This window comes from Platalea leucorodia (genome assembly GCF_965183815.1).
Source record: "Platalea leucorodia genome assembly, contig: HAP1_HAP1_SCAFFOLD_300, whole genome shotgun sequence".
NCBI classification, from domain to species: domain Eukaryota; kingdom Metazoa; phylum Chordata; class Aves; order Pelecaniformes; family Threskiornithidae; genus Platalea; species Platalea leucorodia.
Genome location: NW_028121274.1, coordinates 1,213 through 71,877, shown reverse-complemented (window position 1 = coordinate 71,877; position 70,665 = coordinate 1,213). Strand labels below are relative to the sequence as shown.

Sequence of the window (70,665 nt, the reverse complement as noted above, 5' to 3'; positions counted from 1 at the left end):
TCAGGAAGAAATCCACGGGCAGAGGCTTGTGCTCTGCCAGACAGCGCCAGAGGATGGGGCTGCCCTGCCCACACGGAGTGCAAAGGAGGTCTTGTTTTCATGAGCCCTGTGGAGAAAGGGGGACTAAGAGCCTGTCTGTACTCAGGGAGAAGGAAAGCCTTTTTCAATACCATCAAGAAGGAGACTCCCAAAGCCTTGAAGAATGAGGTTCCTCTCTCTCAGCTTGAGAGGAACAATTCCACCCAAAGAGAGATACCTTGTCCTATTTCAGATGCACTAAGATGGGCAGAGAGGCCTTCACAATGTTGCCAGTTTTAGCACCAAACCCTCAGGACATCGGCTTCCTTCTGGACTGGAAGGAGACAGTCAGGTGGCCCTTAGGCAGCAAGGAATGATCTCTGCAAATCTCCCAGAGGTCTGCAATGAAGAGGTCAGGTGTCAACTGGTCAGTCAGGGCTCCCCTTGCAAGTGCAGAAGAGGAATCGACTCCTCTCCTCTACCTTTAGAAACCCATTTCTGCAATAAGTTGAACTGTGTCCTGAACTTCATTGGCAAACCCAAGGAAAACTAAGGAGATTACTCTGACACTAAAAACCACCTATCCTTTAGGTGTCCAACATTGTAAAGACAAGGCGGGTAGCATGGAAGTCACTCCACAGAAGCTGCTTTCACCGTTAAACATCTCTTGACAGCACCTGTTAAGATTTGGTGCTTCTCCCTCACAGAATACTTCACAGAATGGGTCTCGACTTCTGCAGGGGTTAGGTCACCGCGCTGCCAGCTATCACTGTCATTAATCTCCCCTCACTCTCTCAGAGCTGCTCTGCTGAGGAACCCTTTAGCACCCAAGGCCACGACTCCTCGGGGAACATACCGAAGGCCTTAGAAATGTTCTCCACAAAAGGGGAAGAAAAATGGGAGACTCCTTCGGTCTGGAGGAAGTGCCTCAGCACAAATGGCATTCCCAGCTCACCCACAAAGGCTTTACAAGAGCCTTGAAAGGAGCCCTGATAGACTGTTCTTTAGGGGTTGTGGGAGGAAAGGAGATGGTGCTTCACACAAAGTCTGCTGGGCTTCTCTTTCCCCCTGCTAATGCTCCCAGCACATCATAGATTCATGTCAGTGGTTTGTCACATTTCACCTCGATTTTCATTGATTTGGCTGTTTTTTAATTCCTGGCCTGCCTGCCTTCTTACCTGCTACCCTCCTTTGATATTCCTCCTTTCCCTGTGATATTTCTTGGGAAGCGAGACCTGTGTCAGGATCTCTGCCCCTTCCTTTGATGTGGGCTTGTTGGCCCATCTCAGCTAAGCTGCACAGAGCCGGATGGGTCTGAGGTTTTCAGGCTTGTGTAGGTTTCGTGAGCAAAACCAGCAGGACAGGAAGGAGATGGCCCGCATAGGGGAAGGCTGTTTGGAAAGAAGCGCTGCACCAAGAATTCAAACTTTCCAAGCCCTCAGATAATAAATTCTTGACTTGGTAAGGATGAACTCCTTACCAAACCAGGCTTCATTCCACAGGAAAGAAAAGAAAAACAGAAAAAGAAACAAAACCCCAAACACCACAGGAGAGAGAAGGCTCAATTTCCTATTAGTTTATTTAGTTTCTTTATTTGTTTGCTTTACGAGGTATTTTTTATCCCCCAACTGAATGAATTTCCCTTCTCCGCCTCCCTCTCCCCCCATCTTTTTCAATCTTGCTATGCTTTTAGGTTTTTCCTTTGTTTATTCCCCTCTTCTCTGCTGCTTTTCAAATCTTCTTTTCTTTTTCCCTCCGACAGCCAGAAAGGTTTATCAAAACTGTTTTTCAGCAAGAAAGTTGTCAGTCACAGAGGAGGAATCTGCTTATAAAGTTTTCTGTTCTACCCGACAAAGTTCAAGCGTGGATGGAAGGACAGTCCTGGAAATGGACTAGTTTTAAACACGGGATGTTTGTCTTCTCCCTCTTTGGCTCTGACTTTCCCTGAAAACCAAACCTTTCCCAGGGAATAAAACTTCCCTCTTCTCTCACTCGCCTTCTTACCTTTACTTCCCACACGCCCCCTCATTTGTCACCATCTTCATGCCGCCTTCTCTCTGCTTCTGTCCTAGTCAAAAGGTTAAAGGCACTTGGCTGAGCTGTTTTATCTTGCACTAGAATGCATTGTAGCTCATCCTAAAGGATACCTTTAAATAGATTAGAATAAAACCGGTTGAGAAACATCTATTTTTTCCCCACTGCCTGTAAAGGGACTGTTGGGTAAAGAGCTCAAATACAATAACTTGCATCGTGTTTATGGTGGATTCCTGCTCTAACCCCCATACTACATTTGCTCCTAGGGCATAAAATGGGGCCTTCTTGCCCTAGGTTGATTCTTCTCTCCTCTCTTCTGTTTTCCTTCCAGCCTTTGCGTGAATGTCTCCGTGAATGCCTTTTCTCGTCCTTCTACATTCTTTCGCTCTGTCTCATCTTCTTGTAACCTCCTGAAGCATTGTTTCGTCCACTGACCATCTGCCCTTGCTCACTGCAGCTCCGATGCAGAAATGTTGAACCACACACCTGTCACAGAGTTCCTTCTCTTGGGCTTCCCCTCCCGCCACCATCAGCAGCACCTAATGGCAATCCCTCTCCTGCTTCGTACCTGGTGGTCTTAGTGAGAAACTTGCTGATCATTGCCCACGTTCTGCATTGAAAGAGACCTCTGCAGGCCCATGTACTTTTTCCTCTGTAACCTCTCCTGCTTGGACATCTTCATCGCTACATCCATCATACCCAAAGTCACAGGAAACTTGCTGATGGGCAGCAAAGCCATTTCCTTCCCAGGCTGCTTAACTCAGGGCTACTTCTACTCCCTTCTGGGCTACATCAAGTTTGTCCTTCTGGCTCTCATGTCCTATGACCGCTATGTGGCCATATGCCACCCTCTGCAGTACCCCATGCTCATGAACGGTCAGCTTTGCCTTCAGCTACTCTTGGGCTCGTGGGCTGCAGGCTTCCTGGCCACTGTTGTCTCCACTGTCCTGGTTGCCAGGATGCCCTTCTGCAATGCCAATCATATTGACCACTTCTTCTGCGACAGTGTGCTTTGGATCAAGTTGTCCTGGGCGCAAACACAGATTGTTGAGCTGATCACCTTCATGGCCTCATCCATCATCCTACTTGGCTCACTGGGCATGACAGCAGTGCCCTACCTTTACATCATTAACACCATACTTAGGTTGCCCTCAGCTTCCTCACGGCACAAGGCATTCTCTACATGCTCCTCTCACTTCACCATTGTCATCTTGGGCTATGGCAGCTGCATATTCATCTATGTCCAGCCTTCAAGCCACCACATTTCCTACAACAAGGCAGTGGCCCTTCTCAACACAGTGGTAGCTCCTTTGATGAGTCCCTTTCTTTTCAGCCTGAGGAACCAGAGGATGAAAGATGCCCTCAAGGCAGGCTTGAAGAGAAAGGTGATCATCTTCAGGCAACAGCTTTCCACCTAAGAAGAGTTTTTGTAAGTGGATTTTGGAAGGGGATAGGGGTGGGGAGGACAAACACATGATGATGACATATTTGCAGGAATGAGACCTTTCTTTCTTAGTAGTGTAAAGTTTCCTGAAATGAATATCACACCAGGTTCTCTCCTGCAATAGATCACCATAAGAAGGCCTTACCTAGCAATGCCTTTCAAATGACCTACAAGCACTTTACAAACCCTGGTGAATACCACAATGGCATTTTCTACGTGTGGAAACCGAGACAGAAAGCAACAAGCAGAGGGCTTCATCCCTCCTTGCACAGCCAATTCTCAACAAGCTTCACTCTCCGCCAGTTCTGATGTAACTTCTCCTTGCTTTCCTGATTATTTTGGTGGCAGATCTTTGTTGAACCTCTTCATCTTTAGGAAATGACAGAAAATAGGTGGAACACAATGAAAAGAACAATAATGGCTTTATTTCTCTACCAAGTGGCGCTTACATCTCCATTAACCTCCTGGTTAGAACAAAAACATGCCTGAAATCAAGTCCAGTTTAACTGCCTCGGATTACCTCTCTTCTGCTTTGGTGCAAAATCTTGAATATTGGTCAGAAATGTAGTTTTGAGTAACAAAGCAGCTGTCTCCAGATCAGGTCTGCTGAAGTAAATGTCCAGTCCTTGACGCAATGCTCCCACACCCAATACTTCAGCTGATCTAGCAAATTCAGGGGAATTAACTTATTCCAACACAGACTTTTATGACTGCAATGTCTAAAAAGGTGAGTTCATTGCCTGGTCTCCTTTGACAGCGGGGAGGAAGGAGCAGTACAGAGGATGGTGTCATCTCCTCCTATAGAGGTCTATAGCACCTCAGGGGAACTGTACTTAGCACAGGCTCGGCAGCTTCACTTTTCAATACCTAATGCCAGGTGCACTGAGCCACGTGCTGGGCAACGTCTGGTGATTTACACAAGCGAGGGACTCTTGCTCAGCGGGGGCCATCCTTTGAAGACACGAGGGTTACAACTGTAATTTAAGGTCTCTCCAGAATTAAACGGAAACATCTCCTCTAGTCCCTGTCACAATGTTGCCATTTTGTAATTTTCCTGGATTACTTTTCACTCATGATTGGCAAGAAAAATGGTCTCTTTTGGAAAGAGAATACAAATCATTATTTGCTCATTCATTTAAATGAAAATATGGGATTGTCATGCAATGTGAGAGATTTCTTTGCATTTGAACTGAGAGAGTTTTCTTGCATTGTATAAATAACTTCCCTGCCAAGACATGGAAACACTGAAATACATAAACGATTCCATCAAGCTGGCACACATGTTACTAATATAGAAAACTAAGATGGATGAGTGTAGGCTGACATGCCCAAGCTAGTGGGATGTATCCCATCCCATCCAAGCTGGCAAAGAGTGCCACCAATGTTTCTTCAGTGAAGAGATTTTGAAATCACAGGTGATGATTTAGTTTAGCTGTTTCAGGCATGTTATTGTGATAAATCCTACCCAAAGTCACTTGTGCATCAATGGCTCTCGTATTTTTGGGTAGATAGCTTAGGTTTGACTGAATCCCCACTGGTACCTCTAGGCAGGAAATATCTGAGGCCCTTGTCTTGCTCTAACGGCATGTCCTCCAGACTGATCACCTTATTCACCTCCTTCACACCAGGGAAAGGGCTGGGTGCAGCTGTGGGCATCGTTCCTTCAGGAAAGTGCTCCCTAGAGTTAAGGCACAGCTCACTCCAAAGAGCTCTTCCTTAAAAGGCGTAGGAACAAGGCTGTGCCAGGCGCTGCTTCCTCTAGTCTACGCAGACACCAAACTGTATTTCACGCCACACGTGCATGCAGAACATCCTTACTGGCAGCCTACAAAACAAAACAAAGCACACCATACAGACCTCACTTGATTTCATGTACTCGGGGTGGATGAAACACAGAAGTACAGGACTATGTGTCTGGGCTGCAGGGAACGCTCATGGGGCCAGATGAGACCCAGGAGACATGGAAGTGGTGCACTATGAGCAGCATGGCCTGAGGACGAGCGTCTCCTCCCTGTCATGGATGTGGACAGCAAATACCACACTTCCTTAAGTGGACAGAAGTCCCCTAAATAACTGTCCACCTCCCTGGCAATTGAGCAGGATGAATAATGGAATTTTTTTTTTTTTTTTTTTAGCGACTAAATTGAAAATGCACATAAATAAAGAGTAGAAGCATCCCAGTTCACTTTGAGTACTTCATTAAAGGAACAAAGAACTCTTCTGCTGTACTTGAAACCATTTCTTTCTTTTGTACAGCCAGGAGGTTAGTACCTGTTCTGTGGGTTGCCAGTCTTAGTCAGCTCAGACAAATTTTACCTTGAAAGTACCTCTTTCTTTTGATTGATGAGACTGACTCATTGCAAATGGCTTCTGTGGAGACATTTACAGCTGTCTGAGATGAATCCCTCCCAAATCACCTCCTCTTGGTTCCTCCTGCTACCCAGGGCAAGAGAAACCTTTCCCATTCACGATTCATCACATCCGAAGGTGGGTGACTGTATGCTCACCACTTAACAGGTCTCTCTCCACTGGCCACAGAAAGGGGCCTCAGATCAGAGGCTTAGGAGTGGCAGGGAGGGTAAGGGTGGGGGGATGCCCCCTGTGTGAAGGAGCAGCTCAGATATATGGAGCTCCTCTATCAGCTGGGCAACAGGTTGAGTTAGCTTGTGTGCGTGAGGATGAGCGGAGGAGTGAGTAAGGGTGACAGTGTCTTGGCAGTTACCAACTACTTGATCAGGCAGAGTAGGCAGAAAAAGTCTTCTGACAGCAACCACAACAAGTCTCCAGGTTAATGAACAGGTTTCTATGGGGAGCTGTAAGTGCCCTAGCATTCAGTGGCCAGGCAATGCAAGAGGGTGCCAACAGTCCGGAGGATCGTGGGATGACTTCTTAGCATAGCTGCCAGGTGCTCCAAGAAGGGTGATGCTCACCTGGACCTGGTCCTGGCTAACAATGAAGGGCTGCCCAGGGATTTGATCATCAGTATCTGCCTCGGCTGCTGTGACCAGGAAATAGGGGAGTCCCAGATGTCAAAAGAAGACCCGCAGCAGAGCACAGGCTGTTGGACTCCACAGAAGAAGACTTTATGTTGCTCAGGGACTGATACAAGTGGTGCCATGGGGAGCAGCTCTGAAGGGTGAACGATCTAAGGAAATCTGACAGGCCTTACAGAACAGCCTCTTCCAAGGACAAGAATGATCTCTCCAAGTTCCCATGAAAAAAAAACATTCATCTTGTGAGGCTGCTTGTCTGAACTGACAGAGCCCCAGGGCAAAAAGTCAGCACCCAGGAGCTGGTAACAGGGGAAGCTGCAAAGAAGGAATTGAGAAACCTTCCCCCAGGACGAAGGGAGGATGCCAAAGCTTCCATAGGCTTGGAAGTTGCAAGGATGGGTAGCAAAAGCAAAATGAGCTTATAGATGCATGCCTCAGCCAAGCAGATGGGGATTCCCCCTGCTGGGGCTGGCTGTGCCAGTCCATCCCCATGGGTCTCAATGGTGCAGACTCTGCTTGAAGACATTCCTGTAACCCAATTACGTTGGGATTCATGCAGAACTGGCTATTCTAAATCAAGCATTTGATTCACTTTGCCTCTTTGCTTTGACATCTTTTCACTGTGACCACACTCCTGAAATCTCTCTGATAAGCCACATAAGAATTGACGACTAAAGGAAAGTTATGCCCAAAATTGGCTCCTTGAGGTGTTTTTGTGTGGCAATGAGCCCTCTGGTGCCGAGTTCCTGAACTGCAGCTCCTGAAAGACTGAGCAAGCCTCCAGAGAAGTAAAACCAGCACAGCTGAAGGTTTCAGAGGGTGTTAGCAGGCCCTGCTGCAGTCTGTCAGTAAAGAGACCATGTAGGGAATGAGCAGAGAAGGTTTCTGACCCTGGGGCCTCGTGGAGACATGAAGTCACAGGCACTTGGCACAGGAGGAAATTTCGATGCGAGATGTTTTCTCACTGTGAAAGCCCTTGATGTGCTTCACCAAGCAGGATGGCCAAGGCCTGATACCCATCCCCTGCAGAGGAGGATCCTTTCCCTCTTGTGATGCTCTGGGCTCTGCCTGGGGGCATTGTGATGTGGGAGTGTGTGATGGCAGGCGCAGGTCAGTGGTAGGACACCTCCCAGGCTCTATGGAGGGTGGGTGAGGAAGAGGCAACAAGGCGCTGGAGCTGTAAGGACCTCATGTCCTCTCATGGGTCTCAGTGGAAGAGACAGAAGCCATAGCTGAGTGGACAAGGGTCCCAGTTCTGTTGGGGTGTCAAAGCCCCACCAAGGCCCTTGGCCATCCCCACCACAGCTACACTGACCTGTGCCTGTGCCTGCTTCCTTGCGTCCAGCACCAAGCTCTGTGTTTCTGAGCATTTGCCAATGCCTCTGAGTTCCCCACAACCCATCCCGTTTCTTCCAAAGCCTTGCTAGTGCTCCTTTCTCACCCAAGAGTTCCAAGGCCCAGACATGCTAGAATCTTCTGTTTAGCTCCCCATCCCAACACTCAGCTGCCCATCCTCCTTCTGCTGCTGCCTCCAAATCAAGACTCAACCTGTTTCACTTCAGCATGACAGCCCCCGACATGTCAAGTCTTCTTCCTGCCTTCAATGCACTCACTGCTGCACCTGCACTGCTCTCTCCCTGCATGCCCCTGTGTCTCACCAACCCTTCCTCTTCCCCTGCAGTGGTGGGACCTCACCCCAGGAGGGCTGTGCATCCTCCAGGCTCAGGGAGGTTTCCTGACACCCACCCAAGTGTGAGGAGTGGAGGAGGGGAGGAGAGCCAGGTCAGGTCATGGGGCATGACTGAGCACAGACACCTCAAGCAGTGAGCGTTCCCCATCTGTCAGGCTGAGCCATGCACATGCGATGGAAATGCCTGTAGCATCCCTGATTTGCACAGGAGGGGCCTTCCTTCCTGCCATCTTCCCAGGACAAACTACTTCTTCCTCCTCCACCATCAGACATCCACTGCTTTCCATTGCTGGTTTCAGACAGGGTTTTAAGGATTCGCAGAAGCCATCAGCCACCCCTCTCCTTTCTCACTGGCATCCCCCGACCTCTCTCCCAGACCTACACATGGCCAATCACTGCTGCTCAGGGCCACTCAGTCTTCAGAAGAGGCGTTCAGCACTTTGGATCATCCTGGTGCTTTTTATACTCTTCCTCGCTGCCTTCAGGGCTCGTGGTGAGCTTTCTGGACCATGACTGGGCTTTTTCATCATCTCTTAGGGAAAAGTTGTCTTTTTTTTTTTTTAAAAAAAAAAAAAAAGGTACTGCTGCTTTTAGGGAAATCACAGAAACACCTGATGGATTACTGATGCATCGTCCGCAGAAATCTCACCAGGTTTGCATCTCAAGAAATGGGATGCCAGAGGCCAAGGGAAGGATGGTCTGCACACTGTCATGGCATTTGGAAAACTGAAGCGTGCTCTCTTCTCCCTCTCTCCCGGACACCTAAAGAGGACTCACACTTCTCTGCACTTCAAGTTCAGGCATTCCTGGGAATCTCAGGAGGCATGGCATACAAATTCCTGGATTCAAGGAGCTGGTCAAATGCCTCTTGTCTCTTTCCGCAATGATGAATTCAATTCCAGGCTCATTTCTAGACTCTGTACGTGGATGCTGACATTTCTTGAGCAACTGGCTCTGAAAGCATTAACACTGTTATTTTTGAAAGCATTTGTTATTTGTTGTAAAATGTTATTTGTAAAATGCTATTGTAAAATTTGTTATTTGTTGTAAAATTTGTTATTTTTGAAAGCATTAACGCTGTTATTTTTGGAGGGTATAAGGATAGGAAAAGAGAAGAGGCTTTGGGCAAATGAGAAGGGAAGCAAAGGATGTGGTCAGGGCTGTTTGGGGACACCTGTGAAGCAGCCCTGAACCTGATGTGAATGACTCCTGGGGTCAGGGAGAACCTGAGAGCTCTCCCGAATTGGAAACCATGAAGGGGAAGGCAGGACAGCATCATTCAGGCTGGAAGGGACCTCGGGAGGTGTCTGGACCAACCTCCTGCTCAAAGCAGGCTCAGACAGAGTACTCAGGCCTTTATCCAAACACATCTTGATCCCATTCCAGGACAGAGCCACTGCACGCTCCCTGGGAAACAGCTTCCAGCACTTGACTATCCTCATGCTGGAATAATTTCTCCCTCTCTCTAGGCTGACCCTCTCTTGTTTCAGCCCATTGCCTCTTGTCCTTGTGTCATGAACATGAGCCTGACTCCATCTTCCTGGGAACCGTGTGATGCTGCTACATGTTTCCCACAAGACCCTCTTATCTCCTGTCTGAACAAGTGCAGGTCTCTAAGCCTCTTCTCACAGTACAAGTTCTCCCACCCTACTGACCTAGGTGGCCCTTCACTGAACTGGCCCCAGTTTGCTCAGGTCTCTCTGGCATTGTGGGATGTCAAAACCTAGGAAAATATTCTGGCTATGGTGTCTAAACTGCTCAGCAGACTGGCTGTCTCAGGCTCATACAGCCCAGGATGCTGTTGGCCTTCTTTCCTGATTGCTCCTCTTTTGCCTAATGCAACCCAAGGACCACCAAAGCCTTTCCCACAGAGCTGCTGCCCACCTGGGCAGTCCCTGCTCTGTGTCGTAGCATGGGCTTAGTCGGCCTCAAGGGCACAACTTATTGGCTATCCTGAGGTTCCTATTGGCCCATCACTTCAGCTTGTCTTTGTTTTTTGGGATGGCCACCCTGCCCTCCAGTGTAGTGTCTGCTCTCCTCAATGTGTTGTCTTCTACAAATGTTATGAAAAAGCACTCTCTCATGTACAATGAGTCATTAAAAACACGTTAAACAGGGCGAGTGGCAGGACAGACCCCTGCAGGACCCTACTAGCTAGATGCCTCCAGGCAGAGTACCACGCATTGACCACGTCCCTCTGAGCCTGACCATCCATCTCGATATTTACCCATCTACTTATCCACTCAGGCAGACCACAATATCCTAACTTGGGCATGAGAATATTGAGGGTGCGTGATGTTGAAAACTTCACTGACTTCCAGGTCAAAAGACAACCACTGCTCTCCCTGGGTCCAGAAATCCTGTCCTTTCATCACAGAAAGCAAAAAGGATGGCGAGAGACAAGCTCCCCTGGGTAAATCCAGTCCCCTTCTCTTTCAGACACCCAGAAATGGGATCCGAGTGAACACGATCTGGGGCACGGCCATTTGCTCTTCTGTGCATCCTTTGGGCATTTTAGAAAAGTGTTTGCAATGTTTGCTTTTTCCCCATTGTCAGGGCGTTCCCACAGACTCCCTGACCTTTGAAAGATGCTGGAGAGTGGCCTCGCTGTGCCATTGGCCTGCTCACTCAGCTCCCTGGGATGCTGCCCCTCCTGTCCCATGCACTGGGAAGCATTTGCTCAAGTGATCCCTGACTTGATCCCCATCCACCGCTGGCTGTTCACCTCCAGAGTCCTGCCCTGAGTCACAGAGGCCTGGGAGACCTTGCTGGGGAAGACTGAGGCAAAGAGGACACACAGAATCTCACATCTATCTACACCTGCTCTTCCTGAATTCAGCAGCGGCCACACAGGATCTTTGTTTCTTCTTTAACTGTTCCTGAAGCAGTAAACACTCCTTATGCTGCCCTTCAATTGCCTTTCAAGTTTAGACTGAGTTTTGATCTGGACCCTTGCTGTGCTTGGAGGATGCTGTCCTTGAAGAGCAGCTGTCCTGAGCTCTGCCCCCATGTCACAGCTCTGTCTGCTCAGGAACAGCTCCAGCTCCTCCTGCCTGTGCCCCTGGCTGAGGGCACAGCTGCACATTTGGGCTGAAGCAACAAAGCTGTGCAACCAGGCAAGCTCATATTTGCCATAAGGAACCCTGGTACCAAATGTCCAAGACCCCATGTGTGCAAAGGTAGAGATGGCATGGGCAAAAGGGAGCTGCATGTCTTTCTAGCCCCAGGTCTAACGATCCGGCATGAAAGGCTTAAATTCACTCAACAGAACACATCCTCCCACCTTGGAGAAATTAGATCCTTCCCGGTCACCTTCCTGGGTGTCCTGTCTAATGGTGGGAGCAAAAAAAGTGATTCTATTGCCCAACTATTCTTCTAATAGGAGTAGTAACACTGAAGGGGAGAAGTTGAGGGAGGGAACATCAGAGATGCCTTCAGCCTGTTTCACAACCAGGATCCCCTGGAGCCCCAGGGACACCTGGAGGGAGCCCAGAGGGGCAGAGAAAGTGGTGCCTTGGGCTGGGCCTCTGCTGCTGAGCTGGGCTGGGCTCCTGGGATGGAGGCAGCTGCTGGCAAGTGGGCAGCACTGCAGAGAGAAAACTCTGCCCAGGAGCAGCTCCTCTGCAAAGGGCAGCAGGGCTGAGGGCACTGCCTGCAAGTGCTGAGAGGAGAGCAGTGAGGCAGAGAGACTGTAAGGCAGTGTGGAGTGGGAGGATGGTGAGAGCTCACTGCATGGGAGAGATCTTCACAGCCCTCTACATGATAAGTCTCTGGCTGCAGGACAATGTAACTGGTGTTCCTGGAGGGATCTCCAAAAGCTGATACATCCCACAGCCTATGGGATCTTTCAGGAGGCTTCTCACAGTTTTCTAGTGTAGAGGAGGAGGACGTGCTGCCAAAGATGACCTCCTTGTGTGCCGTAGGAAGGATAGGGCATGACAGCTCCCTTCTAGGGTTTTGAAGATCAGTGCACACTTGTGGGTGCCCAGGGCTGTCCTTCAGAGCAGGGTCCCTGCACACCAGGGGCCTGTGTGCTGGGGCAGGGACTCTGTCGCCTGCCAGGGTCAGCACCCAGCCTGCCCAGGGAGTTTTCCACGACAATGTGGGAAAAAGCTGTGTGGAAGGAGGGACTCCAGGCAGGGCAGGATCATTCTGCTGTCCAGAGGGTGCAGCGTGGGTCAGGGCTGCTCAGACTTCTACATCACCCAGAGGACATTTGCAGAGGGTCGTTTTAAAGATGGATGGCAAGGAAGGGGATTACAGGAAAGGGAAGAAATCTCTGCTTTGAGTGGTGTTCTCTTGGTTGGCTGGGTGGGCAGCGGGAGATTGGAATTTATTTCTCTGCTCTGGAGTAGGCAATGAGACCCCAGTTCTCATTAGGAGTTCTCCGAGCTGCTCCTTAGCCCCTGCACACACAGAGATGCCCCTGGGCAGTGCCCTGCTGCCAGGAGTTTTCTGCAGGACAGAGCTGAGCACACAGCAGGTGGGATGGGCTCTGTGAGCATGGAGAGGCAGGAGATGTGGGCACAGACGAACAGGTAGTGCACAAGAAGAGCTCCAGGCAGCAGAGACATGGGCAGGAAGGAAGAGAGACCTGCTGCCAGAAATGCTGTGGGAGGAGGGATTCAGGGATCTCCCTGCCATCCCCTGCACTGCAGATGCTTTCCCAGGAGCAACCCCCTGGTCTCCTCACTCACACAGCAGAGCCTCTGCCCTTAATGTCATGGGGACTTGGCCATGAGTTGCCTTCCCATCAGACTTACCACCAAGGAGGACAAAAACTCAAGGGTCTGACTGTGTCTCCCTCTCCTGCCTCCCCTGGCAGGGCTCCTTTGGCATGTTCTCCTCTTCTCCCTGACGCCCTTCTTCTTACTGGTACACTCACTGCTGTGGGGGGGTGAGGATTCAAGTGCAGCTCAGACACCAACGCTGCGTGTGCTGTCATGCACATATGGCCATGGAGGAAAAGCACCCAGCTCGCACCCTGTTCACCTGTGGGGCTCTGGGGACTGCAGTGGGTGCGGCTGGCAGGGATCTCACCCTCCCTTCAGGACATAACAAATTCAGGAGAGTTGACTCTGTCCTTGGGAGGTCCTGCTGGGCTGCAGGCTGCCCTCCCGTAGGGCACAGCTCTCCCAGGGCATCTCTGTGTTATGCAGGAGCCCCATGGAGAAGACACCTCGGTGCTAAGGCCATTGAAATGCTGCTGGGTGGCTGCATGTGGACAGCTGTCATGTCTCTGTGCCCCTGGTTGGGAGGGCAGAGCTGAGATCCTCCTCAGGTACGATGAGATGGGGTGAGGGTTTGGAGGTCTGCACTGGGAAACTGCATTCCTCTGCTCCCAGCAGTGGCCTCTTTCTTTTGGGGGGAACACCCGAGTGCGATAGTCCTCCAGGTGGAAGAGCTGCCAGCACAGGGCAGCTGAGAGCAGGGCTGATGGACAGAGTGGCTGTCCTCACTCTGCACTAAGGGACAGTCCCTGTGCCCAATCTCAGCACCCACAAGGTTTCCCTTGCAGTGCAGCAGAAATGCCAGGCATTGCTGCATTCAACCACACATTGGGATCCACAATGCTGAAATTTCTTTGATATCATGTCTGAGATCACCCCAAGTTCCTGTTTCCTTATTGCTGTAAGGCAGGACTGAGTCCTGCAGAGCCCCCAGCAGAGCATCCTGCTCCCTGGGGCACCCTCAGCCAGCACCAACCACAGATCACCAAAGCTCTTCCTGAAAAGTGAAAGGCTCTTTGGGGGGATCCTATAAGAAATTGAATAGATTTTTCTGAAAGCAGTCTGCCCTAACTTTTCACTTCTTTTACCTCCTTGAACCGATCCCAGAGGGATAAAATGTCCAACAGCAGCTCTGTCACCCAGTTCCTCCTCCTGGCATTCACAGAAACACGGAAGCTGCAGCTCTTGCACTTCTGGCTCTTCCTGGGCATCTACCTGATCGCCATCCTGGGCAACGGCCTCATCATCACTGCTGTAGCCTGTACCACCGCCTCCACACCCCCATGTACTTCTTCCTCTTCAGCCTCTCCCTCCTTGACATGGGCTGCATCTCCACCACTCTCCCCAAGTCTATGGCGAATTTCCTGTGGCGCACCATGGCCATCTCCTACGCAGGATGTGCTGCCCAACTCTTTCTGTTTGTCTTTTTTATTTCAGCAGAGTATTGTCTCCTCACCATCATGGCCTATGACCGCTACGTTGCCATCTGCAAACCCCTGCACTACGGGACCCTCCTGGGCAGCAGAGCTTGTGTCCACATGGCAGCAGCTGCCTGGGGCAACGGGTTCCTCAATGCTCTCCTGCATACTACCAATACATTTTCACTGCTGCTCTGCAATGGAAATGCTGTGGACCAGTTCTTCTGTGAAATCCCCCACATCCTCAAGCTCTCCTGCTCACACTCCTACTTCAGGGAGGTTGGGCTTATTATGTTTAGTCTTTTTGTGGACTTTGTGTGTTTCGTTATCATTGTGCTGTTCTATGTGCAGATCTTCAGGGCCGTGCTGAGGATCCCCTCTGAGCAGAGACGCCACAAAGCCTTTTCCACGTGCCTCCCTCACATGGCTGTCGTCTCCCTGTTTTTGATCACTGCCATGTTTGCCTACTTGAAGCCCCTCTCCGTCTCCTTCCCGTCCCTGGACCTGGTGGTGCCAGTGCTGTACTCGGTGGTGCCTCCAGCAGTGAACCCCCTCATCTACAGCATGAGGAACCAGGAAATAAAAGATGTCCTATGGAAACTGGCCCAATAAATGCTGTTTCCCTGACAATAACCTGCCTCCTCTTCTCTGCATGTTTCCCAGAGTTTATCTTAGGCCACAAGTCTGCTTTCTTCTCCTGTGATAGTTCAACTTAGAGATAATTGTCTGGGTTCATACTCCTTCTGTGGAGGTTTGATCCTGTTGTGCCTGACCCTTGCACAACACTGTGCCACATGTAGCCTGTCAGATAGCAGCTCTTTGATTAAAGGAGATCTCCTGGCTGCAGTGCCAAGAAAATGTCCAAGGAATTCGTTTCTGTTCTCCTTGTGTTCTCAGTGGTTTTGGGGCTAAGCTCATGATAATGCTGAGTTCCATTGGATCAAAAGTTCTGGCTTTAAAGGCTCTCTTCTTGGTGTCCAATGGCAGGGGAGATGGTCCATCAGCTCCCCATTATCTCCTCAGGTTGCTTCATGTATGACAGGAATCATGGCATATACCAGACACTCTGGAAATTAATTTGGAGCGGACAGGAGAGGATGGGGACTTCCCACGTGCCCTGGGGTTGGAATGAATGGAGACTCAGAAGGTGAAACACCCTCAAATGTGAAGTTCCCCAAAAGTAAAGCAGTAAATCAAGGTATCCACGAAAAAGGACGCTGCAGTGCCATGGGAGTCAGTGCGGACTCAGCAGGCACAGGGAAGGGAGAGTGGAGAGCTACAGGAGGTGCCTGAGGACCCCCAGGGCCAGGACGCTGGTGCTGTCTTGGGGAGTGGGGCTGGTGGCAGCAGAGGAGGGGGCAAATTCAGTCGGGGCTGGGGATCACCTACAAGATGAATTCGGGAGAGCCAGAGAATGCCTAGCCTCTGCTTCCTCATGGACTTGTGGCGAGCAGCAGCCCTGGGGCTGATGGGGAGCCTGAACCCCGCTGTCTTCCCCCCAGCAGCTGCTGTGGCCTTCAGAGGGGCTGGGGCTGTGGGGTGAGTGCCCAGAGCTCTGCAGCAGCCTGCGCTGGGCAGTGCCATGGAGCCAGCCCAGGCTGGGCTGCTCTGCTGGGCTGGGCTGGGCTGGGGAGAGGGCAGGGGAGGTGGGGAGAGGTGGGGAGGGTCTGGGCTGGGCTGGAAAGAGCCCAGGAGAGAAAAATGCCAGTGTAGACCTAAGGTGTGTGAGTGTGCAGGGTAGGGGCAGCCAGCACTCCCAGTGCAGAGCCAGGTGTCATGGTGAAGGAAGCAAGACATCAAAGGTGCAGAAGAGAGGGGCCGGGTCTGTGCCATGTTTCCAGGACACCCCGGGGAAGCTGCCCCAGCAAATTTGTCCCAGACCAATCCCACCCACTGGCCATTTCCATCTCTGGCCATACACCCCAGCTCTGAGGAAGGACCTTTGCTGCATGGTCACCCCCATCCTCCTCTGGGGCTCAGTCATACCCAGCTCCACTGCCATTATTAATCAAAAGGAAACGAGTTTTCTCCTGACTCTCATCACACACCAAGTCCCACAGCTGATCTCTCAGCCAAGCCTCTTCTCAGACAGCTCTAGCTCAATCAGGTGCTTTTCTTGAAAAATTTTGAAAATCTCCATTGACTGAGATCTCCCCAGCTGGCCTGGGTCCTTGCTCTGGTGTTTGGCTCTGAGGGATTTCTGATAAACCCAGCTCTCTCAGCCTTCTCCATTATGTGCTCCAGGCCCCAGCCATCCTTCTGGCCTCTGCAGGACTTGCTTCAGTCTGTCAGGATCTTCCTTGTGCTGCTGAGCCCCAGGCTGGACACAGCAGTCCTGCTGTGCTGGTCCTGTAGTGCGTTAGCCTTGGCCAGCAGCCAGACACCCACCTGGCTGCTCACAAACAGCCCCAGCTCGAAAGGACAAAGGGAGAAGATAAGGTGGTCTAGCTCATGCGTCAAGATAAAGACAGGGAGATCACTTACTCATTACTGTCATGGGCAACACAGAACATCTCTGCCACTCCTTCCTCCTCACAGTTCTCCCCTGCTCCAGCGTTGGCCCTCTCCACAGGATCCCACTGTGTTTGCCATCAAGGCTATGTGCTGTTCATTTCTTTCCATCTTACTTTTCTCCTTCACACTCACAGAATGACAGAGATGTTGAGATTGGAAGGCACCTCTGGAGTTCATCAAGTGCAACTCCCCAGCTGAGACACGGTCAGCTAGAGCAGGTTGCTCAGGACCTTGTCTAGAAGGGTCTGGAATACCTCCATGGATGGAGGCTCCTCAGCCTCTCTGGGCAACCTGTTCCAGTGTTTGACCACCCTGACAGTGAAAAAGTGTTTTCTTGGGTTCAGAGGGAATGTCATGGGTTTTTATCTGTGTCCATCAGCCCTTGTCTTGACAGTGGTTAATACTGAGAAGAGTTTGGCTCCCTTGTCTTCATTCCTTCCCATCAGGTATTTATGCACATTCATAATACCCCCCAAGCAATTTTTTTCTCCTGGAAAATTAGTGAAAAAAATATGCTTTTTCTCATTTTTCTCCAGAGCACTCAGTACAGGATAGACATGGACCTGTTGGAGCTGGTCTAGGGAGGGCCACGAAAATGATCAGAGGGATGGAACACCTCTGCTGTGAGGGAAGGCTGAGAGAGTTGGGGTTGTTCAGCCTGGAGAAGAGAAGCCTCTGGGAAGGCCTTCCTGCTGCCTTTCGGTAATTAAAGGGGGCTTAGAAGCAAGATGGGGACAGACTTTTTAGTAGGGCCTGTAGTGACAGGACAAGGGGCAATGGTTTCAAACTAAAGGAGGGGAGACTGAGACTAGATATAAGGAAGAACTTTTTTACAATGAGGGTGGTGAAACACTGGCACAGGTTGCCCAGAGAGGTGGGAGATGCCCCATCCCTGGAACCATTCAAGGTCAGGTTGGACGGGGCTCTGAGCAACCTGATCTAATTGAAGATGGCCCTGCTCGCTGCAGGGAGGGTTGGACTAGATGACCTTTAACGATCCCTTCCAACCCAAACCATTCTATGATTCTTTCTATGATTCTATGGTAAGTAAGTACCGTGCTGGGATATCTTAGGTGACTGAGGAGCATTAGCTTTGAAAGCAGCTGGATGTGTTGCTTGAGGATTCACAGCTTTGGCAAAACCCTGCAAAACCACAGCTTTGTGTTAGAAGCAAAAGGCAGGGAGGACAAAAAGACATTTGTAAAGCCTAGGTACACAGTGAGGTGGGGAAGCTGGGGGGTGGCCAAAGTCTGCAGGAGAACTGCTGCAGGCATGGGACAGCATGGAAGAGCCCATGGTGGGGATGACTGAGGGCCTTGGTGGGGCTGGGGCTTGCCCAGCACAACCAAGGTCTCTCTCCTCTCAGCTATCAATATTGTCACTTCCACCAAGAGCCACGAGGGGACACCATTTCCTTACAGCCCCATGGCCTCGATGCTTCCTCATCCCCCCTAGAGTCCAGGCGGTCCTAGGGTTGTCCTGCACTCATCATCGCACACCCCCACATCACACTGCTCCATCAAGAGCCCTGAGCAACGCATGAGGAAAAGGATCTCCCTTCCCAGGTGCCAGGGATCAGAGCTTGCCCATCCTTCTGGATGAAACCCATCAAGGGCTGACGTGGCAGCAGAGCCACCTGCACATTGCCTTTGTCACCTGGAACCAGTGCTGACCTCTTGCCAGTTTAAGGCAGCCCCCAGGGAGGGGTACCTCCACCCGTGCTTCCCTTCATGGCTTCACCTGTGATGGCCCTCAGGGGGCCCACTGACACCCTCAGAGTCCTGGAGATTTGAATCACATTTTAAAGGCTTCTTCAGCGACTTGTTCAATCTCCCTTCGGTAGCTGCAGTTTGGGAACTTGGCAGCAGAGGGCTCACGGAAATGCAGATACCCTAACATGCCATGGCCCGCTGCAGTTTTCTTTAATGCCTCCCTTCTTGGGTGGTTCATTAGGAGTATAGTCTAAATGAGAAGATGTCAAGGACAAATAACATTTTTAAAAGATTTATGCATTTCATTATTTTTCTGCTTACAGAATAAATGATATAGACAGTCTCCAAGTCATATTGATCCCGAGGGTCTCACGATGAAGTATGAACACGCGGGAAAAGCAAGACCCTTTCTGTCAGACACTCTAGAGACACTCTTCATCCCCCCTACCCCAACCTGCCATTTCTCTCACCGGTCACCTGAAACTCACATCACTCATGTTCAAATGGAAGCTTTTCCCACTCAGGCTGGAGCTGAATGTCTCAGCCTCCATTTCCTTCTGCTTTCCTTGGAGAAGTGGCTGCACAGACACACAGCATTTCTCCATTTCTCTTAGTTAACAAGAACAAAAGCAAAAACAAAAAACAAAAAAAAAAAAGAAAATTAAAAGAATAGTTCAGTAAAGAATAAAAAGCATTCCTCAGCTGTCCATCAAGTCCAAGTTGCCTCCACTAAATCCCACTTGTACTTTTGAGGGGAAAATCTTCAGTGAGATGGGAGGAGGAAAACCAGATGGACACTCAAAAAGGCATCTGTGCAGACAGTCTGCTGGAGAAGATGACTTGAGAAAGGGTCAGTTGAATCAGGACATGTGGGAATACCTAGAAGATTAGTGAGATTCTGTACACTCCATACTGGAGAGAGCAGTGGCCAAGCAAGTGCCGGGAAGATCAAGGTTTCTTCTCCCGAGAGCAGTACACATCCTGGAGAGTTTCATGATGGCAGCACAGGAAAACATTCTCTCTCTATGAACAGTACTCAAACATTTCAGCTGATGAAAACGTTCCCATACTACATAAATGTTGAGAAAATGTCCTCATCTTTGCAGGCCGAGCTCAGTTCCTGACTCTTCATGGTTTGCAAGGACCTGATCCAGGTGAGCATCATCTCTGTTGGTCCAGCTGGTGGCTTTGCAAAGAAATTGCTCCAACACCCTCCAGAAACCTATTGGGCTGTTTTCACAGTGCTGTGTTCCCCTTCCAATGAATGTCAGGGTCATTAAAGTCCCCTCAAAGAGCCCCATGTCACTGATCTGGAGGCTTCCATGGGTTGCTTAAGTAAGAGCCTGTCCACCTCCTCCCCTTGATCACCAGTTCCTTATCTCCCACCACAATGTCGCCCTAACCGGCCTCTCCTCCGATCCTCACCCACAAGGACTCACCCAACCTGTTGACTTTCCCAGCAAGGAGCTCCATACATCCAAGCAACTCCTTCACACAGAAAGTATTCCTCTTCTGGTGCTCCCAGCCTGTGTCTCGTGAAGAGCCTTTATCCATCCATTGCAGCACGCCAGCTGTGGGAGGTGTCCCACTGTGCCTCAGAAGTCACAGCTTGTGACAGACCTCGGGGCTCCAGCTCCTCCTGGCTGTTCCCAGTCAGAGGAGAGTGTTGCACATCTGGGCTGCAGCCCCTGAGTTGTGGCTCCAGGCCAGCCTCACCCTTGTCATGCTGAACAGGGACACCAAGCACCCAAGAGCCCATGTACGCAAAAGTTTTGCTGCATGGCAGAGACATGCTGGAGCGGATGGCAGACGGCATTGTAAGAAAGACTTGAGGTGCCCCAAAAGAGAGCAATGCCTGCTGTCCCCAAGGTCCGAGAGCAACAGGGCTGGGCTGGGCAGCCCTGGCAGGAGAGGCCATTGCTGCCTGTGGTGTCCCTGCAGCCCCGGAGGGCCTTTGGTGGAGAGAGGCACTGATCTCCTGGAAGGACAAGGTGCTGCTGAAAGCGTCCTTGGGTGTGGACATCCTGTGATCTACGCCCACTCAAAATTCACTGGGCTCTTTGAAGACTGTATCGTCAAGAGGGTGAGTAAAGAATGGGGCAGAGGAGAACTAGAAGAAGCTGAGAACATAGGCCCACAAGTGGAGAGCCCAGTGCAATGTGTTTCTTATTCGTGCAGTGCCTTGCATCTGCTGGATAGCGATGGGACAGGGCTGGCCTCACTGCCGGGGTGGCAATCAGTCACTTGTACACAAGCACCGAAGGAATCTGAGATGGTGCCTGGGATGTCTGTCACGCACCCGCTCGGAGGGGACATGGCTTCCCTGCAGGTCCTGTGCTGTCCCTGCCAGCAACACGCAGTTTTGTTGGAGAGCCTTGGCATCTCACAGAGCCCTACAGGCCTGTATTTGGCCATTCAATGAGCAGCTGCCCTGAATTAGGTTAGGCTCCATGGGGATGTGGGAGACAACTCTTGTTACAGACAATGGACAGCTAGTCAATACAGCTAAAGGAGAGGAGAAAGGGAAACACTTCCCTCTCCCTCTGGGACAGACCTCCATTTGGTTAGCTGGACACCTCTCTAGGCGGCCCTGAACAGCGTGAGTAGGGACAGGGGGTGATGTCCTAAATGTGGGCATCTGCCATCATTTCACCTGGCATCCTCACCAGGCTGCAGGATGATGCCATCAGTGACCATGGGACCACAGAAAAGGAGTGCAGGTGCCGATTTTTAGCAGACAGCATGACTGAAGCAAGAGGAATCCCACCTCCTGTGGGTTTGTGGCAGGCATGGGAGGGAGCTGAGGTCCCTTCCAGCCGCAGGGCTACAACTCCAGGAGGAGATGCCTCCATTGCCTCAGCTGATTGCCTTCTCTCAGCATGGGTAAAGGAGATGCCTCCCTGCCAGTGCCCAGGTGTCCTGTCTCATGATGGGCCAAGGAAGGGGGATTCTCAGACCTAACTGTGACTCTGAGAGGAGACAGGGCACTGCTGCAAAGAAACGTCTCTGCGGAGGTGAGACAGGCAGCATCGGTGATTCCATCAGTCTCTTCCCAAGCAGGTTCCTGGAGAGCCCCAGGGACACCTGGAGGGAGCGCCGAGTGGGGTGGGGGGCAGAGCAAGTGATGTCTTGGGCAGGTCCTCTCCTCCTGGGCTAAGACGGGCTCCTGGGATGGAGGGAGCTCATGGGAAGCAGGCAGCAGTGCAGAGAGACAGCTCTGCCAAGGAGCAACTCCTCTGCCAAGCGCAGCAGGGCTCTGGGAAAAGGAGTAGGGCAGAGAGAGATTAAAGGCAGCCTGGAGTGGGAGGAGAGAGGAGAGCTGCAAGGGAAGAAATCTTTCCAGCCCTTGTCACGGTAAGTCTCTTGGGGCAGGGCAATGCAGCTGCCGTTCCTGGAAGGGTCTCCTAAAGCGTTCATAGCCTCCAGCCTACAGGATCTGTCAGGAGGCCTCCCAGCCCAGGGGCTCCTGTTAGACAAGGGGGAAGGGGTGAAGGCAGGGTGTGCAGCCAGAGCTGCCCAGGGCATTTCAGAGGGGACTTTTCCAGAGGAAGAGTAAGGCAGGGGATCCCTTGAAGGTAAAGAGCTTTCCTGAGTCTATGCTTTCAGTTTTCTGCTGTTTCTGGAAAAAGGGGAAAGGCGCTGCTACCTGTGGAGAGGGAGACTGAGAGTCCTGAGCTGCCACCCTGAGAGATCAGTAGGTCTGGTGGGAGGCAAGTCAACTGCTTCCATCCCCTCCTCTACCTCCAGAGAGCACCAACATCACCTTTGCTGTCCTCAGCAGGGTTTGTCTGCCCTACTCCTCACTGCCTGCAAACGGGAGTACCTCTAGAGAGTGCCTGGAGCAGGGAGGTTTCTTCAGGTGAGAGCTGAGCAGACAGGAGTTGGTGATGGGGTCTGTGATCCCTGACAGGGAGAAAACAGTTCCCACCAGGGATAGCTCCAGGCTGCAGAAACATGGGCAGAGTGTTGTAGGAAACTCCAACCAGCAATGTCATTGGAGGAAGACTTTGGAAAGCTCCCTGTCATCCCCTCCAATGCAGACACCTTCCTCCGAGCAAGACCCCTGCTCTCGTCTCCCACCCAGCACAGCCTCTGCCCTCAAGGCTGTGTGGTCCAGGGCAGGAGGTGCCTCCTCTGCAGCCAGAGCTCTGGCACAGCAGAGGGGCATCTCCCCTGACACGGGGCCGCTTCCCTCTGCAGGGCAAAGGGGCTGAGAGCGACTGCCCTGGGCTTTTGCTAACCGGGAGGTGCTGTGCTCTGCTGGGTGAGGAGAAGGCTTTCCTGAGTGCCCGGCTGCCTCTCCTCTCCTTGCTTCCCTTAGGAGGAGAGTCACAGGGTTTTCCTTTATTTCTCCACGTGCTTGTGCTGCTCTTCTTCCTGCTCTTGGGCTCCCTGGCAGCAACAGTGGTGGTGTGGGGCAAGGGGTGGGGGTGCTGAGTGCCTGCTCTGGCCCTGACCTGGAGGGCGCTGCCCTGGAGGTGTTTCCATGGGACCAAGGTGCCCAAGCCCTCTCTTCATTTTCCAGGCTTGAGACACTGCTTCCCTTAGCAGACAGCACCTTCAGACACCTGATCAGGCTGGGCAGGGAGTCCTGCGGGGCTGTGAGCATCACTCCAGAAGGGCACAGCTCTCCTGTAGGACCTTGGTGATATCTGAGAGTGCCTGATCTGCCCATGCCAATCAGCATCCTTGTCCTGTGCTCTCCATCATACTCTGCAGAGCTGTGCTGGAAAGGAGAGGTGTTTTGAAATCTGCACCTTGAACAGGACCCCTCTGCTCCCAGGACAGTCTGGAGTACCAGGCTTTTCTGGAGCAACCTCTGGGTGCAGTCCTCCTCCAGCTGGGAGGGGTGCAAGCACAGAGCAGCTGGGCACCAGGCTGATGGACAGAGCAGCCCTCCTGGATGGGAGCACTGACGCAGGTTTACACTGAGAGCAATGGGGCAACGGGGGAATTTTTTGAGGTCTCCCTGTTTGTCAGCACTTGACTTTTGCCTACCTGAAGCCCCCCTCTCCATCTCCTCCCCATCCCTGGATCTGGTGGTGGCAGTTCTTTACTCAGTGGTGCCTCCAGCAGTGAACCCCCTCATCTACAGCATGAGGAACACAGACATCAAAGAGGCCCTGCGGAAACTCTTTGAACACAGACTACTGCAGCATCAGTAAGGTGGCCATCATCCTCAGGAAAAGCTCGCGTGATCATATATTTCTTGGTTTTGTTCATTTTATGTCATATATTACTTCCACTTAAGTAATATTGTTATTACCCACCTGCCCGTTTTTTCTGACGCAAAAGACCTCACATAGATATGGAGCCAGGCTCCCTGTCTAGGGAAACACAATAAAGAATCCAGCAGAAAATTCTTTCTCTGCTGCGATCCTGTACAACTCCTCTGGCGCTGGGGGTGCAGCCCCAGCATACATGAGGGGTCAAGGAGCCACGAGCCCAGCTGCCACATGGAGGAGCAGGCACTCATCGACCTCGGGGCTGCCCCTCACTGCCTCAGTGGGCAGATCCTTTCTGCCACCTTCATGTTGGGGCTGCTGCTTCCCTGGAGCCATGGCTGTTGACAACAGCAGGACCTGGTCTCTTCAGAGCAGCACTGCCAGCTCAGGGGCCTGTGGAGAGCACGGGGTGGGAACCAAGACAAGTTGGCCAGGGGAAAGGGATGGCCAGGGAAAAGAGCAAGGGAGCATTTCTGTGGCTGCAGGGGGGAATCCATGAGAAAGAGAAACCTCTTTCTGCAGGCATCCACTTGGGGCAGGCTGCTCTGTGCCCTGGCCAGGACTCTTGTGCTGGCATGGGAAGGGGGACTGGCAATGATGGGGCATGGTCAGTCTGTGGCATCTCCTGGACCAGAGACCATGCTTCCTGCAGTTTCCCTAACCTCCCTTTCCTCATGCCAGGGTGAGCCTCCAGCCCTGGGGCTGATGGGGAGGCTGACCCTTCTCTGCTCCCTTCAGAGGGGCTGGGGCTGTGGGCTGTGGCAGGCACTGCCGTGGGGCCAGCCCAGGCTGGGCTGCTCTGTGAGGCTGGGCTGGGGAGAGGGCAGGGGAGATGGGAAGAGCCAGGAAAGGTCTGGGCTGGTCTGCAAAGTGCCCAGGAGAAGACACCACCAATGTTAGCTGAGCTGTGTGACCAGTTCGTGGAGAACTGTCTCCCATGGCAGGGACCCCACGCTGGAGCAGGGGAAGAGTGTGAGGAGTCCTCCCCCTGAGGATGAAGGAGCAGCAGAGACAACATGTGATGAACTGACCACAACCCCTGTTCCCTGTCCCCCTGCACCACTCGCAGGGGAGGAGGTAGAGAAAATCAGGAGGGAAGCTGAGCCTTGGAAGAAGGAAGGGGTGTGGAGGGAAAGCGTTTTAAGATTGTTCTTATGTCTCATTATCTTACTCTGACTTTTGATTGGCAATAAATGAAATTAATTTCCTTGAGTTGAGTCTGTTTTGCTCATGACAGGAATTGATGGTGATCTCCTTGTCCTTATCTCAACCCATGAGCCTTTTGTCATATTTTTCTCCTCCTGTCCAGCTGAGGAGGGGGAGTGATACAGTGGCTTGGCGGGCACCTGGCATCCAACCAGCGTCAACCCACCACAGAAGTAGAACATTGCCTTCCCTTTAAATTGTTTCCTTAATTTCTTCGTTGCTTCATTTTATTTTTTTGACATTTTCTGAATTGTTCTGTCATAATCAGGCCTATAACATTAAAACCTGTATGTTTGTGTCTCACATGGAGTTCAGTGCCCTCAAACACTCCCTGCCCAGGACTGGCCTTGCCACTGCTCGCCCTTTCACACAGCCGGTCACACTCTGAGGGGCTGAGCTCTCTCAACCGTTCCAGAGAAGAAGGGTGACCATCTTCAGAGAAATGCTCTCTTTCTGCATGGCCAACATATTTGTGTTACCAGCACTTCTGGAGGGAGTCCCTAAATCAGCAAGACACGCTCCCTTCACATTCCCTCCGCGGTGCATGAATTGTCGCTCTATTTTAGGTGCAGAAAGGGACAAGATTGTCCTTACCCAGCACCAAACACCTCAACGCAGATGTCTACCTCTAATCGAGTTGCCTAGGCTTCCCTTTGCAGTAAATGGAGAGACAGAAGATGTCTCAATCGAGATGCCTGGTGGTTTCCTGGTGACCAACTAATGCTCCAGAAGGGAGCCCTGGGTCACATTTCTAAGTGCCTTATGGGTACATCTGTAACCCTGGGGGAGTTACATCTGTAACTCAAGGGCCAGGGAGACTTGGGGGCAGATCTTAACCAGGCAAGGGGTGGGGAAGTGAGGCAATGAGATCCTCAGCCTCTTCCATGCCTGTGCAAGGCCTTTTTGGACAGCACTGGTGGTCCAAGTCATTGAATCTTGCTGGGATTTATCTGTCCCTCACTGTCAGGAGGGTATCTCGGGCCAAATTAGCCTCAGATCCACACTTGGGACTTCGTCTTGGGAAGAAGAGCCCAGGAGTGAGGAGCTCAGCCTCATGGTGAAAAACATTTTCCTTATCTCCAGGCTGAATGCTCATTGTTTTTTCCTCCCAACCGTCACTAAGAACACAATCATTATGAGCCTGGCTCTGTATTCTCCATGACCTCCTGGTAGGTACCAGCAGGCTGGGCTGAGGTCCCCCTCAGCCTTCCCTTCTCAAGGCTGGACAAACTCAGCTCTCTCAGTATCTCCTCACTGGCAAGGTGCTCCAGTCTCTGGCTGTCCTGAGGGGCCTTTGCTAAACCCAATCCAGCTTGCCAATATCTTTCCTGAATTAAGGATCTGAAATCTGGATGGAATATTCCAGAGAATCCCTTCCCTCCATTTCCTGGCCATGCTCCTGGTTGTACAGCCCAGGATGCCGGTGGCCTCCCTTGCTACTAGGGCACACGGCTGACTCCTGTCCAGCTCGCTGACCACCAAGACCTTTCCCATTCCCTAACACATCGCCCCATGCCCTCCTCCCCTCAGCCCATGGAGACCACCAACACAGCAGCATGGCCTTGTGGGGGGCAACTTCTTCAGGCTGTTCCTGACCTCAGCTTTGGAAGAAGAGCCCAACCTCCAGACACCAGCACTGAGGAAATCCTCTTTTATGACGGAGATGTGACACGGGAGGCCAGCTGTGCCATCGGGCCAGACACATGTGCAAAGACCTTTGTGTCAGCCAGACTGGGTTCAGGCCTCTGGAAAAGCGGACTGCATGCAGACACTCCTGGAGAAACACAGGTATCACAGATTAAATGCCCAAAGCACAGGAGGTTCCCCAGATACATTGGAAATCACTTGTGAAGAGACATGGGCAGCTTATTGCTGCTGAAAGACTACGGATTGAATGAGCTTCTTCAGTGCCTCCTTGAGCTCCTGGTTCCTCATGCTGTAGATGAGGGGGTTCACAGCTGGAGGCACCACTGAGTACAGAACTGACACCACCAGGTCCAGGGATGGGGAGGAGATGGAGGGGGGCTTCAGGTAGGTAAATATGACAGTACTGAGAAAGAGGGAGACCACGGCCAGGTGAGGGAGGCACGTGGAAAAGGCTTTGTGGCGTCCCTGCTCAGAGGGGATCCTCAGCACAGCCCTGAAGATCTGCACATAGGACAGCACAATGAAAACAAAACAACCAAATGCTACTAGGAGACTAACCACAAGAAGCCCGGCTTCTCTGAGGTAGGAGTGTGAGCAGGAGAGCTTGAGGATGTGGGGGATTTCACAGAAGAACTGGTCCACAGCATTGCCCTTGCATATGGGTACGGAAAATGTACTGACAGTGTGCAGGAGAGAATTGAAAAAAGCACTGCCCCAGGCAGCTGCTGCCATGTGGACACAAGATCTGCTGCCCAGGAGGGTCCCATAGTGCAGGGGTTTGCAGATGGCCATGTAGCGGTCATAGGCCATGACGGTGAGGAGATAAAATTCTGCTGACATCAAAAAGACAAAGACAAAGATTTGTGAAGCACATCCTGCGTAGGAGATGACCCTGGTGTCCCAGAGGGAATTGGCCACGGATTTGGGGAGAGTGGTGGAGATGGAGCCCAGGTCAAGAAAGGAGAGGTTGAGGAGGAAGAAGTACATGGGGGTGTGGAGATGGTGGTCACAGGCTACAACTGTAATGATGAGGCCGTTGCCCAGGAGGGCAGCCAGGTAGATGCCCAGGAAGAGCCAGAAGTGCAAGAGCTGCAGGTCCTGTGTTTCTGCGAATGACCAGAGAAGGAACTGGGTGATGGTGCTGCTGTTGGATGGTTGCTCCCTCTGGGTGTGGGGTCCTGTTCTTAGAGGAAGAGTCAATGAAGAGTTAAGGGAAACTTCTCTGAGAAAAATCAAAGCTTTCTTTTAAATTCTCACTCTGATACAGTCTGCCTCATCCCCCACCCACCCAATTCTTTTTCCAGGAGACCTTCCTTCACCTCTGTGGCTGCAACTCTGGCTTGTGCTGGCTGAGCCATCTAAGAGGAGCAGGGCCTCTGCCCACTGCCTGCTGAGGAGTCAGCCCTGCTCTGCAGCAGTGAGATCATGGGAACGGTGGGAGAAGGGGTCAGTCCTGGTGTTCGACCTTGTCTCATGAAACTGCTCCTAACACAGAAGGTCCTGTCAGCATCTGCACTCCCAGTGATAAGGAACTGAGGTGGCAGAAGGCAGGTTGAGAGGTTGGGGTTTTTTACATCTCCTCCTCCCCTCCCACCCTGGGGAGTGTTCTTGGATGTCAGAAAGCCTCAGCATTTCTGCTGCACTCAGGGAGAACAGAGGGAGTTCTGCGAGGCAAGCGGAGTGCCTGTGGCTTAGTGAAGTGAGGGATGATGGTTTGTCCCTCCATGAAGTTCCCAGTTTCTCTGGGCTTGCAGCTTTCTGAGGTGGAGGGTGATCAAATTGTCATATAACCCTGAAAAGCCACCAATCACTGCTCTGAGCAGAGGGATCCGTCTTTGACCACTAAATGTTTCACCCTTTCTCAAGGTCTCAACGCTCAACATTTAGCCCAGGACACACATGGCTCATTTCACAACCCCATCACCATTTTCCCTGTCATAGCATGTGTGCACTTCTCCATGGGGATTTCAGATAACAGAAAGTTGTTAAGGGCAGGTTTGCATCTTGCTGGGACGCTCACAACTTGGAAGGAATCTTCAAGGAGATAGCCAAATTTGCTAACGATGGCATTTGAGTAAGGGAGATTCAGCTCGTTCCCCAGCCCCACAGGCTTCAATGTCCATAGCATCAAAGCTGGGATATCTGTTCCCATGGACAGAACTGCATGAAAGCACCCACAAGATCAGTGTGTGACTGTAGCTGAAACTCCCATCCCCAGAGAGCCTGGCAGCAAGAATGGAATAACCACAGCAATAACACAGACCAGTGGAGAAACAAGCAAATATACAGTGAGGGTGTGGCTGAGAGAGGCCAGGGCAGAGGCATTGGGGCACTCAGACAGCGTTCCCCTTCCCCAGCTGTGCACGCCACCTCCCAGACACCACCATTGCCGGGCAGCTGCTCTCAGCCCCTGCGCTCTGCAGAGGGAACTGGGCCCGTGGCTGCAGAGCTGCACCGCGGCTCTGCTGGAGCTCTGGCTGCAGAGGAGGTGGTTCACGCCTTGGAGCCCCCAGCCCTGAGGGCAGAGGCTTTGGTGGGTGGGAGAGGAGGCAAGGGGGCTTGCTCAGAGGAAGGGGTCTGCATTGGGGGGATCATACGGAGGTTTCTGTGTTCTTCCTTCCACAGCACTTCTGGTTTTAGTTTTGTCTCATTCCCAGATCATCTCCCTGCTGCCCGGAGATTTTCCTGCTGTGAGGTGTTTCCCTGTCCCATGGCTTTTCCCTGCAAGTGGTCACAGACCCCATCCCAACCTCTGTGCGCTCACCTTGGCCCCACAGAAACCTGCCTGTTTGCAGGGCACTGGCTGGGCACATGTTCCTGTTTGCAGGTGGAAAAGGGCAGGTCAGAAGAACCCTGAGGGGTCCAGCAGAGGTGATGCTGGTGCTGTCCATAGGCAGAGCAGTGGCTGAGGGCACTTTAGGAGGCTCCTATCAGACTTAGTGATCACTCGCTCAGCAGTCTCAGTGGCTTCTTCAAAGTTGACAGCTCCTTTTCCATTTATCCCTTTTCCACTACACCACCACTCCAAACAGGAAACTGAAAACACAAAGTGAGGAAATCTTCATTATCTTTATGGCAATCCCTGCCAGGACCTTCTCCTTGAAACATCCCTTAGGAAATATTCTGCGGCTGAACTGGAGCTGTGAGCAGCCCTGACCCATGCAGCACCCTCTCAACAGCAGAAGGACCCTGCTCTACCACAGGTCCCTTCTTCCACCCACAGATTCTCCCCACAGCGTTGTTGGGAGCTCCCCGGGCAGGCCGAGCACTGACCCTCGCATACAGACCGCTGGGGCACAGGGACCCTGCTCTGAAGGACAGCCTTGGGCATCCCTGGCTGTGCACCCGGCTTAACATCCTTGCAGTCATCCCCGGAGGAAGGCAGCCATCATGCCCTGTTCCCCTGATGGTGCAGCAGGGAAAACCTGCTCTACAACATGTCTTCCTCCTCTACCCTTGAGAAGCTGTGAGAATAACACTTAAAGATCCCACAGACTGTGGGATGTAGCAGCTTTTGGAGATCCCTCCAGCAACTGCAGCTTCACTGCCCTGCTTCTAGGGACTTACCTTGTCAAGGGATGTGAAGATTTCTACCACAATGAGCTCTCAGCTCAAAGCATTCCCACTCCAGGCTGCCTTCAACCTCTCTCTGCCTTGCTCCTCTCCCCTTGGTGCCTGCAGGCAGTGCCCTCAGCCCTGCTGCGTTTTGCAGAGGAGCTGCTCCTGGGCAGAGCTGTCTCTCTGCAGTGCTGCCCACTTGCCATCAGCTCCCTGCATCCCAGGAGCCCAGCCCAGCTCAGCAGCAGAGGCCCAGCCCAAGGCACCACTTTCTCTGCCCCTCTGGGCTCCCTCCAGGTGTCCCTGGGGCTCTAAGGGCTGACAGCGCCTGAGAGACAGCAGGGTCTCTCCTGGGGAGCGAGGGTTGACACAGACTGATGTCATCACTGCCTGTCCCTCTCTGAATGCTGGAGAGATGCATTTTAGAAGTGGCATTTTCCCAAACATGGCGTGGTGGTCTACGAGAGGTGGAAATGTTCCCGTCCCTTTACTCCTCTCCCCATCACATTGCCAGGCAGGACACCTCGGCAGTGACAGGAACAGATCATTTCCCCCCCAGCGCAGGGCAGGGATTCAGCTGTGCCCATAAGGTTTCTCCTCACCAGAGACTGCAGTGGGGTTCGGCTCTCCCCCATGCACCCCACAGACCCACAGCACCTGGGATTCCTCTTGCTTCAGCTCAGGGTGCACAAAATAGGTGCCTGCAGACCAGCCCCTGCCCTGAGCACCTGCTGGGATGCGTGGGGATGGGGGGTGGCAGTTAGCTGCTCTCACACAAACTCCTGGTGGCATTTGAGGTGCCAGGGGTGGTCCAAGACTTGTGGATGTGTCTGCAGGCTCTGATGGAGCATACCTGGGACACCCACACCTGCCTGAGCATCAGCTGTGGGGCTGGTGGGGAGGGTGCCTTGGCCACCTCACATTACACCCAATGTTTAGGGCATCTGAACGTCTGTCAGACCCACATTTCCATGGCAGCTGCTGGACTATCAGCTGACCAAGCGGAGGAGTGCACGAGAAGGAGGGTCAGATCTGCCTCGCAGCACCATCCTCTGCAGTCCCTAGAGCTCAGCTCACTGCAAAATTCAGGCACGTGCATATCCCTGCAGTGAAGGCACCTACCTTGTTTCAAGGCTTTGTTTTAAACGGCATCAGAAAGGCCTCTAGTGCCATGCCAGGGGAGGCTGAGGTGCCCAGTGAAACTGCCTGTGGCTGGCAAACATGGCACAGGACCTCCAGGAAAGCCATGTCCCACTGGAGGGGGGTCTGGGCAGACACAGCAGGGCCTCCCAAAGGAGTCCAGTGCCTTTGTGCCAGCACCTGAATGCCAACACCCCGGCAAGGAGGCAAGGTCCATCTCATCTACACCCACATCTGCTGCAAGATTGGAAGGCGCATCACACCAGGGTCTCCACTCATGTCCCTGTACTCTCAACCCCTGACAGTTCTCTTCTCCCCTCTCCTCTACCTGCCTACCTGATGATATTGAAAAAACCCCATGCCACCGATGACCACAGACTGGCTGGAGTGCAGGCTTACCTCACCTAGGGACTTTCTCAGGGGTACCTTTTGTTCCTGGAGATTGGCACAAGGTGCTGCCGAGCCAGCTCAGGCAGCAAACTGCTCTCTTGCAAGGCCATCATGGCCCAGGCCTGTGTTTCTCTGCCTTGGGGACTGCAGGGCTTGTTGTCTTCATGAGCACCTCATTTCATCATTACATTGCCACCTGCCATCCTTCCCAGCACATCTTTGCTCTGAAGCAAAGCCTTTGGATATGCGGGGTCCTGGGTGCTTGGTTCCAGTTTTCTCCATGAGAAGCCTTTGCTGAGCTGCTGCAACCGGAGTGTGCACCAATGCCCTCAGCCTGGGACACAGGCAGGAGCATCTGGAGCCCCTTATTCCATCACAGAGCTTCTGAGGGAACCACGGCGGTGACGTGGTGGGAGAGGTTGCACAGCATTGGGTACTGTGATGGCTAGATACAGGCTCTTTAGGAGACACTGGAGGTGGTTGGGGAAGGTGGGAGAATGAGACCGGGACATGCCCTCTATGAAGGATGGGGCAGGTCGAATGTATGGTGGGGCAGAAGACAGGCTGTGTGAGTGTTTGTGGGTGAGGAACAGAGGAGAAACCAGTGAAAGTGACATGAAGGTGGGAGTTAGACCCGCTCAGTCAGGGTGAGGAAGTGGACAAAGTCTTCTGTAGGCAGCCTGCGGAAGTCCCCAGATCAGCGACAGTTGCACTCACTGGATGGGCAAAGTGCTTGGGTGCAAACAGTCCCATGGGGTCCTGGAGAGTCTTGGGGTCAACTTCTTTTCCCAGCTGCCAAGCTGGCCAAGAGGGTGAGTAAGGGCCGGTCAGGGATGTTGAAGTGTCAGCATTGGTTGTGGTGACCATGAAAATGTTGCGTCCCAGGTCCCAAAGGATGTAAGGCAGGAGACCATCAGAGCTCAGGTTTGGGATCTCTCTCTGAGAGAAGCAGACATTGTCCTGCTCAGGGCTCTGGTAGCAGGAGATCCCATGGAGAGGAAGCTCTGAAAGGGAATAATCTACGAAAGCTGAGAGGCCGTTAAGGACATCTTCCTCCGGGCACAGGAAGGGTCTGTCCTCATATGCAGGGAAACAACCCTTCACCTCAGGAAACCCACTGAGCTGAACAGGAACCTCATGGCTGAGCTCCAGTGCCACTAGGAGGTGGAAGCAGGGAGAGGCTCCAAAGGAGGAGTTTAGAAATGTTGTCTGGAGAAATAAGGATTGTGTCAGGAGAATCAAAGCTCCCCAAAAGGTCAAGCTTGCAAGCGATGTCAGAGGGCAACAAGGTAAGCTGCTACATCTTCCTTAACCATGACAAAACCACAGAAAGGTGAAGTGGGCCACTGCTGAATTTAGCAAGAGTAGATGCAGCTCGGTCTGAAGTACATGATGTCTTCTTTTCCTCTGCCTTCACCAGCAAGCTCTCCCAGGTCTTTGTGCCCTCAGGCAGGACTCAAGGAGGAGGAGAACAACCAGCAGTGGATGAGGATCAAGTCAGGGGCTCCTTAAGCAAGCTCACCGCTTCGGAGTCTACTGAGCACATGGGCTGCATCCAAGGGCGCTCTTTCTCTGCAATCCCAGGATGGGCTGTTAGCAAGCAGAAGGCCAAGGGACATGACACTGGAGAGTGATCCATGACACCCTAGCTGAAACACCCCATGTCAGGTTTAGTGCAGCAGCCAAACGCAGAGGCATATGGAAATGTGTCAGGGTCCTACTGAGCACCTTCCTTGGTCCTAGGCCAGTTGGGAAGTGGAAGAGGGAAAGGGGCTGAGCAGCAGTGATCCCTGCCTGGCTGGGTCTGCTTCTCACCCTGACCAGCATGGCCAGTGCAGGGCCACCCCATGGCCCCAGGGCACCACAGTCCCCTCGCTCTGCAGAGCAGCACTGCCAGCTCAGGGCCCTGTGGAGAGCGTGGCCAGGAGTGCAGGAACGGCCGGCCAGGCCAGCATGGACACACTCCCCTGGGGAAAGGCTCTCTGGGGAGAAGGGGTGTCCGGGGAGAAGGGGTGTCCAGGGAGAAGAGCAGGGCACCATGGCTGTGGAGGGGAGAAATAAAAAGAGCACCCCGTTCCTGCGTGACCAGTTGGGGCAGGCTGCTGTGCTGCTGGGGCAGTAGGAGCTACTAGGGGAGCCCCAGGGCCAGGACCCTCGCACTGTCCTGGGGAGCAGGACTGGCACAGGTGGGAAGCAGGCTGCTGGTGGTGGGGATCTCCTGAGCATGACGGCAGGAGGGACACTGTCACAGCCCTCTGTTTCCTGCTGTCATGTCCAGCCTCCAAGCCTGGAGCTACTGGGGAGGCTGAGACACCTCTCTGCCCTGTAAAAGATGCTGTGCCCTTCAGAGGGGCTGGGGCTGTGGGGTGAGTGCCCAGAGCTCTGCAGTACCCTGTGGCTGGCATTGCCATGGGGCCAGCCCAGACTGGGCTGCTCTACTGGGATGGGCTGGGGAGAGGGCAGAGGAGGTGGGGAGAGCTGGGGAGGGGCTGGGCTGGAAAGTTCCCAGGAAACAAAAACACCAGCGTACAGCTCAGCTGTGTGAGTGTGGAGGGTGGGGGCACGCAGCAGTGTCCTCACACAGCCAGGCCTGGCAGAGACCTGAAGGGCCAGCAGAGCAGGACCTGCTCTGTGCCATAGTCCCTGCACACCGCGAGCAAGCTGCCCCAGGGCGATCATCACAGACCTCCACCTATTCTCTCTTCAAAAACCTCTCCAAGGGAAAGATTCACTGAGCCATAGAATAAATCGTGTCTGAAGAGAGCCCTGAACATCATCTTGCCTCACTCTCCTGCTCAAGGCAGGGTGAACTAGATGAGGTTGTTCAAGGCCTCCGTCCAGCTTTGCATCATCCAGAAAGGAGCTGAAAGTGCACTCCATCACATCATACAGGGCGATAATAAAGACGTTCAAGAGTGTTGGCCCAAGTGCTGGTCACTGAGGGATGCCATCAGCAGCTGGCTGCCCAGAGGACTTTGTACCACTGGTGACATTTGGGCTTGATCATCCAGCCAGATTCCTGCCCAACGTCCACTTCTTCAGCCCAGGTAGCACTAATCTGGCTATAAGGACACCACGGGAGACCAAGGCCTTGCAAAATTCCATGTACACAACATGCCTTTCTTTCCCTGGCCCGTTGTGGTTCAGCAATCCCTTTCTTGTCCTTCAAGTGCCTGGAAATGGCTGCAGCAGTATTTGGCCCATCCCCTTCCCAGGGACAGAGGCAGGCTGACCAGCCTGTAATTCTCCCAGTTCCCATTCCTGTCCTTCCTCAAAATGGGATTGACCTCTGCCTTTTCCAGGGACCCCAGAACCTCTCTGATGGCTCTGGCACTTTTGAGAGCACAATCCAGAATCGCGGGCAAGGGTGACTTAGCAGACAGGAGCCCTTGCAATGAGCCTGTCCCAGGCAGCTGAGATGAATCTTGCTGGGCCAGGGGGGTTTGTTCCTGGAGTCACACACAGAAAGGGCAGGGTTCTGTCAGGTGTCCACATCTAAGCTGGCCTTGTGGACTCCTTATGCACCCAGGGGTGTTCAGAGACACAGTCTTTCCCTCTTACACATGGAGGCAGGGCACTGAAGGAGTCATAGGGACTCTCTGGCCTCCTGCTGCCACTGCCAGAGACTGGGAGGCACCTCAGCCCTGTGGTGTATCACCCTGCTCTGCACTCACCTGAGATGCCCCTTGTCATGAGGAATGGACACAGGGACCTCGGCTCAAGGAATTACATCCCAGTGCTGCATTCAGGTGGTTTCCCGTGGGATGTTGCTCCCAACGGGAAGTGACCTCGAGGCACTGTCTGTCCCACAGGCCTTCATGGAATGCCAAGGAATAGCTGATGGCATTTGTGCTCACTCAGGTTCATCTCAGCTCATGTTTGTGATGTGCATGCTTACATCTCCTCTCTACAATGCAAACATGGACTGCTGACCTACTCATTCGGTGACCTTCCACGGAGGGACAAAGAACCTGTTCAGGCTGGGGTGAGAAGCCAGTGCTGGCAATGGTGGTTGTGAGGGGCTAGTGCAGGATGATTGCCCTGGCGCAGCTTCCCCAGGGTGCACAGCGAACACAGGCACAGACCAGACCCAGCTCTGCTGGTCCTTCAGGTCTCACGCAGGGGTCCAGCTGTGCGAGGACGCTGCTGCGGGCCCCAACCCTGCACACTCACATTGTTTAGCTGTATACTGGTGTTTCCGTGTACAGGCCATATTCCTGGGCATGGTCTTGAGAAAAAATTGGAAGCAGACCTAAGCCTTCAGGCACTGTCTGAGGAAATCACCCTTCTTTATGGAAATGCTGTTATGGAGGCCAGCTCTGTCACAGAAGTGCCCATTGCCTGTCCCTGCCTGTGGTCACAGGACAACCACACAGCACGACTGTGACCAAGCTGCCAGAGCACTCAGGGCTGACACCAAGGCAAGGGATCAGGAAGAGAGTGTGGAAGTAGAAAGAGAACAACCCTGAAAGACCAAGCGCTGGTGCTCCTTGGCAGTGCTGCCATGCCGGGACTCTTTTCCCCTCCACCCATGCATAAAGGAACCATCCCTGCAGCTCCAAAAAGGCCTTTCAGGAAGGATCTCAGGTAAAAAAATAGTCACTGAAGGGCCCTTTGTTTTCTTTAAACACACAGAGAGCATGGCTCCTCATTCAAACAACCACTCAGTCAGAAAAGAAAAGCAGACAATGAGTTAGAAAGGGGACAACAACTTTATCCCAAGTAAACACCACCAGCAACACAAAAGACAGAAGACAGGCTGGGCCTGTAATGAGTTACATTATAACAGCTATGAAGAAGACAATGGGCAGTTGATTGCTCCAGAAAAACATCCAGTTATCATTTTCCACACTGCATCCTTGAGCTCCTGGTTCCTCATGCTGTAGATGAGGGGGTTCACTGCTGGAGGCACCACTGAGTACAGCACTGCCGTTACCAAGTCCAGGGATGGGGAGGATGGCTGAGTGTGCTGTGCAGTGCCGTGCCCTCTCCCCAGGGGCTCCTGGAGGGTCAGCCCCGCTTTACAGCAATGACCCATGGAGGCAGCAACAGCCCAGTGTGTTTGGAGGGAGGCTTCCTGGGGAGGAGTTCCCTGTACTGCACTACAGCGCAGAGTGAAAGCTCCGCAGGACGCTTTCTTCCACAGAGGCAGGTGGGAGATGAGGTGCAGCAAATGTGTCTCGTTACACTGTGTTGTAGTATTCAGACACCCTAATCCCGCTTGGGAAATACTCTTGGAAAGGGAGAAATTCCCCCGTTGCCTCGTTGCTCTCTGTGTAAACCTTTGTCAGTGCTCCCATCCAGGAGGGCTGCTCTGTCCATCAGCCTGGTGCCCAGCTGCTCTGTGCTTGCACCTCTCCCAGCTGGAGGAGGACTGCACCCACAGGTTGCTCCAATAAAAAAACCTGGACTGTCCTGGGAGCAGAGGGGTCCTGTTCAAGGTGCAGATTTGAAAACACCTCTCCTTTCCAGCACAGCTCTGCAGAGTATGATGGAGAGCACAGGACAAGGATGCTGACTGGCATGGGCAGATCGAGTGCTCTCAGACATCACCAAGGTCCTACAGGAGAGCTGTGCCCTTCTGGAGTGATGCTCACAGCCCCGCAGGACTCCCTGCCCAGCCTGATCAGGTGTCTGAAGGTGCTGTCTGCTAAGGGAAGCAGTGTCTCAAGCCTGGAAAATGAAGAGAGGGCTTGGGCACCTTGGTCCCATGGAAACACCTCCAGGGCAGCGCCCTCCAGGTCAGGGCCAGAGCAGGCACTCAGCACCCCCACCCCTTGCCCCACACCACCACTGTTGCTGCCAGGGAGCCCAAGAGCAGGAAGAAGAGCAGCACAAGCACGTGGAGAAATAAAGGAAAACCCTGTGACTCTCCTCCTAAGGGAAGCAAGGAGAGGAGAGGCAGCCGGGCACTCAGGAAAGCCTTCTCCTCACCCAGCAGAGCACAGCACCTCCCGGTTAGCAAAAGCCCAGGGCAGTCGCTCCCAGCCCCTTTGCCCTGCAGAGGGAAGCGGCCCCGTGTCAGGGGAGATGCCCCTCTGCTGTACCAGAGCTCTGGCTGCAGAGGAGGCAACTCCTGCCCTGGACCACACAGCTGGTTGGAGTTTCCTACAACACTCTGCCCATGTTTCTGCAGCCTGGAGCTGTCCCTGGTGGGAACTGTTTTCTCCCTCCAAGTTTTCCCTGTCAGGGATCACAGACCCCATCACCAACTCCTGTCTGCTCAGCTCTCACCTGAAGAAACCTCCCCGTTCCAGGCACTCTCTAGAGGTACTCCCCGTTTGCAGGCAGTGAGGAGCAGGTCAGACAAACGCTGCTGAGGACAACAAAGGTGATGCTGGTGCTCTCTGGAGGTAGAGGAGGGGATGGAAGCAGTTGACTTGCCTCCCACCAGACCTACTGATCTCTCAGTGTAGCCCCTCAGGACTCTCAGTCTCCCTCTTCAAAGGCAGTAGCGCCTTTCCCCTTTTTCCAGAAATAGCAGGAAACTGAAAGCATAGACTCAGGAAAGCTCTTTACCTTCAAGGGATCCCCTGCCTTGGTCTTCCTCTGGAAAAGTTCCCCTGAAATGCCCTGGGCAGCTCTGGCTGCACACCCTGCCTTCATCCCTTCCCCCTTGTCTAACAGGAGCCCCTGGGCTGGGAGGCCTCCTGACAGATCCTGTAGGCTGGAGGCTATGAACGCTTTAGGAGACCCTTCCAGGAACGGCAGCTGCATTGCCCTGCCCCAAGAGACTTACCGTGACAAGGGCTGGAAAGATTTCTTCCCTTGCAGCTCTCCTCTCTCCTCCCACTCCAGGCTGCCTTTAATCTCTCTCTGCCCTACTCCTTTTCCCAGAGCCCTGCTGCGCTTGGCAGAGGAGTTGCTCCTTGGCAGAGCTGTCTCTCTGCACTGCTGCCTGCTTCCCATGAGCTCCCTCCATCCCAGGAGCCCGTCTTAGCCCAGGAGGAGAGGACCTGCCCAAGACATCACTTGCTCTGCCCCCCACCCCACTCGGCGCTCCCTCCAGGTGTCCCTGGGGCTCTCCAGGAACCTGCTTGGGAAGAGACTGATGGAATCACTGATGCTGCCTGTCTCACCTCCGCAGAGACGTTTCTTTGCAGCAGTGCCCTGTCTCCTCTCAGAGTCACAGTTAGGTCTGAGAATCCCCCTTCCTTGGCCCATCATGAGACAGGACACCTGGGCACTGGCAGGGAGGCATCTCCTTTACCCATGCTGAGAGAAGGCAATCAGCTGAGGCAATGGAGGCATCTCCTCCTGGAGTTGTAGTCCTGCGGCTGGAAGGGACCTCAGCTCCCTCCCATGCCTGCCACAAACCCACAGGAGGTGGGATTCCTCTTGCTTCAGTCATGCTGTCTGCTAAAAATCGGCACCTGCACTCCTTTTCTGTGGTCCCATGGTCACTGATGCAGATGGAGACCAGGAGTTCACACACAAACACCTGGTGACATCTGAGGTGCCATGTGTAGTCCACGATAAAGGAGCAGTACTGAGAGATTGGGAAACATCTGGGGGCACCATCCTGCAGCCTGGTGAGGATGCCAGGTGAAATGACAGCAGATGCCCACATTTAGGACATCACCACCCGTCCCTACTCACGCTGTTCAGGGCTGCCTAGAGAGGTGTCCAGCTGACCAAATGGAGGTCTGTGCCAGAGGGAGAGGGAAGTCTTTCTCTTTCTCCTCTCCTTTAGCTGTATTGACTAGCTGTCCATTCCCTGTAACAAGAGTTGTCTCCCACATCCCCATGGAGCCTAACCTAATTCAGGGCAGCTGCTCATTGAATGGCCAAATACAGGCCTGTAGGGCTCTGTGAGACGCCAAGGCTCTCCAACAAAACTGCGTGTGGCTGGCAGGGACAGCACAGGACCTGCAGGAAAGCCATGTCCCCTCCGAGCGGGTGCGTGACAGACATCCCAGGCACCATCTCAGATTCCTTCGGTGCTTGTGTGCAAGTGACTGATTGCCACCCCGGCAGTGAGGCCAGCCCTGTCCCATCGCTATCCAGCAGATGCAAGGCACTGCACGAATAAGAAACACATTGCACTGGGCTCTCCACTTGTGGGCCTATGTTCTCAGCTTCTTCTAGTTCTCCTCTGCCCCATCCTTTACTCACCCTCTTGACGATACAGTCTTCAAAGAGCCCAGTGAATTTTGAGTGGGCGTAGATCACAGGATGTCCACACCCAAGGACGCTTTCAGCAGCACCTTGTCCTTCCAGGAGATCAGTGCCTCTCTCCACCAAAGGCCCTCCGGGGCTGCAGGGACACCACAGGCAGCAATGGCCTCTCCTGCCAGGGCTGCCCAGCCCAGCCCTGTTGCTCTCGGACCTTGGGGACAGCAGGCATTGCTCTCTTTTGGGGCACCTCAAGTCTTTCTTACAATGCCGTCTGCCATCCGCTCCAGCATGTCTCTGCCATGCAGCAAAACTTTTGCGTACATGGGCTCTTGGGTGCTTGGTGTCCCTGTTCAGCATGACAAGGGTGAGGCTGGCCTGGAGCCACAACTCAGGGGCTGCAGCCCAGATGTGCAACACTCTCCTCTGACTGGGAACAGCCAGGAGGAGCTGGAGCCCCGAGGTCTGTCACAAGCTGTGACTTCTGAGGCACAGTGGGACACCTCCCACAGCTGGTGTGCTGCAATGGATGGATAAAGGCTCTTCACGAGGCACAGGCTGGGAGCACCAGAAGAGGAATACTTTCTGTGTGAAGGAGTTGCTTGGATGTATGGAGCTCCTTGCTGGGAAAGTCAACAGGTTGGGTGAGTCCTTGTGGGTGAGGATCGGAGGAGAGGCCAGTTAGGGAGACATCGTGATGGGAGATAAGGAACTGGTGATCAAGGGGAGGAGGTGGACAAGCTCTTACTTAAGCAACTCAAGGAAGCCTCCAGATCAGTGACATGGGGCTCTTTGAGGGGACTTTAATGACCCTGACATTCATTGGAAGGGGAACACAGCACTGTGAAAACAGCCCAATAGGTTTCTGGAGGGTGTTGGAGCAATTTCTTTGCAAAGCCACCAGCTGGACCAACAGAGATGATGCTCACCTGGATCAGGTCCTTGCAAACCATGAAGAGTCAGGAACTGAGCTTGGCCTGCAAAGATGAGGACATTTTCTCAACATTTATGTAGTATGGGAAGATTTTCATCAGCTGAAATGTTTGAATACTTTTCATAGAGAGAGAATGTTTTCCTGTGCTGCCATCATGAAACTCTCCAGGATGTGTACTGCTCTCGGGAGAAGAAACCTTGATCTTCCCGGCACTTGCTTGACCACTGCTCTGTCCAGTATGGAGTGTACAGAATCTCACTAATCTTCTAGGTATTCCCACATGTCCTGATTCAACTGACCCTTTCTCAAGTCATCTTCTCCATCAGACTGTCTGCACAGATGCCTTTTTGAGTGTCCCTCTGGTTTTCCTCCTCCCATTACTCTCCATTCCCTCAGACCCCTCCCAAGTACCCAGGTGCTGCTTGGAGCTTCAGGCAGTTGAAAGCTTGCTGCTCCTGTCTCCTGACTGTCTCTGTAGCCAACTCTTCATTGCCTTTCTCTCTGCCCTTTCCTACTAATCTCACTGAAGATTTTCCCCTCAAAAGTACAAGTGGGATTTAGTGGAGGCAACTTGGACTTGATGGACAGCTGAGGAATGCCTTTTATTCTTTACTGAACTATTTTTTTCATTTTCTTTTTTTTTTGTTTTTTGTTTTTGCTTTTGTTCTTGTTAACTAAGAGAAATGGAGAAATGCTGTGTGTCTGTGCAGCCACTTCTCCAAGGAAAGCAGAAGGAAATGGAGGCTGAGACATTCAGCTCCAGCCTGAGTGGGAAAAGCTTCCATTTTAACATGAGTGATGTGAGTTTCAGGTGACCGGCGAGAGAAATGGCAGGGTGGGGTGGGGTGGGCGGGATGAAGAGTGTCTCTAGAGTGTCTGACAGAAAGGGTCTTGCTTTTCCTGCATGTTCATACTTCATCATGAGACCCTCGGGATCAATATGACTTGGAGACTGTCTATATCATTTATTCTGTAAGCAGAAAAATAATGAAATGCATAAATCTTTTAAAAATGTTATTTGTCCTTGACATCTTCTCATTTAGACTATACTCCTGAACTCTCCCTAATGAACCACCCAAGAAGGGAGGCATTAAAGAAAACTGCAGAGGGCCATGGCATGTTAGGGTATCTGCATTTCCATGAGCCCTCTGGTGCCAAGTTCCCGAACTGCAGCTACCGAAAGGAGATTGAACAAGTCGCTGAAGAAGCCTTTAAAATGTGATTCAAATCTCCAGGACTCTGAGGGTGTCAGTGGGCCCCCTGAGGGCCATCACAGGTGAAGCCATGAAGGGAAGCACGGGTGGAGGTACCCCTCCCTGGGGGCTGCCTTAAACTGGCAAGAGGTCAGCACTGGTTCCAGGTGACAAAGGCAATGTGCAGGTGGCTCTGCTGCCACGTCAGCCCTTGATGGGTTTCATCCAGAAGGATGAGCAAGCTCTGATCCCTGGCACCTGGGAAGGGAGATCCTTTTCCTCATGCGTTGCTCAGGGCTCTTGATGGAGCAGTGTGATGTGGGGGTGTGCGATGACGAGTGCAGGACAACCCTAGGAATGCCTGGACTCTAGGGGGGGATGAGGAAGCATCGAGGCCATGGGGCTGTAAGGAAATGGTGTCCCCTCGTGGCTCTTGGTGGCAGTGACAATATTGATAGCTGAGAGGAGAGAGACCTTGGTTGTGTTGGGCAAGTCCCAGCCCCACCAAGGCCCTCAGTCATCCCCACCATGGGCTCTTCCATGCTGTCCCATGCCTGCAGCAGTTCTCCTGCAGACTTTGGCCACCCCCCAGCTTCCCCACCTCGCTGTGTACCTAGGCTTTACAAATGTCTTTTTGTCCTCCCTGCCTTTTGCTTCTAACACAAAGCGGTGGTTTTCTGGGGATTTGCCAAAGCTGTGAATCCCCAAGCAACACATCCAGCTGCTTTCAAAGCTAATGCTCCTCAGTCACCTAAGATATCCCAGCACGGTACTTACTTACCATAGAATCATAGAAAGAATCATAGAATGGTTTGGGTTGGAAGGGATCGTTAAAGGTCATCTAGTCCAACCCTCCCTGCAGCGAGCAGGGCCATCTTCAATTAGATCAGGTTGCTCAGAGCCCCGTCCAACCTGACCTTGAATGGTTCCAGGGATGGGGCATCTCCCACCTCTCTGGGCAACCTGTGCCAGTGTTTCACCACCCTCATTGTAAAAAAGTTCTTCCTTATATCTAGTCTCAGTCTCTCCTCCTTTAGTTTGAAACCATTGCCCCTTGTCCTGTCACTACAGGCCCTACTAAAAAGTCTGTCCCCATCTTGCTTCTAAGCCCCCTTTAATTACCGAAAGGCAGCAGGAAGGCCTTCCCAGAGGCTTCTCTTCTCCAGGCTGAACAACCCCAACTCTCTCAGCCTTCCCTCACAGCAGAGGTGTTCCATCCCTCTGATCATTTTCGTGGCCCTCCCTAGACCAGCTCCAACAGGTCCATGTCTATCCTGTACTGAGTGCTCTGGAGAAAAATGAGAAAAAGCATATTTTTTTCACTAATTTTCCAGGAGAAAAGAATTGCTTGGGGGGTATTATGAATGTGCATAAATATCTGATGGGAAGGAATGAAGACAAGGGAGCCAAACTCTTCTCGGTATTAACCACTGTCAAGACAAGGGCTGATGGACACAGATAAAAACCCATGACATTCCCTCTGAACCCAAGAAAACACTTTTTCACTGTGAGGGTGGTCAAACACTGGAACAGGTTGCCCAGAGAGGCTGAGGAGCCTCCATCCATGGAGGTATTCCAGACCCTTCTAGACAAGGACCTGAGCAACCTGCTCTAGCTGACCGTGTCTCAGCTGGGGAGTTGCACTTGATGAACTCCAGAGGTGCCTTTCAATCTCAACATCTCTGTCATTCTGTGAGTGTGAAGGAGAAAAGTAAGATGGAGAGAAAGGAACAGCACATAGCCTTGATGGCAAACACAGTGGGATCCTGTGGAGAGGGCCCACGCTGGAGCAGGGGAGAAGTGTGAGGAGGAAGGAGTGGCAGAGATGTTCTGTGCTGACCATAAGCCCCATTCACCATCCCCCCAGCTCCTCTTGGGGTTGGGGTGGGTAGAAGAATTGGGAGCAATGGAGTAATTTGAGCCTGGGAAGAAGGAATGGGGTGGGGAAATGGTCTTGAATATTTTTCCTATGCTTTCTCTCTATCTGAATCTCTTTTAATTGGCAATAAATTCAATTGATCTTCCCCAAGTCAACTCTTCTTTGCCCATGACAGTAATGAGTAAGTGATCTCCCTGTCTTTATCTTGATGCATGAGCTAGTCCACCTTATCTTCTCCCTTTGTCCTTTTGAGCTGGGGCTGTGAGTGAGCAGCTAGGTGGGTGTCTGGCTGCTGGCCAAGGCTAACGCACTACAGGACCAGCACAGCAGGACTGCTGTGTCCAGCCTGGGGCTCAGCAGCACAAGGAAGATCCTGACAGACTGAAGCAAGTCCTGCAGAGGCCGGAAGGATGGCTGGGGCCTGGATCACATAATGGAGAAGGAGAGGCTGAGAGAGCTGGGTTTATCAGAAATCCCTCAGAGCTAAACACTGGAGCAAAGACCCAGGCCAGCTGGGGAGATCTCAGTCAATGCAGATTTTCAAAATTGGTTGAGGCAAGCACCTGATTGGGCTGGAGCTGTCTGAGAAGAGGCTTGGCTGAGAGACCAGCTGTGGCAAGAGCTGTGGGACTTGGTGTGTAATGAGAGTCAGGAGGAAATGACTTTCATTTTGATTAATAATGGCAGTGGAGTTGGGTATCACTAAGCCCCAGAGGAGGATGGGGGTGACCATGCAGCAAAGGTCCTTCCTCAGGGCTGGGGTGTATGGCCAGAGATGGAAATGGCCGGTGGGTGGGACTGGTCTGGGACAAATTCCTGCAGCAGCTTCCCCAGGGTGTCCTGGAAACATGGCACAGACCAGGCCCCTCTCTTCTGCACCTTTGATGTCTTGCTTCCTTCACCATGACACCTGGCTCTGCACTGGGAGTGCTGGCTGCCCCTACCCTGCACACTCACACACCTTAGCTCTGCGCCGGTGTTTTTCTCTCCCGGGCTCTTTCCAGCCCAGCCCAGACCCTCCCCACCTCTCCCCACCTCCCCTGCCCTCTCCCCAGCCCAGCCCAGCCCAGCAGAGCAGCCCAGCCTGGGCTGGCTCCATGGCACTGCCCAGCGCAGGCTGCTGCAGAGCTCTGGGCACTCACCCCACAGCCCCAGCCCCTCTGAAGGCCACAGCAGCTGCTGGGGGGCAGGCAGCGGGGTTCAGGCTCCCCATCAGCCCCACGGCTGGTGCTGGCCACAAGGCCATGAGGAAACAGAAGCTAGGCTCTCTCTGGCTCTCCTGAATTCATCTTGTAGCTGATCCCCAAGCCCCAACTGAATTTGCCCCCTCCTCTGCTGCCACCAGCCCCACTTCCCAGGACAGCACCAGCGTCCTGGCCCTGGGGGTCCTCAGGCAGCTCCTGCAGCTCTCCACTCTCCCTTCCCTGTGCCTGCTGAGTCCCCACTGACTCCCATGGCACTACAGAGTCCTTTTTCGTGGATACCTCGATTTACTGCTTTACTTTTGGGGAACTTCACATTTGAGGGTGTTTCACCTTCTGAGTGTCCATTCATTCCAACCCCAGGGCACGTGGGAAGTCCCCATCCTCTCCTCACCCCTCCAAATTCATTTCCAGAGAGTCTGGTACATGCCATCACTCCTGTCATACATGAAGCAACCTGAGGAGATAATGGTGAGCTGATGGACAATCTCCACTGCCACTGGACACCAAGAAGAGAGCCTTTAAAACCAGAACTTTTGATGCAATGGAACTCAACATTATCATGAGCTTAGCCTCAAAACCACTGAGAACACAAGGAGAACAGAAACGAATTCCTTGGACATTTTCTTGGCACTGCACCCAAGAGATCTCCTTTAATCAAAGAGCTGCTATCTGACAGGCCACATGTGACACAGTGTTGTGCAAGGGTCAGGCACAACAGGATCAAACCTCCATAGAAGGAGTATGAACCCAGACAATTATCTCTAAGTAGAATTATCACAGGAGAAAAAAGCAGAATTGTAGCCTAAGATAAACTCTGGGAAACATGCAGAGGAGGGGAGGCAGGTTATTGTCAGGGAAACATTATTTATTGGGCCCGTTTCCATAGGACATTTTTTATTTCCTTCTTCCTCATGCTGTAGATGAGGGGGTTCACTGCTGGAGGCACCACCGAGTACAGCACTGCCATCACCAGGTCCAGGGACGGGGAGGAGATGGAGGGGGGCTTCAGGTAGGCAAACATGGCAGTGATCAAAAACAGGGAGATGACAGCCATGTGAGGGATGCACATGGAAAAGGCTTTGTGTCATCCCTGCTGTGAGGGGATCCTCACCACGGCCCTGAAGATCTGCACATAGGACAGCACAATGATAACGAAACACCCACAGTTCACAAAGAGACTAAACATAATAAGCCCAACCTCCCTGAGGTAGGAGTGTGAGCAGGAGAGCTTGAGGATGTGGGGGATTTCACAGAAGAACTGGTCCACAGCATTTCCATTGCAGAGCAGCAGTGAAAATGTATTGGCTGTGTGCAGGAGAGCATTGACAAAGCCAGTGCCCCAGGCAGCTGCTGCCATGTGGACACAAGCTCTGCTGCCCAGGAGGGTCCCGTAGTGCAGGGGTTTGCAGATGGCAACGTAGCGGTCATAGGCCATGATGGTGAGGAGGCAGAACTCTGCTGAAATAAAAAATACAAACAGAAAGAGCTGGGCAGCACATCCCAAGAAGGAGATGGCCCTGGTGTCCCAGAGGGAATTGGCCATGGCTTTGGGGACAGTGGTGGAGATGCAGCCCAGGTCAAGAACAGAGAGGTTGAGGAGGAAGAAGTACATGGGGGTGTGGAGGCAGTGGTCGCAGGCAATGGCAGTGATGATGAGGCCGTTGCTCAGGAGGGCAGCCAGGTAGATGGCCAGGAAGAGCCAGAAGTGCAAGAGCTGCAGCTCCCGTGTGCCTGTGAATGCCAGGAGGAGAAACTGGGTGATGGAGCTGCCGTTGGACATTGTGTCCCTCTGGGCATGGAGATCTGTTCAAGGAGGTAAAAGAAGTGAAACGTTAGGGCAGACTGCTTTCTTTGAGAAAAAGCTATTCAGTTTCTTATAGGATCCCCCCAAAGAGCCTTTCACTTTTCAGGAAGAGCTTTGCTGAGCTCTGGTTGGTGCTGGCTGAGGGTGCCCCAGGGAGCAGAAGGCTCTGCTGGGAGCTCTGCAGGACTCAGTCCTGCCCTACAGCAACAGGTAAATAGGAACTCGGGGTGATCTCAGATTAAATCCACTCGTGATGTCAAAGAGCTTTTCAGCATTGTCACACCCAATTCACCTGACTGCAGAGCAGAGCAAAAGCAAATTTTGTATTGTGCCTTCTGTTCTAGTTGCCCCAGCACAGCTGAGGAGTGGTTTGAATGCAGCAATGCCTGGCATTTCTGCTGCACTGCAAGGGAAACCTTGTGGGTGCTGAGACTGGGCACAGGGACTGTCCCTTAGTGCAGAGTGAGGACAGCCGCTCTGTCCCTCAGCCCTGCTCTCAGCTGCCCTGTGCTGGCAGCTCTTCCACCTGGAGGACTATCGCACTTGGGTGTTCCCCCAAAAGCAAGAGGCCAGTGCTGGGAGCAGAGGAATGCAGTTTCCCAGTGCAGATCTCCAAACCCTCACCCCATCTCATTGTACCTGAGGAGGATCTCGGCTCTGCCCTCCCAACCAGGGGCTGTGGGAACACAGCTAAATGTAGTAAGAGTAGGTGTAGGTAGGCTGAGATACTCTACGCAATCTTTGCCTCAGTTGCCACCAGCAAGGTCTCCCAGGCCTTTGTGCTCTGAGGCAGAACTCTGGAGGAGAGCAACCAGCAGTGGATGAGGATCAAGGCAGGGGTTACTTGAGCAAACTACACCCTTACCAGTCTATGGGACCAGAGGGGCTGCACTCAAGGGTGCTGAGAGGGTGTTTTTCACCAGGAGGCACTGGTCCATTCTAATTCCAGTAAGAAAGGCACTCGGACGCTGTGAGGGATCTTGTAAAATGCTGCTCATTAGCACTAACCCTGTAAGGAGAGAATCATGCAGATATTCTCAGGTGCCTTTAGATGGTGGGACCCGCAAGTGGGGGTTTGATTCAAGAGGCATTGAACAGGCCTCTGACCCCCACACAGCATGCCATTGAGACCCCACCCATAGAAGACAGTCTCCTGGTTTGGTCATTCAAGAGGCTCTTATCTTCGCTTACAAGAAACCACCTCTTTTCCTCATCTCTACAGTCAAAGAGAAAGGATGTTCTCATGAGAACTCCTTGCTGCACTGTTAGGTACAGACAAGGCCACGCAGGAGGCAGAAGGGCTGGTACTGAGTGGGAGCTGCCTGCAGGCCCCTTGGGACAACGAGCTGCTGAGGTTGTCCTGCGGCCAAGGGATCTGTGCAGCACAGCACAGGCGTGAAGGCCAGGCTGTACGTGCAGTGCAGCCCAGCTGGCTGTACCGTGGTCTTCTGGTCAGGGTCACTGCTCACGTTTCCCTGTGAGAAGTCTGCGCTACACCCTGGTGCCACAGCTGAGCTGCTGTGGCCAAAACGTTGACATTTTTTGATAAAACATTAACTCCTCACACACACACACACACACTGTAAATAAGGACGAAAGACAGACAACAGAAATGAATTAGGGGCAACATTGCCTGAAAGGTATTACTATGAAATGTTAATAGAGAGTCAGCAATGAGAGATAAAGCAACTGCTCTAAAAATTTCATGCCAGAATCTAACCACTCTTAAATTTTAGCTGTCTTGTCAAGTCCAAATGAATGACAAGAATAAAATTGAAGTAATTAATTCTATCGTCCTCAAGAAGAAGACGACATTTTAGAGCACGATAGTGTTACTGCATGGCAAAGTGAGAAACACTCATGGGTCACGATGGGGAGACTTGAATAGGTAAAGGAAAAGCAGTGTCCACCAGCAAAGCAAAATCAGGAATACATTCACTGCTTCCCAGCGGCAGGCAGGTGTTTAGCTATTTCCAGGAAAGCAGGGCTTCATCATGAGCAACAATTACCTGGGAAGAGAAATGCCAAAACTCCAAACGTCTTCCTCCTTCTTCCCCCAGCTTTTATTGCTGAGCGTGATGTCATATGGTGTGGGACATCCCTTTGGTGAGTTGGGGTCAGCTGTCTTGGCGGTTTCCCCTCCCAGCTTCTTACCCACCCCCAGCCTACTCACTGGTGGGGCAGCAGCAGAAACAGCAAAAGCCTTGGCACGGTGCAGCTACTGTTCAGCAAGAGCTAAAACATCAGTGTTTTATCAACACTGGTTTGGTCACAAGCCCAAAACATAGCACTGTCCTGGTTTCAGCTGGGATAGAGTTAGTTTTCTTCTTAGTAGCTGGTAGAGTGCTGTGTTTTGGATTTAGTATGAGAATAATGTTGATAACACACTGGTGTTTTAGTTGTTGCTAAGTAGTGCTCGCACCAGTCAAGGACTTTTCAGCTTCCCATGCTCTGCCCGGTGCACAAGAAGCTGGGAGGGGTCACAGCCAGGACAGCTGACCCAGACTGGCCAAAGGGCCATTCCATCCCGTGTGACGTCATGCTCAGTATATAAACTGAGGAGAGCTGGCCGGGGGGGAAGGCGATCGCTGCTTGGGAACGGGCTGGGCATCATCGGTGGGTGGTGAGCAATTGTGTCATGTATCACTTGCTTTATATTATTATTATTGTATTATATTATTATTATTATTATTATTACTACTACTCTGTTTCATTTTACTTCGATTATTAAACTGTTCTTATCTCAACCCACGAGTTTTTATGACTTTCACCCTTCCAATTTTCTCCCCTACCCCACCGGGGTGGGGGGAGTGAGGGAGCGGCTGTGTGGTGCATAGTTGCTGGCTGGGGTTAAACCACAACAGTCCTTTTTGGCGCCCAACGTGGGGCTCGAAGGGTTTGAGATAATAACAGATTAATCAGAGTGTATTAAGGAATTTGTATCTGTTAACAGTTGCTGGTCATAATATTGATTCATCTGCTCTTGGTATTAGTCTACCTGATCTGCACCATGCTCTTGTTTTTGCAGTACATGTTAAAGTTTGGTGCTGGGTGTTGCAGTTTGCTGTGCTCTGCCGTGATTAGTGGTGTTTTGCCTGGGAGATTTGTTATTAAAACACTGACCGCTATCTGGTATTTGGGTTCTGTACTGAAGCCATTACTGTACTGCAGGTACCACCTCATGGAGACAATTAGCAATTATACCTCTTCCTCTGAGAGGTTTTTTATGGAGGAAATACAGAATGGCACCTTCGCTGCCTTCTTCGATGACGTTTCCTCCTTCATTACAACAACTTTTTTGTGTCTTGAACATCCTTGGGTAGTTAAGATATATCTATTGATAGCTCTTGGGAATATTGTTTCAGTTTTGTCTAAGGTTAATAAGCATTTTAAGAATATCATCCAGAGATCTGCCCCAAGGCTGGATAGTTATGAGTGGCAGGGTGTGTGGGAGAGTATGGGCAAATGCCTAGGACGGTGGGCCCCTCCAGTGTTTTGGAATTTCACCCCTGAACGAGTGCAGAATCCTGAAAAATTAGTAGAACATTTAGAGAAAGTATGCTGTCATCCTGACAATTCTAGGGAGGCACAAATCACTGCAATGTGCTGGGGCCTGGCCCATGCCTACCGAGCCATATTAAACACTATTCAGAACCCTCAAGGGGAAGAGAAGGTCTCTGGATCTGACAACAAAACAATGGGCGCTGTGGTTATGCCAGCCCCAGCGACGAGCACTGCCGATACGCCAGCCCCTGTGACGGGCGCTGCGGTTATGCCAGCCCCAGTGACGAGCACTGCCGATACGCCAGCCCCTGTGACGGGCGCTGCGGTTATGCCAGCCCCAGCAACAGGCACTGCAGCTATACCAGTCCCGGTAACAGGCACTGCGGCTATACCAGACCCCATGACAGGCTTCATGGCTATGCCAGTCCCGGTAACAGGCGCTGTGGCTACACCAGAGAACCAATCTGTACCAGTATCAGTCGCCCCTATACAGAAGACAAAATACACAAGAAAATCAACTCGTTTAGTAAGGGCTGATGGTGAACCAGGGCCGTCACAAGAACAGGAGGAGGAAGAGGCAGAACCCACAAATGAGATGGTAACAACCCGATCTCTGTCCCCGAGTGAGCTGCGAGATATGCGAAAAAATTTTAGTCGTCATCCAGGCGAGCACATCATCACTTGGCTGCTCCGATGCTGGGATAATGGGGCCAGTAGCCTGGAATTAGAGGGTAGGGAAGCCAAGCAGCTGGGATCCATTTCTAGGGAAGGGGGCATTGACAAAGCGATTGGAAAAGGGGTAAAAGTCCTCAGCCTCTGGAGGTGACTTCTGGCAGCTGTGAAGGAAAGGTATCCCTTCAAGGAAGATTTTTTATGTCAGCCAGGCAAGTGGACCACCATGGAGAGAGGTATCCAGTACCTGAGGGAATTAGCCGTGCTAGAGGTGATGCATAACGACTTAAACAATGAGCAGTTATCCAAAGATCCAGATGAAGTCCAGTGCACACGACCCATGTGGTGGAAGTTTGTGCGGAGCGCACCATCATCGTATGCAAACTCTTTGGCAGTAATGACCTGGAAAGATGAAGAGGCACCAACAGTGGAAGAATTGGCTGGCCAACTCCGACAATATGAAGAAAGTCTCTCTTCCTCCCTACGGGCCTGCATCTCGGCTGTGGAGAAACTGCCTGATGTGATAGCTGAGAAATTATCCCGGGAGTTCCAGCGATTCAAAGAGGACGTGTCCTCCTCCTCACCTGTACGGATCAGTATCTCAGCCATCAGGAGTAAGCATCCCTCTCTTCAAGAGAGAAGATATAGTGAATACACACCACGGGCCACCCTGTGGTTTATTCTGCGTGACCATGGAGAGGACATGAGGAAGTGGGATGGAAAATCTACCTCGACCCTAGAGGCACGGGTACGTGAGCTGCAAGGAAAAACAATTACAAAAGGTGGTTCTTCCAGGAAAATTGCTGCTCCAGTTTCCAGTGAGCAGTTCCCTAGACAGGGTAGAAGGGCTGATTTTGCTTCCGATCTCAATAAAGGGATTTTTGATTCGCATTTACAAGAAGTGAGTAACGAATGCTATGACCAGGACTAGAGGGGCGCTGCCTCCAGCCAGGTGGAGGAAAGGGACAACCGGGTGTACTGGACTGTGTGGATTCGATGGCCTGGCACATCAGACCCACAGGAGTATAAGGCTTTAGTAGACACCGGTGCACAGTGTACCCTAATGCCATCAAGCTATGAAGGGGCAGAACCCATCTGTATTTCTGGAGTGACAGGGGGATCCCAACAGCTGACTGTATTGGAGGCTGAAGTGAGCTTAACCGGGAAGGAGTGGCAGAAGCACCCCGTTGTGACTGGCCCAGAGGCACCGTGCATCCTTGGCATAGATTACCTCAGGAGAGGGTATTTCAAGGACCCAAAAGGGTACCGGTGGGCTTTTGGTATAGCTGCCTTGGAGACGGAGGAAATTAAACAGCTCTCTGCCCTGCCTGGTCTCTCAAAGGATGCTTCTGTTGTGGGGTTGCTGAGGGTCAAAGAACAACAAGTGCCAATCGCTACCACAACAGTGCACCGGCGGCAATATCGCACCAACAGAGACTCCCTGATTCCCATCCATAAGCTGATTTGCCAACTGGAGAGCCAAGGAGTGATCAGCAAGACTCGCTCACCTTTTAACAGTCCCATATGGCCAGTGCGAAAGTCTAATGGAGAGTGGAGACTAACAGTAGACTATTGCGGCCTGAATGAAGTCACGCCGCCACTGAGCGTTGCCGTGCCGGACATCCTAGAACTTCAATATGAACTTGAGTCAAAGGCAGCCAAGTGGTATGCCACCATTGACATCGTTAATGTGTTTTTCTCAATCCCTTTGGCGGCAGAGTGCAGGCCACAGTTTGCTTTCACTTGGAGGGGAGTCCAGTACACCTGGAATCGACTGCCCCAGGGGTGGAAACACAGCCCCACCATTTGCCATGGACTGATCCAGACTACATTGGAACAGGGTGGGGCTCTGGAACACCTGCAATACATTGATGACATCATCGTGTGGGGCAACACAGCAGAAGAATTTTTTGAGAAAGGGAAGCAAATAGTCCAAATCCTCCTGGAGGCCGGCTTTGCCATAAAACAAAGTAAGGTCAAGGGACCTGCAGAGGAGATCCAGTTTTTAGGAATAAAATGGCAAGATGGGCATTGTCAGATCCCAATGGATGTGATCAACAAAATAACAGCCATGTCCCCACCAACCAGCAAAAAGGAAACACAGGGTTTCTTGGGCATTGTGGGTTTTTGGAGAATGCATATTCCAAATTACAGTCTCATCGTAAGCCCTCTCTATCAAGTGACCCGCAAGAAGAACGATTTCAAATGGGGCCCTGAGCAACGACAAGCCTTTGAACAAATTAAACAGGAGATAGTCCATGCAGTAGCCCTTGGGCCAGTCCGGGCAGGACAAGATATTAAAAATGTGCTCTACACTGCAGCCGGGGAGAATGGTCCTACGTGGAGCCTCTGGCAGAAAGCACCAGGGGAGATTCGAGGTCGACCCCTAGGGTTTTGGAGTCGGGGATACAGAGGATCTGAGGCTGGCTATACTCCAACAGAAAAAGAGATATTAGCAGCCTATGAAGGGGTTCGAGCCACTTCGGAAGTGCTTGGTACTGAAGCACAGCTCCTCTTGGCACCCCGACTGCCAGTGCTGGGCTGGATGTTCATGTAGATGTTCACGTACCCAAGAGTCGGGCCACTGAAGAACATCAAAACAATCAGCAGGTGGATCAGGCTGCTGAGATTGAAGTGGCTCAAGTGGACCTGGACTGGCAACATAAGGGTGAATTATTTCTAGCTCGGTGGGCCCATGACACCTCAGGCCACCAAGGAAGAGATGCAACATATAGATGGGCTCGTGATCGAGGGGTGGACCGGTCCATGGACGCTATTGCACAGGTTATCCATGAATGCGAAACATGTGCTGCAATCAAGCAAGCCAAGCAGTTCAAGCCTCTCTGGTATGGAGGACGATGGCTGAAATATAAATACGGGGAGGCCTCGCAGATTGATGATATCACACTTCCACAAACCCGCCAAGGCAAGTGCCATGTGCTTACAATGGTGGAAGCAACCACTGGATGGCTGGAAACATATCCCGTGCCCCATGCCACCACCCGGAACACTATCCTGGGCCTTGAAAAGCAAGTCCTATGGCGACACAGCACCCCAGAAAGAATTGAGTCAGATAACGGACCTCATTTCCGAAACAGCCTCATAGACACCTGGGCCAAAGAGCATGGCATTGAGTGGGTATATCACATCCCCTATCATGCACCAGCCTCCGGGAAAATTGAACGATACAATGGACTGTTAAAGACTACACTAAAAGCAATGGGTGGTGGAACATTCAAACACTGGGATACACATTTAGCAAAGGCCACTTGGTTAGTCAACACTAGGGGATCTACCAATCGAGCTGGCCCTGCCCAGTCAAGAATTTTACGTACTGTAGAGGGGGATAAAGTCCCTGTAGCGCACCTAAAAAATATGACAGGGAAGACGGTCTGGGTTACTCCTGCTTCAGGCAGAGGTAAGCCCATTTGTGGAATTGCTTTTGCTCAAGGACCTGGATGCACTTGGTGGGTGATGCGGGAGGATGGGGAAGTCCAATGTGTACCTCAAGGGGATTTGATTTTGGGTGAAAATAGCCAATGAACTGAAATGTATAATGTTAGTTGCTATATAATACTGGATGTCATCACTACTATGGTTGCTATATGCCATATCAACAGTATACAGTAAGAATCACCCAAATTAATGAAGAATGAACTTCGAGGAAACCGAGCAAAGTACAGTGGTGATGAAACCAGAACTGGCTTCAGCATGCAACAGTCTAACACCACACACCATCTCTCCTGCCCTGAAAGACTGTTATGACAGATGAAGCCCAAAGTCATGGACTAAATGAACTCAACAAACATTTGTGGAGGGATAGCCTATAGTCTAGGAAAACTATATCTATATGTGTGTGTATATATATATATAAAAAAATATATCAAAAGACTGGAAAAGTGGTAGTGATTAATTGGAATGTATTTGAAAGTGTAAGACCTGGGCATGACGTATATGGTATGGAATAAGGGGTGGATACTGTCCTGGTTTCAGCTGGGATAGAGTTAGTTTTCTTCTTAGTAGCTGGTAGAGTGCTGTGTTTTGGATTTAGTATGAGAATAATGTTGATAACACACTGGTGTTTTAGTTGTTGCTAAGTAGTGCTCGCACCAGTCAAGGACTTTTCAGCTTCCCATGCTCTGCCCGGTGCACAAGAAGCTGGGAGGGGTCACAGCCAGGACAGCTGACCCAGACTGGCCAAAGGGCCATTCCATCCCGTGTGACGTCATGCTCAGTATATAAACTGAGGAGAGATGGCCAGGGGGAAGGCGATCGCTGCTCGGGAATAGGCTGGGCATCATCGGTGGGTGGTGAGCAATTGTGTCATGTATCACTTGCTTTATATTATTATTATTGTATTATATTATTATTACTGCTACTACTATTCTATTTCATTTTACTTCAATTATTAAACTGTTCTTATCTCAACCCACGAGTTTTTATGACCTTCACCCTTCCAATTTTCTCCCCTACCCCACTGGGGGACGGGGGGGGAGTGAGGGAGCGGCTGTGTGGTGCATAGTTGCTGGCTGGGTTTAAACCAGGACAGCACCATAGGGGCTGTTATGGAGAAAATTAACTCCACTCCAGCCCCACCCAGGACACCGAGTCTCCCCTCCCACGACATTCCTGACACCAGTTCTGTCTCATTCCTGGTCCGTTGCATTCCAACCATCTGCAGTACAAATGTGGGCAACAGCTAAACTCCTCCCAAGGCCTTGCACAAGCATTTAGACCTCAAAGAGTTCCGAGGTGCCTCAGGGAGGCCCTCCCCTCACACATCTTGGTGTGCTTCCTCAACTGGTGTTTCCAGGATCCATGAATGGTGACTGGAGAAGCATGGCCAACCCCAGAGAATGAGATGGGAAGCCTTGAGAGCTTCTTCACTTTCCAGTTAGCAATTAGGCAGTGAGTGGCAGTATGTAGGGATGGGAGAGAGGGTGGAGGGAAGTCAGCGAGAAGCAAGGTGATGGTTCAGGGCTTTAGCAAATCCTTCCAACCACGTCTGAGCCCAGAAATGGAAAGCCATTGATGTCTGTGGGTGGAGGAGGAGTAGGTGTGACCTGGGAGTGTGGCTGAAGGTCCCTGCACAAAGCAGGGCTTATGTGAGGACTTTCCATCATGGGAGCATGCCTCAACCTGGCAGATGGGAAGTGCCCGTTGCTGGGGGTGGCTGAACACTGCTCATCATGCCCCATGAGCCGACCTTTCTGTCTTCCTCTCCTTCACTACCCAAACTTGCCTGGAATTCAGGAAACATCCATGAGCCTGGAGAATGCGTGAACCTCCTGGAGTGAGGTCCCATTACTGCAGGGGAGGTGGGAAGGCTTTGTGAGACCAACAGGACTGGAGGGAGAGAGTGGTGTGTGCGCAGAAGAAAGTGTGTTATGGGCCAGAAGAAGACCTGAAAGAGCAAGGGGAAGTCATGCTAATGTGGAATCGTTCAGTGTTTGATTTGAGGGCAGCAGAATAAGGAGGGTGTGCAGTGCAGTGCTGGGATATGGATCCAAATTGAGGAGGCAAGCAAGTCTGGGACAGGGACAGCTTAGGTGATTGAGGGCCATTAGCAGGCCTCTGAAGCCAGGTGGTTTTTGTGGAACTCACATGTGTTGGCACATCCCCAGAAAACCACACCTTTGTCATTAAAGGAACAGAATCTGCCACCAACCTGCCTCCTGTCCCTGCCACAGCCCCCCATTCACACTGACCCTAGGCAGAGTCCTGGGCAAGGCATGAAGGACCTCCTGTACCAGGTCCTGGGGGTCAGGGCTTGGGCACTCTGATCATAAACAAACACCAAGGGCTTACATGGTATCAGAGCCACCAGCACATGGCCTTTGCATCTGCAATCAGTGTCTCCCAGTTTTTGCTTGATGAGCCCCCAGGGACCAACACATTGACTGGTCATTGCCTTCATGGCCTTGTCAGCGTTGGCCCTCAGTGAGGTCCCCAGCGCTCTCAGAAACTTGGTGTTTGCTTCTGCCTTCCACTTCTTTAGAGGCTTGTTCATCTGTTCAGTCTTTGCAGTTCAGGAACATGGCAGCAGAGAGCTCATTGACATTGAACACCCTAACAAGCCATGTCTCTGTGCATCATTTTCCTGGTTCTTCAAGTCTTCTGTGGCCAATTTGAGAAATTTCAGGAGTGTAGCCAAGGAGAGAAGATTTAAATAAGAATGAACAATAAATCAGCTTTTCTTTTTATTCCAGTTTTCTTTATTTTTCTGTTTACAGAACAAGTGATATCAGCCTTTTCCAGTTCATATTAATCCAGAATATCTTCTGATGAAGTCTGCAGATGTAGGAAGGGTAAGTTTGTTTCTGTCAGACACTGTACAGCCCATCTTTGTCCCATGTCCCATCATCATCCTTGGCCCCCCTTGCCCCCCAGTCATTTTTCTCAGTGGCCACCTGGGACTTGCATCAGGATTTTTCAACTCTAAGCTCTTTCCACTAAAGACCGTACCTCAATGCTTCAGCTCATTTGCACACATTCTCATCTGCTTTCTTTGGAGAACCAGCTGCACACACTCACAGAAGAATGTTTCTTACTTCCCAATTTAAAAAAAAAAAAAGAAAAAAGCTCATTAAAAAATATTAGATGCTGTCTAAGTTTCCTCCACCGAAGTCCACTTCCCACTGTCGGTAACCTTAGTGGAACACTTTCAGTGAGATACATGGGAAAACAGGTAGAAACACAAGCGAGGAGATGGCTCAAGAGGCCATCAGGCATCCTGCTGAAAGACAAGGCAAGCTTCAAACTGCCTGAAGCTCAGGGCAGCACCTGGGGAGCTGAGAGGTGTGGGAATGGGTAGAGACCAATGGGAGGAGGAAAGCTGGATGGACACTGGGAAATGCGTACGCCCAGGCAGCCTGCTGAAAAGATGCCTTTAGAAGTGGTCAGTTCAAGCAGGACGTGTGGAAAGATGTGAAAGAGTGCTGAGAGGCAATACACAGTACGCTGGGCAGAGCAGGCTCAGGGGTGTAACAGGGGAGATGAGTATTTCTTCTCCCGAGTGTAGTACATGGGCTGGAAAAGTCCATGTTGGCATCACGGGAAAGCATTGTCTATGGATGAAAACTGTTCAGTGCATTTCAGCTGCTGGAAAATGTGTTCATAGTTTCTTTAAATGTTGGTGTTCGTTCCCTCATCTTTTCAGGCAGTGGTGCTCAGTGCCCAGGCACGGCCCTGTCACTGCAGTGCTTGTACAGCTGGGCCCAGAGGGTGCTCTGCAACAGAAATGTCAGCACCAAAGGAGCTCCACCCCAAGCCTTGCACAAGCCCATGGACCTCAAGGACAGATGTGCCTCAGGGAGGTCTTCCTCTCAACAAAATGTGCTTTCTCAAGTGGTAGGTAGGGGTGCATGGATGTTGAACGGAGACACATGGTCATTTCTGGAAGTGGAAATGGAAAGCCCTGCTGAGAAACCTGGCTGCTGTGTGGGGCAGGTCCAGAGAATCAGCCGCCAGGGAAGCTGTCCGAACTCCATACATTACCCCCAGAGCATGGGGTAGCTTTCACCCAGACCCAGCCTTTTGGCTCTTTCTAGCAAGCTCTTGATTCAGTTCTTCATTGACTTACCTCATTGCTCTCCAATACCATTTAATTTTCTTTACTGACAGCACCAGCCAGCCTGCCAGATGCCTCATTTAGGTGTGTCATTCATCCTGTGTCATGTGAATCTATGACATCCATAGCAGCATGTAGGTGCCTCAGTGCCGTTATGTTAATTTGGGGTTTGCACTCCTTTGTTAATAATCTTCATGAGTAAAATTCCCCTCTTCTCCACAGATGTCCGTAGGACAGCTGTTTATGTTGGATGATGCTTTTCTAGACTACCTTAAAAGAGAGGAACACAATGTCTGAACACTTTCAAAAAATCGTGCTTGGTTGCCAAACTAACCTTGATTAAAACTTTGATAGTAGGACAAAATGCAGCTGTGTGTGGACTGCAAAAGCAGTGAGGAACCCTCTCCTTTCTTCCTTTCTCCCCATCACTTGCTCAGGTCTTGGGAGGAGAAGAAATGAATAAAGGTGACATTCCTGGGTGCCAGTGACTGAATTCTGCTCCCATGAGTGTCTGATGTCAAGACCCTCAGCTTCAGCTGAATCTCTTCTCTTTGGGAACACTGCAAGGCAGTGGCTCCGATGTCATGGTATGTGTGCAGATGCCCGACACTGACACTATAACACCGTGAGCAATTGCAGGACACTACAGGTAAGGTAAAGGGTGACCTGTTTCATGGATTTGCTGCCCAAGGTAGAAAGTACCTCAGCAACCATCTCAGAGACACCACAGGAGGATCTAAAAGAAGACAAGCATGGCCAATGTGGAAAGGATTAACAAGCGTGGTGGGTTGACCCCAGCCAGTAACTAATCAGCCACCCAGTCACTTGCTCACTCCCCCAACAGCAGCCTGGGGAAGAGAATTGGAAAGGTAAAAGTGAGAAAAACTCATGGGTTGGAATTAAGGAAGTTTCAGAAGTGAAGCAAAGCTGCATTCACAAGCAAATCAAAAAAAGAATTCATTCCATTGGCAGGGAAATGTTCAGCCATTTCCAGGAAAGCTTCCAGGCCTTCATCTCATGTAAAAGTGACTTGGGAAGGCAAATGTCATAACCACAAATGTCCCCCCTTCCTATTCCTTTCCCTGGGCTTTTATTGCTGAGCGTGATATCCTGTGATATGGAATATCCCTTTGGTCATTTGAAGTCAGCTGTCCTGGCTGCGTCCCCTCCCAACTTCTTGCCCATCCCCAGCCCACTCATTGAAAGGGCAGCGTGAGAAACAGCAAGAGAAGGCCTTCCTGTTGTTTAAGCACTGTTCAGCAATAGCTAAAAGAGTTTTGGTCACAAATCCAAAACATGGAACCCTCCGGGCTGCTATGAAGACAATGAACTCCACCCCAGCCAGCCAGGGCAGGCTGGCCTTTTTGGAAGGTGTGAGAATGAGAACAGTGAAGAATTTGAGAGGGGGGAAAAGGGAAGCAGTAAATTAAAGATGAGGCCAGGGATGGCCTCGGGACTGTTTGGGGTGCCTGTGCTGCTGCCTTGTACCTGATGTGAATTATTTCCACAGTCAGAGGGAACCTGAGGGCTTTCCCTCGTGTTGAGGACACGGAGAGGTGAGGAATGAGAGTGTCATTCAGGCTGGAAGGGACCTGGCTAGATATCTGTAGAAAACATCCTCCTCAAAGCAGGGTCACACCAGGTTGCTCATGGTTTTATCCAGATGGGTGTGAGAAACTTCCAGGGATGGAGGCAGCGCACACGCTCTGGGAAACAGCTTCCCATGTCTGGCTGTCCTCACCTTACAAAAGTTTCTCCCTATATTGAGCCTGACCCCCTCGTGTTCCAGCTCATTGCCTCCTGTGCTCCTGCCTTGCACCACAGCGTCTTCTTGGGAACCTCACCGTAGGCAATGCAAGTCTGCTCCATCCTCCCCACAAAGCCCTCCATTCTCCAGGGTGAACAAGCCCAGCTCCCTCAGCCTCTCCTAACAGGACCAGTGCTCCAACCTTGGCCATCTCTGTGGCCCTCCACTGAAATTTGTGGATCCTCCAGCTTGCCAATGTCTCTCTGGAATTGCGGGGAACTAAAACCAGAGCAAGTATTCTGGATGTGGTGTTACAAGTGCTGAGCAGAGGGAGAGAATCACTTGCCCTGGCTGTGCTCCTGCTCACACAGCCCAGGATGGTGTTGGCCATCTTTGCTGATGGCTCATCTTTTGCCTAATGGAACCCAAAGATCAGCAGACCCTTTCTTGTGGAGCTGCTACCCGTGTAGCCAGTCCCTGTCCTAGGATATTTCAGAGCCTACATCTACTTCAGGAGCAGGACTTTGGTGGAATCTTTACTGGATACCATGAGGTTTCTATGTCCTTTGGGATGGCAGCCCTGCCCTCCAGCCCTGCCCTGCTCTCCTCACTGGGATGTCTTCTACAAATGTTATGAAAAAGTCCTCTCTCCAATCCTCCAGGTCTACTCAAAAGATGTGAAACAGGGCAGGTTGCAAGCTAGACCCCTGCAGGACCCTACTAGCTAGATGGCTCCAGGCAGAGCACCACACATGTACCACACTCCTCCAAGCCCAGCTACTCTCCAGCTGGTTTTTTACTCAACGACTTATCCACCCAGGCAGCCCATACTGTCCTGACTTGGACACGAGAAATTTCTGGAGGGATGATGCTGAAAGCCTTGATGACTTCCAGGTAAAAGACCGTCTTGCTCTCCCCGCATCCAGCAATTCTGTCCTTTCATCACAGAAAGCAAAGAGGATGGCCAGGAACAAGCTCCCCTGGGTAAATCCAGTCGCCTTCTCTTTCAGACACCCAGAAATGGGATCTGAGTGGACATGCGCTGGGGCACACCCGTTCATTCCCTTGCTCATCATTTAGGCATTCTGGAAAGTTGTATGCATTGTTCAGGTGCTGCCAGTGACCAGGGAGTTCCTAGAGTCTCTGTGACCTATCAATGATGCTGGAGAGTGGCCTTGCTGTGCCATTGGCCTGCTCACTCAGCTCCCTGCGATGCTGCCCCTCCTGTCCCATAGACTGGTAAAAGATGGTTTGTTCAAGGGACCCCTGATTTGGCCCCCATCCACTGCTGCCTGGTCTGCTCCAGAGTTCTACCTCAAGGCACAAAGGCCTGGGAGACCTTGCTGGGGAAGACTGAGGCAAAGAGGACACAGAGATTCTCAGATCTATCTACACCTGCTCTTCCTAAATTCAGCACTGGCCACACAGGATCTTTGTTTCTTCTTTAACTGTTCCTGAAGCAGTAAACACTTCTTATGGTGCCCTTCAACTGACTTTCAGGTTTAGACTGAGTTTCCATCTGGACCCTTGCTGAGCTTGGAGGATGCTGTCCTTGAAGACCAGCTGTCCTGAGCTCTGCCACCACACCTTGGCAGTTTATTCCATCAGTATCACAGCTCTGTCTCTGACATTAACGGCTCCCACTCATCCTGTCTGTGCCCCTGGCTGAGGGCACTGGCACACATTTGGGCTGAAGCAACACTACTGCGGAATCAGGCAAGCTCGTATTTGCCATAAGAAACCCTGGTACCAAGTGTCCAAGACCCCGTGTGTGCAAAAGCAGAGATGTGGCATGGGCAAAAGAGAGCTGCGTGTCTTTCTAGCCCCAGGTCTAAGGACCCAGGATGAAATGCCTAAATTCACTCAACAGAACACATCCTCCCAGCTTGGAGAAATTAGATCCTTCCCTGTCACCTTCCTGGGTGTCCTGTCTAAGGATGGGACAAAAAAAGTAATTCTCATGCCCAATTATTTTTCTAATAGGAATAATTACACTGCAGGGGAGAAGTTGAGGGAGGGAACATCAGAGATGCCTTCAGCCTGTTTCCCAGCAGGTTCCCCTGGAGCCCCAGGGACACCTGGAGGGAGCCCAGAGGGGAAAGAGAAAGTGGTGCCTTGGGCTGGGCCTCTGCTGCTGAGCTGGGCTGGGCTCCTGGGATGGAGGCAGCTGCTGGCAAGTGGGCAGCACTGCAGAGAGACAGCTCTGCCCAGCGGCAGCTCCTCTGCAAAGGGCAGCAGGGCTGAGGGCACTGCCTGCAGGCAGCGAGGGAAGAGGAGCGAGGCAGAGAGAGGTTAAAGGCAGCCTGGAGTGGGAAGGCTTTGATCTGAGAGCTGACTGCAGGAGAAATCTTCACAGCCCTCTACACGGTAAGTCTCTTGCTGCAGGGCAATGTAGCTTTTGCTCATGGAGGAAAATCCAAAATGTAGCACGTCCCACAGCCTATGGGATCTTTCAGGAGGCTTCTCACAGTTTCTCTAGTGCAGAGGAGGAGGACATGCTCCAGAGCAGGGACTCCCTGCTGTACCATCAGAGGGACAGAGCATGATGGGTGCCTTCTCCCAGGGATGGCTGCAGGGTGTGAAGGTGGGTGTGCAGCCAGGGGTGCCCAGGGCTGTCCTTCCGAGCAGGGTCCCTGCACCCCAGGGGGCTGTGTGATGGGTCAGGGACTCTGCCACCTGCCAGGGTCAGCACTCAGCCTGCCCGGGGAGCTCCTCATGGTTCTGCAGGGAGAAGCTGTGGGTGGATAGAGTGACCCCCAGCAAGGCAGGGTCCTTTTGCTGTTGAGAGGGTGCTGCATGGGTCAGGGCTGCTCAGGCAGCACCTGAACCTCCTCTGCAGCCAGAGCTCCAGCAGAGCCGTGGTGCAGCTCTGCAGCCACGGGCCCAGTTCCCTCTGCAGAGCACAGGGGCTGAGAGCAGCTGCCCGGCAATGGTGGTGTCTGGGAGGTGGCGTGCACAGCTGGGGAAGGGGAACGCTGTCTGAGTGCCCCAATGCCTCTGCCCTGGCCTCTCTCAGCCACACCCTCACTGTGTTTTCCCTTGTTCCTCCACTGGTCTGTGTTATTGCTATTGTTATCTTGTTCTTGCTGCCAGGCTCTCTGGGGAGGTGGAGTTTCAGCTGCAGAGTCACACACTGATTTTGTGGGTTCTTTCATGCATTTGTGTCCATGGGAACAAGTGTCCCAGCTTTCATCTCACCTGTGGGTCTGTGGGCAATGCTGACAGGCCCTTCTGCGTTGTTTTCACCTGACAAAGTTGAACACCAGCACTGGTGCCTGCCCCTCCCCGCTTCTGCAGAGTAGCGCTGGCTTATCAAGAGCCCATGGGCAGAGGCTCTGCTCTTCATTGCACACTTGGATAGCACGAACCTGAGCTCCAGCCACAGAGCTGAAGGAAGCTCTCCTAGAAAAACAAATGGGTGTCTGTGTGTGCAGGGGCACGGTCTATTGGAAATGGCTTTGATTTTGCTCAGAGACATCTCCCTTAACTTGTCACTGTCTTTTTCTCCTATAACAGTGCCCCATGCCCAGAAGCAGCAGATGTCCAACAACAGCTCCATCACCCAGTTTCTCCTCCTGGCATTCACAGACACGAGGGAGCTGCAGCTCTTGCACTTCTGGCTCTTCCTGGGCATCTACCTGGCTGCCCTCCTGGGCAATGGCCTCATCATCACCACCGTAGCCTGCAACCACCGCCTCCACACCCCCATGTACTTCTTCCTCCTCAACCTTTCTGTTCTTGACCTGGGCTCCATCTCCACCACTGTTCCCAAATCCATGGCCAATTCCCTCTGGGACACCAGGGACATCTCCTTCTTGGGTTGTGCTGCCCAGCTCTTTCTGTTTGTCTTTTTCATTTCAGCAGAGTACTGTCTTCTCACCATCATGGCCTACGACCGCTACGTTGCCATCTGCAAACCCCTGCAGTACGGGACCCTCCTGGGCAGCAGAGCTTGTGTCCACATGGCAGCAGCTGCCTGGGGCAGTTGTTTCTTCTATGCTGCACTGCACACGGCCAATACATTTTCCCTCCCCCTCTGCCAGGGCAATGTCCTGGACCAGTTCTTCTGTGAAATCCCCCACATCCTCAAGCTCTCCTGCTCAGATGCCTACCTCAGGGAGGCTGGGCTTCTTGTGATTAGTGTCTTTGTGGGCATTGGGTGTTTTGTTTTCATTGTGCTGTCTTATGTGCAGATCTTCAGGGCTGTGCTGAGGATCCCCTCTGAGCAGGGACGCCACAAAGCCTTTTCCACGTGCCTCCCTCACCTGGCCGTGGTCTCCCTGTTAGTCAGCACTGCCATATTTACCTACCTGAAGCCCCCCTCCATCTCATCCCCACCCCTGGATCTGGTGGTGGCAGTGTTGTACTCGGTGGTGCCTCCAGCAGTGAACCCCCTCATCTACAGCATGAGGAACCAGCAGCTCAAGGGTGCAGTGTGGAAACTGATAACCGGATGTGTTTCTGGAGCAATAAACTGCCCATTGTCTTCATAGCTGTTATAACGTAACTCACTGCAGGCACAGCCTGTCTTCTGTATTTTTTGTTATTGTTCTGGTAGTCCTGTGACCGCAGGCAGGGACAGGCAATGGGCACTTCTGTGACAGAGCTGGCCTCCAGAACAGCATTTCGAAAAAGAAAGGTGATGTCCTCAGGGCAGTGCATGGAGGCTTAGGTCTTCTTCCAAAGATTCTCTCAAGAACAAGCTCAAGACAGTGCCCTGGTGAGGCAAACACCAGTGAACAAGTGAAGTGTGTGAGTGTGCAGGGCTGGGGCACACAGCAGTGTCCCTCGCACAGCCAGGCCTCCAGGGACAGACTGGAAGGACCAGCAGAGCAGGGTCTGGTCTGTGCCCGTGTTTGCCTGACACCCTGGGCAAGGTGCCCCAGGGCAATGGCCACAGACCAGCCCCTTGCAACCACCATTCCCAGCACTGGCCTCTCACTCCAACTCAGGGAGGTTCTTTGTCCCTCCATGGAAGGACACCAAAGGAGTAGGTCAGACTTCCATGTTTGCATTGCACAGAGGAGACTGAAGCATGCACACCGTGTGTGTGTGGGGAGATGAACCTGAGGGAGCCCAAATGCCATCAGCTGTTCCTAGAGGTGCCGTGAAGGCCTGTGGGACAGACAGTGCCTCCAGGTCACTTCACTTGGAGAGTAACATCCCCTGGGAAAGCACCTGAATGCAGCACTGGGATGTGCTTCTGTGAACCGAGGTCCCTGTGTCCATTCCTCATGCCGAGGGGCATCTCAGACAGGTGCAGAGCAGGGCGATACAGCGCAGGGCTGAGGTGTCTCCCAGCCCCTGGCAGTGGCAACAGGAGGCCAGAGAGCCATTATTCCTGCTGCAGTGCCCTGCCTCCGCACGTGCAAGGGAAGGACTCGTGCCTCTGAACACCCCTGTGTGTAGGAGGAGTGCATGAGGCCAGCTCAGATATGGGCACCTCACAGGGCCCTGCCATTTCTGTGTGTGACTCCAGGAACAAACCCCACTGGCCCAGGGAGATTCATCTCCCCCACCTCGGACAGGCTCATTGCAAATGCTCCTGTCTGGTCTCGTTACCCTTTCTGGATTGTGCCCTCAAAGGTGCCAGAGCCATCAGAGAGGTTCTGGGGTCCTTGGAATAGGCAGACAACATCACCTCAGTCCCTGGGAATGGGATGGGCCAAATACTGCTGCAGCCATTTCCAGGCACTTGAAGGACAAGAAAGGCATTGGCGAACCTGTGTGGGTAGGGGAAAGAAGGGGATGTTTTGATCCTGGACCTTAGCAAGGGTTTTGACATGGTTTCCCATAGTCTCTTTATAGCCGGATTGGTGATATCTGGACTGAAGAAGTGGGTGATGTAGTGGGTAGGAAGGTGGCTGGTGGATCCAGCCCAAATGTCAGCAGTGGTAGAGTCCTGCTGGTGGCCACTTCCCAGTGGCATCCCTCAGTGCAAGCACTGGGGCCAACACTGTTGACTGTCTCCATTAACTGCCTGGATAATGTGCCGGAGTGCCTTTTCATCTCCTTTGTGGATGATGCCAAACTGGGCAGACCCGTTCCACAACCTCATCTGGTTCACCCTGCCTTGAGCAGGATAGCTGGACAAGGTGATGTTCAGGGGTCTCTTCCAAGCTGAGTTATTCCAGGATTCAATGACTCTTTTCCTTGGAGGGCTTTTTGAAGACAGAAGAGGCAGAGGAAGAAGGAGAAACAGAGAGGCAAAAATAGAGGCGTAAAATGGACCGATATAAATACAGCAGTTCCTCTGAGGAACGTTTCTCTACTCAAACCATTGGTAGGAACTCTATTAGATAAACATGATGAAACAAGCTTACTTTTACCTGCTCACGTACATATATATCTGCTGCGGAAGGGTGATGGCTGGATACGGTATCATGTGGTCAAATGTGTCTCGGGAACTCATAATCCATTAGGAAGCCAATAACTGTGAAGGGGGCTGTGAGGTCACTTCTGCCTCTGGAGGTGAGAGGCCAACCGCAGGAATGTGTCTGGGAAAGGCACTGTGAGGTCACTTCTTCCGGAAACCGCCGATAGGTCAGCCCTTGACTCATGGCTGGGATATGTGCTTCTAAACTCACCTCTGCCAGTGTCTCTGACAGGCCAGCAGAAGGCACCTGGTTGGCACATTGGCTGGGAGACCCCCTCTGCCGAAGGACCTAGGCTCAGTGCAGGAAGGGGGCTTGTATTTTGGCTGTCCTGTCTCTTCTGCCTGAGTACAGGATGGGACAGCAGCAGGCACACAGCTCTGTCTTGTCTATCCGAGAAGCAGAAAGGCTTGCAGCCTCACAAGGGGTGAGGTTACTTCTGTCTGTTCAGGTGAAGGGCTGCAAGAAGGCTGGTGGGTTTGGATGCCTGTTTAGAACGGTGGTTTCCCAGATGCTGGAACTTTCCTTGGATGTAGGGAAGAGCAGGAGAGAGAAACAGTTACACACAGTGCAGCTGGGATGGTGGGGATTGGACATGAAGAGGAAGAAATGTCACTCCGAGGGTGGTGCTGTGGTACATGAAGTCCTCCAGAAGGAGTATGAGGTCAGTCCATCTCCTTGTGTTTCAAGGAACAGAGTGTGAGGGTGGACAGCCGTCGGTGAATGTACGGAAACGGCAGGGTGAGAGCAGGGTGAGGAAGCGAGATGGGTGTCCTTTACCTCCACTCCAGCATTCTCCAATAGATATCAATGCAGGGTGTCTCCTCAGGAGGTCTCGACTGGTAGGAGAAGCTGTCCCTTGAGCTCTGACAACCTCCCACCTCACCTCCCCAACCCCACCATTTCTCTCCTTGCCCACCTGGGACTTTTCCTTACAGCAGACTTCTCCACTGATCTCTGCAGCTGGATGGTACAGCTCCTTTGCACCATCTCCCCCCTGCTCTCCTTAGAGACCTGGCTGCACACAGGCACAGAAGGGTTTTTCCTATTTGCAAGCAAAGGAAAAGTCAAGCATGGTCAAGTTCCATAAAGAAAACCGACTCTGCAAGCATCTGCTAAGTCCAAGCTGCCTCTAATGAGGTTGCCTTTCTACAGGGGATAATCTTAGGAGAACTATTTCAGGTAGGGAGATCCAAAGAAGAGAGATATAAACATAATTAAAGAGTTGGCTAAGGAGACAATTAGACTGCTGAAAGAGAGGCAAACTTTTAAGTCCCTGATGTCAAAGCAGCAACTGGATGGGTGTGAGGAATCTGAATGAAGAAAGAGTAAGGGGAGGAGAAATCTGGAGAAAAAGGGAAAGGGCTTTTGTCTAGGCAGTGTGCCTGTGAAAAGATGATGTTAGAAATGGCTCTTCTATCAAGAGAGGTGAAAACATATGAAAGATAAAAATTAAATTTATATGAATAATATTAATTTATTTTAATAAATTAAATTTAATTTTAATTCCAATTCAATACACTATATAGCAGGTAGAATAGTGGTAATGAAGTGACACTGGAAGATTGATATTTCTTTGGAATAAACCTTTTGAAAGGTCACAGGATTGGTAGAGGTCTCTTGGGAGTGAGGACAAACCAATGTTGCAGTCATCGTTGAAAGAGGCCAAAAGTGCAGCCCCAGGAACGCCAGGCTGTACAAGCTCACTTGGGGGAGGAGTGAGCCTTCCCATGAGTGCTCTTGGGGGACATTGCTGGGCACCTCAAAGAGCAGAAGGTGTCCAAATGCAGTCAGCATGGATTAGCCAAGGGTAAATCCTGCCTCACCAACCTGATGGCCTTCCTGATGAAGGAACTCCTTTTATGCACGAGGGGAGAACAGTGGGTGTCCTTTACCTCCACTCCAGCAAGGCTTTTGGCATGGTCTCCCGCTATATCCTGGTACCCACATTGGGCCATTACAGTCTGGATGGGTCAACAAACAGATGGGTGAAACACCAGTTGGAGGATGAGGCTGAGAGAGCAGTGGAGAAGGGGTCATAGCCTACCTGGAGGCCAGTGGGCCATACTGGGGCATTGTGGGGCAGCACAGGGGCCTCTCCTGAGCCCTGTGCAGTTTAACACCTGTATCCATGACCCGGAGGAGGCAACTGTCACCACGTCTGTGGATGGCACAAAATTGGGAGGACCATTGCTGTGCCCTAGGGATGCCATTCAGGGCAAACCTGACAGGCAGAAGGACTGTCGTGTCAGGAACTTCAGGAGATAGAAGACGGACCACAGCCTAACAGCCTGCAGTTGCAGGGCCTGGGGAGGCCTGGCTGGGGAGCAGCTCTGTGGAAAAGGCCCTGGTGGTGGTGGGGGACAGAAGGCAAAACATGACCCAGCAGCGCGACCTGGTAGCCAAGGCAGCCAGCAGAGTCCTGGAGTCTCACCAAAAGAGCGAGGGCAGTGATTGTCTCCCCCTGCTCATCGCTCCTTAGACCACCTGCACACAACCGTGTCCATTTTTGGGCCCCCACTGGGGAAGGGGAGGAGGGAGGGAGCGCCTGTGGGGCTGCTGGGCTCTTGGCCAGAGATCACCAGCACAGCGAGGGAGGTGTTGGTAAGTGGCAGGGAGTTGAGTGGAGAGTCATCGAGCTGCTGAGGGGCTGGAGCACTTGCCTGGGAGGAGAAAGTGGAGGAAAGGGCCTTGTTCAATGTGCAGAAGGGAAGGCCTTGGGAACCTCATCGTGACCTGCCAGTCCCCATGGGGAGGCTTTCAGGAAAGTGAAACCGGTCTTCTCATGGTATTGCTTGGCAGGAGAATAATAGGCAAGAGTCAGATGTTGAAATGAGGACGTTTCTGGCCAGAGATAAGGCAATGAGATATCTGCAGAGCATGGGGTGCTTTAGGCTGTAAACAGAATGTAAACCAATCCCCTGACTTGGGATCTCACTCAATGGAAATTTTCAATATTTGTCATGACCAAGCCATGAGCAGCTGATCTAGCTGGAGCCGTCCGAGAAGAGGCTTGGCTGAGAGTCCAGCTGTGGCAAGAGCTGTGGGACTTGGTGTGTAATGACTGTCCAGTAGGAAACTAGTTCCCTTTTTATTAATAATGGCCAGAGATGGAAATGGCCGGTGGGTGGGGTGCGTCTGGGACAATTTTCTTGGAGTAGCTTCCCTGGGGTGTTCAGGACACATGGGAGGAGAATAATAGGCAAGAGTCAAATGTTGAAATGAGAAAGTTTCTGGCCAGTGAAAATGAAATGAGATATATGAAGACCATGGAGTGCTTTGGCTGTGAACTGAATGTAAACAAAACTTCTGACTTGGGATCTCACTCAATGGAAATGTTCAATATTTTTCATGACAAGGCCATGAGCAGCTAATCCAGCTGGAGCTTTCTCAGAACAGGCTTGGAAACTGCGGCAAGAGCTGTGGGATTCCTCCTAGACGCTATGCTAAGGCACATGGAGGACAGGGAGGTGATTCGGGACAGCCAGCACAGCTTCACCAAGGGCAAGTCCTGCCTGACCAACCTACTAGCCTTCTATGATGGAGTAACTACATCAGTGGATGAGGGAAGAGCTACGGCTGTCATCTAGCTGGACTTCTCTAAGGCCTTTGACACGGTCCCCCACAATATCCTCCTCTCTAAATTGGAAGGATATGGATTTGATGGGTGGACTGTTCAGTGGATAAGGAACTGGCTGGATGGTCACATCCAGAGGGTAGTGGTCAATGGCTTGATGTCCAGATGGAGAACGGTAACGAGTGGTGTCCCTCAGGGGTCCGTTCTGGGGCCAGTGCTGTTCAATGTCTTCATCAATGACACAGACAGCGAGATCAAGTGCACCATCTGCAAGTTTGCAGATGACACCAAGCTGAGTGGTGCAGTCAACACGCCTGAGGGACAGGATGCCATCCAGAGGGACCTGGACAAGCTGGAGAGATGGGCCTGTGT

At 51.9% G+C, this 70,665-nt stretch overlaps 1 protein-coding gene and 2 pseudogenes across 3 annotated transcripts; 2 read left to right on the top strand and 1 right to left on the bottom strand.

Moving 5' to 3' along the window:
• The first annotated feature begins 2,522 nt into the window (after positions 1-2,522).
• On the top strand, positions 2,523-3,470 carry LOC309604011 (olfactory receptor 6T1-like; annotated as a pseudogene). The gene has a single exon. The product of its transcript is annotated as an olfactory receptor 6T1-like (transcript).
• A 23,380-nt stretch (positions 3,471-26,850) lies between these two features.
• Positions 26,851-46,825, bottom strand: LOC309604010 (olfactory receptor 14A16-like; annotated as a pseudogene). The gene is made up of 2 exons: positions 45,947-46,825; positions 26,851-26,907 (listed from the first exon to the last, which is right to left on the bottom strand). The product of its transcript is annotated as an olfactory receptor 14A16-like (transcript).
• Positions 46,826-63,881: 17,056 nt separating this feature from the next.
• Positions 63,882-64,835, top strand: LOC309604009 (olfactory receptor 14C36-like; the record flags this gene model as incomplete). Its single annotated transcript, XM_082338873.1, has 1 exon — positions 63,882-64,835. One exon carries the CDS (start codon positions 63,882-63,884, stop codon positions 64,833-64,835), a length of 954 nt encoding a protein of 317 aa, XP_082194999.1.
• Positions 64,836-70,665: the final 5,830 nt, after the last annotated feature.